General features: G+C 40.0%; 3 protein-coding genes across 3 annotated transcripts; all 3 read right to left on the reverse strand.

Moving 5' to 3' along the window:
* Positions 1-24,250: 24,250 nt before the first annotated feature.
* On the reverse strand, positions 24,251-28,855 carry LOC127977351 (extracellular calcium-sensing receptor-like). Its single transcript, XM_052582225.1, has 6 exons — positions 28,635-28,855; positions 28,131-28,422; positions 27,127-27,936; positions 25,577-25,804; positions 25,297-25,420; positions 24,251-25,164 (listed from the first exon to the last, which is right to left on the reverse strand). Exons 1-6 carry the CDS (start codon positions 28,853-28,855, stop codon positions 24,251-24,253), a joined length of 2,589 nt encoding a protein of 862 aa, XP_052438185.1.
* Positions 28,856-32,224: 3,369 nt separating this feature from the next.
* LOC127977345 (extracellular calcium-sensing receptor-like) lies at positions 32,225-36,130 on the reverse strand. The gene is made up of 6 exons (XM_052582220.1): positions 35,913-36,130; positions 35,336-35,627; positions 34,264-35,091; positions 33,937-34,164; positions 33,452-33,575; positions 32,225-33,138 (listed from the first exon to the last, which is right to left on the reverse strand). The coding sequence occupies exons 1-6, from the start codon at positions 36,128-36,130 to the stop codon at positions 32,225-32,227; spliced, it is 2,604 nt and encodes an 867-aa protein (XP_052438180.1).
* A 1,475-nt stretch (positions 36,131-37,605) lies between these two features.
* LOC127977347 (extracellular calcium-sensing receptor-like) lies at positions 37,606-41,810 on the reverse strand. Its single transcript, XM_052582222.1, has 6 exons — positions 41,590-41,810; positions 40,738-41,029; positions 39,330-40,142; positions 38,968-39,195; positions 38,668-38,791; positions 37,606-38,519 (listed from the first exon to the last, which is right to left on the reverse strand). The coding sequence occupies exons 1-6, from the start codon at positions 41,808-41,810 to the stop codon at positions 37,606-37,608; spliced, it is 2,592 nt and encodes an 863-aa protein (XP_052438182.1).
* Between the last annotated feature and the right edge of the window lie 30,279 nt (positions 41,811-72,089).

Raw genomic sequence — 72,089 nt, forward strand, 5'->3', positions numbered from 1 at the left:
GTTGGCAGTCTTTGTATGACAAACTGTTATAACATGTATTAAAGGTATTCCAAACTCTTTAACAGATTAAAATTTATTGCCTCCTAATGTCAATGTATTATTTATCTGTGATGATCTGATGGATTTGGCATTTTCAAACGATGAACTCTCACGAGCTTTCACACAATATGTTCATCATAAATAATTTTACATCATATTGGTAACCTAGAATCAGTTTTTTTTTCAAGGTAAAACCAGCAGGACCATCACACTCAATACTCACTACCTTGTTTTGTAAAAGAGTCCAAGAGACTTGATGCAAATAATGACTTTAGGACGTCAGATTTACCCAGGAAATACAAAATTATTTATGGAATGTTATAGGGATGCTACCAATCAACCTTATGGCTTCCTTTTGATTGATTTTAAAGCTAAAACATCAGAGTGTTTTCGTCTCAGATCAGGTTTTTTTTTTTTCAGATCAACAGGTGGTGTACGTGCAGAAAAGACAACGGTAAAAACTGTTGGTGAAAATGAGTGATCTGTAAAAACTTGCATCTTTTAAAACTATTATATAAGACTTCCACGAGACAATGCCCTGTTATTTTACAGTCAGCATCAGATCAGCTGATTCTATCCCTGTGTGTGATAGCTCTTAATGTACTCCACAGTAACATACCTCTAAACACCAACCAGCTCCGGAGGTTAAAAAAGAAAAAAAAAAAAACAGGAGATCAAATGCGCTGCTAGTAAAAATATTAATATTAAAAGAAAAAAAGGGGTTGATTAATCAACGAGGCGGTTTGCTTGTTCCTCTGTTAAGTGTAGCAATACCATTTATCACTAGTTTAATAACCTCCAGATAGCTCTAGGAATGGAATATGCTGAAAGGCTTTACCTAATTCCTCAGAACCAGATGAATAAATTAAGAACTGGAGACGTTCGTGAGACAATTCAGCAAACTGGGGAGAACAATTTAGATACAGCTATAAGGATCGTATTGCAGAGGACTGATTTAGATTCACATGGGAAGGCTAAACTTTATTCCAGCGTCTTACAGAGATTTTTAACTATAGTAATACAAGGTGATTTGGAGAGTAGTACTTTAACTCTTACACTACCGAAACCGGACACTATTCATGCTGAGGACCTGCTAATACACCTGTTAGTGCACCTGCTACTGCACCTGCCAATGCACTTGTTAGTGCACCTGCTAGTGCACGATCGTCTGATGAAGGCCAGGATCAGATTGTAAACAAAATATTAAACAATGTGCTGCAAAGGAGTTAAAAAAAAACATCAAGCTCATTCTGAATAAAACATATAATGCTAAACAAGTGACTTCATAGACAACTTCTGGCAAGTTTGTATTTAAAAGTATAACGGCTCCTCACACACTCAGTGATGAATACAGACTGCGTGGTTGGAGTGAATTTCTGGATACTTTTGCAGCTTTAAATATACCATTTTCCACTATCACGAATCCACAGGTTAAATGCATAGTTGAGACCCTTAAAAGAAAATCGCCTACCCCCTTTTAAAAATGGGGTTGTAAAAAGTACACAAAGACTACGCCACAATCTACTGCCACTGACGGACAGGTGTTTAGTTCACCATCTCTCGATACTAACTGGTTATCTTTTTTTTTTCTTTTTTGTAAATATGTTTTAAAACGTGTTATGTGACTTATTTTTTATGTTATTAAAAATAGACGGAGAAAAGAGGTCTGGCTATACACGTTGTCTTTATTTATACAGTACAACCATATTGTTAATACATTCAAGATTACATAGTGTTTTTATTTATTAAACATGCAATAATAGCACAGTTCTAGGTGTACTAGAGACACCTTTTACAATTTTGTACACATTTATTAAAATTTCATATATCACAGTGAGATGCTTTCAGTCTCTTTACAAAAAGTGCAACCATATTATCATTTTTAATCAGGTTGTCATGGTACAGTTTAACAACATTTTCATAATCATAACCCTTTGACGTGATATAGAAAAAACACACAATATTGTCCGCATGTATCTGATTTGAAGTCTTGAACCGGTTTGTTAGAGCACTGTGCACAGATAGAATTGTTTTTTAAAAAAAGGTTTGTATGGTCTTTGGAAACATAACAAACATTAGTTGAACCGTATTAATTTCCCCCGCCTCAGTAATAATCCACTAACACCCGTCTTCGATTGGATATCTCAACAATTGAATCAAATATTAAATATACGATAATGGTTATGGATTGTCTGAGAGGTTGTCTGAATCTGGCTTCTAGTCTAATATTTCCTTATCTAATTAGTGAAACATGAGCATCAAACAATCTTCATCAGGGGCTAAATTAAAGGCGTAGAGCATGTATCCATTTAGCAAATCCTGACAATCTACAAGAGGATGATTTTTAAGATCTTCCGGTAGCTTACGCGAGTTGATAAATTGAGCGTCAGCATCAGTTCTGGCAGGCCAGGTAGTCAAGACACTGCTAATGCTATTTATTAATAACACTGTCCCGTCAGCTGATCTGCTCCAGCTGATCTGCTCCAGCTGGTTAACTCCCCTCGCTGCTTAATCGCCAAAGCTCAAACAAGGCGCCCTATTTAAAGCACATTCAGTTGCTCTTACAGGCTGCTGCTCACTTCTGCTGCCCACCACCTCCCCAGCTCCTCCTTATGCATAACGTGGCATTTGCTTTGTCATGTTGCCTGCTCTGTTCACGGGGGGATATTTTAGCTCCCACAGTCCTAAACTGCGTGAGCGTTCCCTAATGCTGCTGCTGCTGTCCCTGAACAGAGCCATACCACCAAATTTCAATTCAGGAACATCAACTTGTCTGTAATCTATTCAATAAAAATTCTAAGTTATTTTTATTGTCTGTGATCTCTTGACTTAATGGACCTGACAGAAAAGTCTCTAATGGCTGATCCGCTCTCAAATTCCGGCTGAAAAGGTTTGGAATTAATTTAGACACAGTCTTGATATAAAGCCAAAAACTCCAGGTTAAAATTTAAAAGCAAAGGGGTTTTTATCATTTTGTATTTTAATGCTTTTGTGATAACTGGCGTTATATCCGTCTATAAGATCTTGTAAGATATTGTATTCATGCTTTGAATTGATAGCTGTTAAAAAAAACGCCCCATTTTCTGCACAAGAAGCTGTCACATCACTTGCTGTAGCAAAATTATGTATGTTATACTTTTTCATCAGTTTTTGGAAATGTTTGTTAAAAAACTCTGTACCTTTATCAGTCTGAAATGTTTGAGGTATATGGTTTTCCTTGAGTATAGAGGTTAATGCTATCGTAACCTCTGCACCTGTCTTATTCTTCAGTGGACGCACACATGCATACTTGCTAAAAAAATCTATGCAAGTCAGAAAAAAATTGATACCATAGTCTTCTTTCGAAATAAGCAGACATGTCAACCAGATCTGCTTGAAACTGTACATCTTTTCCATACACTACCACTCTATTCTGTTTGTATTTGATAGGTGTGGTCTTATGTAATGTATAAGCATCCTGAGATGTTAACCAATCTAATATTTCTTTATCCTTAAGAGTAACCCCGTATTCCTGTTTTAATCGTTCTTTAACTCCCAAAGTGATGGATTGTAGTACACTTTTTACATTAATTCAGACATCTTACCACCACTAAGGTTTACACAAAACAATTTCAGAGTTATAAGAGTCAAAAGGTTTTTATTTGCAATCGTTGCAGAAGACACATACACATTCAATATGATTGGTTGTAAATTATATAATTATACATCATTTTGATATTGAAGGAATTTCACACACATTACAAGATTTTTCTCTATCATATATTCAACTAGCATGTCAATAATTTTATATACAGCCATCGGATAATTTCTTGACAACAACATTATACACACATCAGTTACATAAGTACAAATACATAAAATAAAAAGTTACCTATTTTAAGACTTTCTTCACATTCAGACATAAGTTCCAGAATGTTTTTAACAGTCATGCAAGGATTATACCTGTGTGACGGCTGGTGAAAGACAGTCCGGAAACAAATGCGAGTTAACAGGATTTAATGAAATGAAGACAAATAGAACAATGATACACAAAGACGATGGGACGATAACACTCCAGGGAGACGGTGGTTGGTGAGAAATCCGGCCTGAGGTGGAGTGTAGGTGGGAAGTCCGGGTCTTGGTGGCGTGAGGCAGCAGGAGAGAGTGGCACAGGAACTGCGGGGAATAGAGCCGAAGGTAAGTGTCCGTGGCTGAGTGATCGTGCGGAGAGTGGATGAGGTTCTAGGAAAAAACACAGACATCCAAACGCAAACTAACACTTTAACCAGACGGGGGTAACACAACGACATGAAACAACGATCTCACAAACACAAGACGTGAGACAAGCCATATATATAGGAGATGAGTAATGAGTGGCAGCTGTTGCTGATACAATTAACGGAGACGCCCACAACTAATCAGTGCAAACGCAGAACACACAGAATTCACCACAAAGTGTAAACAACCCGAGATCACGGTTTACCAACCGTGACAGTACCCCCCCCTCTAAGAACTCCTCCTGGAGTTCCCAGAAGGGCCTACCTGCTGATTGAATTCATCAATAAGGGAGTGATCCAATATGTCCCTAGCAGGTACCCAACTCCTCTCCTCTGGACCGTAACCTTCCCAGTCCACCAGATACTGGAATCCTCGTCCCCTCCGTCTCGAGTCCAGAATACGATTAACCGAATATGCTGGTTCCCCTTCTACGAGACGCGGCGGCGGGGGAACCGGAGTAGGCGGATTAATACGTGCATAAAACACGGGTTTAATTTTGGACACATGAAAGGCGGGGTGTATCCTCTTGTACGCAGGAGGTAGTTTGAGGCGGACTGTCACCGGACTAATGATCTTGGTGATAGTGAACGGGCCGATAAATTTGGGAGCTAATTTGTTAGAAACGGATCGCAATGGAATGTTACTGGCAGAAAGCCACACTTTTTGACCCACGACGTAGACGGGAGGCTTTGACCGGTGGCGATCGGCCTTTGCCTTAGTGCGCTCCCTCACCCGGAGCAGAGTCTCACGGGCTCTGGTCCAGGTGCGGTGGCACCTCTGGACAAACGCGTGAGCGGAGGGGACCGTGACTTCAGATTCCAGACTGGGAAATGCTGGTGGCTGGTACCCTACACTACACTGGAACGGAGAGAGGCCCGTAGCAGACACTGGCAACGAATTGTGGGCGTACTCCACCATAGAGAGTTGTTGACTCCAGGAAGAAGGATTCTTGGAGACCAAACATCTCAACGTCCTCTCTAAATCTTGGTTGACTCGCTCAGACTGTCCGTTGCTTTGGGGATGATAACCCGACGACAAGCTAACTGACGCTCCTAATAACTTGCAAAATTCTCTCCAAAATTTGGATATAAACTGGGATCCCCTGTCTGAGACCACGTCTACCGGGAGGCCATGAAGCCGAAAGACGTGATCTAACACAGTAACCGCTGTCTCCTTGGCTGTAGGTAATTTGGGCAAGGGAATGAAATGTGCCGCCTTCGAGAACCGGTCCACTACAGTCAAAACGACCGTCATGCCATTAGAGGGCGGGAGGGCGGTAACAAAATCTAGAGCGATATGTGACCAGGGTCTCGAAGGGACAGACAGCGGTTGAAGGAGCCCATCAGGAGGTCGGTTAGATGACTTACCACTGGCACACACTGAGCAAGCCAAAACAAAATCGCGGACGTCGCGAGCCATACGTGGCCACCAGAATCGTTGTCTAACCAACCCATTAGTTCTACTTATCCCTGGATGACAAGCCATGTTGGAACAATGACCCCACCGGACAACTTCGGACCTTAACTCCTCCGGCACAAATAAGCGGTTCGGTGGGCAACCGGACGGAGGCGTTACCCCTTCTAAGGCCGTCTTGACCTTCGACTCGACCTCCCATACGAGTGCTGAGACAACTAATCTCTCAGGCAAAATACACTCAGGAGTAACGGGACGGGCGGAGGGATCAAAAAGACGTGACAAAGAATCGGGTTTAACATTCTTGGAACTGTGGTGTATTTCGCCGGTTCTCAGAAGAATCACACTCAGTCAGGGGTTTCTCACCGAAGAAAAGACTTTATTTTAAACAAAACAAAGTCGAGAGGACGTTGCAAGGAACTCTCTCGTGCGTTATTTGGTTTTTCCTTATATACATTATATATGGGGCGGTCCCACATAGACATGTCTCCTTTTAGACTATCATAAATCACAAGGGGAGGGGAGGCCTTTAAGGTATGTCTGACCATATGCTTATCTCTGTGCATTCCAGGGCATAGGCAACGTTCCATTAGATTTTAGGCCGATAAGAGTTTAATAGAATAATAACTTTAAAACAAAAATGGCTAGATTCACATTGATTATATACTTGATTAATTGAAACTTTACTAATAAAAATCTTCCACATATTCTCCCCTTTGAGACTTAATAAGTCTCACATTTGATTATTCTTATCCAGAGTGCTACTCCATAATCCAGTCATATTAGTTACACTACCTAGTGACTAAATAAGTCACATTGTATTATCACCAGTGACTAGATTATGGAATTCCACTCTGAGGGATTACTGGACCAAACATCTCTCTCCTTATTTGACGAGGAGGGAGTAAAAGATCCAGTCTCCCAAATTCCTTCTTTAATAGTACACAATGTTAAAAGCGTGAGCGTGTAATTGGTTCAGCACTTGCCTGTGGGTATCACAGTTATGTATAAAAGACATAAAATACATACATTACATCAATAATTGAATATCACAAGATTATAAAAGTTGATCTTCGGCTCAGATACTTTATGTATCGTAGAGAGCCTCCCTGGGCCAAAGTTCAACTGGCACTTATATCCAGGGTATGGTTAACCCTTAGACATCTTCATCATCCTCAGAGTTGATAGAACTATCGTCCAAAGTTTGCTCATTCAAGTTCAGTTTGTTTAGCCATCCTTCATAATATTCCTCCAGACTCTTTTCAATGATCCTTTGTTGATTAATTGGGACTTTTATCACTCCCATTTGCTTAACAGTAGCATTGATGATTAATGATCTTAATAAAGGCAATACACAGCAAAATAATAATCCTCCTATTAATATGGCAACTCCTAAAAACATTCCTAGTTTAACAAACCATGCTCCCCATGCTCCAAATTTCACATCAATCCAATCCCAAATGTGTTGGTCTCTTCCGGCATTTGTTGTAATTTCATTTCTTAATTTTTTAATTTTTGTCATAACTTCACTGAAAGCTCCTCCAGGGGCGGTGTTATTTGGGATAAATGTACAACATTGATCTCCAAACATAACACAAACTCCTCCCTTGTCTGCCAGGAGCCAATTAAGAGCCTGTCTATTTTGCCATGTCATTCTGCTTGTTGCATGCACTTGGTCGCCTAGTTAAAGTTAAAGCCTCATCAGTATAATTAATGAATCTTTGTTGATTATAATAGATATAATTAATCCACTCTGTATTTTTGTTTGGTGTGATCCAAACCAGGATTGACTCGAAACCTCCTTTTATTTCACTTCTTGCCTTGAATTTATTAGGAATTCCTCTTGGCTGTCCAATTGAGTCTAAATATACATCGGGGTCTGGCTCGTATCCTCTTTTAGTTCTATTGTTTTCCTTGTTTGTGCTCTGTTCTGTTCCCCATTGTGCCATGCTAACTTCTTGAAGTAACCTTACTCTTACACATATACCTTTCCATCCAACTGGTAAAGACGGCAATAATATTTCACCTCCACAGATCCAAAAGAAATCTGCTATTATTAATGATTGATCTTCATAAATTTCTATTGGAGGTAAGGCTATAGTTTGATTTTCACATTTTTCAGGTGCTATCTTACTTCCTTTAGTTGTTCCGAATGCTAAAAGATCTGGAGCTCTAGAAGGAACTCCTGATTTCCAAGAATTTTTCTTATCTATATACCAAATAATAGCACATCTTCCTTTAAATTTACCCACATCTTGGGTTCCTTTTGGTTTATGGAAACACTCATATTCTTGTTTATAATCTATGCTATACCATTTTGGAATCTCTACTTTTTGTTTTTCAATTTTTATATTTTGACCGATATCTGAATACTGACACCAGGATCCCCAGAGTGGTCTAAAGAAATAATCTGTTAATTTAGGATTTCCTAAAAATCCAAGGCATTCAGCAATACAATATGGCCTGGTAAAATCTGTTAAATGACAAAAGTTTCTTCCAAATTGGGCACATTTTCGGTAGTCATATGGATTTGGTATGGCTATTACTTTGTTTAACGGAGATTTGGAGCACAGCAAGCAATTTTCTTTTCCTGTTTCTTTAGCTGTAAAGGCTGCCCATTTATATCATTCATTATTTTGGGCTGTATCCCATAATGCATCAATTTGACTAACGTCTTCATCACCTTGAACATCATAATCAATGTCTCTACGATTTTTGATTATCGTTGGTTCTGTTGGGTTGATCACATTATCACTTTTGTTCAAAGGTTGTAAAGTCAATTGAAGGGAAGTCAGGTTGCTTTCTATTGGTTGAGTTTGAGTCTGCATTATGAGATTCATTAGGCATAGAATGGTCTTCAGACATGTTGTCAGACTTATTCTCTGTCCTCTCCAGTTTGTCTGACAGGAGGAAAGAGCTCTCGTCAGTTTGCACTTCATCATGTGTCTCTGATTCTTCCTCATTGCTCTCTCCTGTATTGTCTGGTTGTCTGCTTTCCTTTCTTTCTGCCTTTCCTGTGGGAACTCTAGTACAGTGGTTTAGATGATACCAGGTTGTGCTTCCCTCCACTTGGACTGCTGTTGGAGTAGCTCTCACCACTGTGTAGGGTCCTTCTCTCCTGGGCTCATTCCATTTTCTCCGGAATACCCTCAGATAAACTTGGTCCCCTGGAACAACTGGACAGACCGTCTCCGATTCCTCACTGGGCTCTTTTCTTTTTTCCTGTAAATAGATAGCTTTATGTATGGCAGTTAGTTTCTTCATATAAGAGCGAAGTTCCATTTGTAATTGTTCTAGAGGAGGTCCTTTATAGGGACCTCTACAATATGGCACAGGCATGGGTCGACCCGTAAGCATTTCATGCGGTGTTAAGTGCGTGCTCCTGTTAGTTTGCATGCGATAGCTCATTAGTGCGAGCGGTAATGCATCAATCCAATTAAGTTTAGTACTTTCACATATTTTGTTTATTTTAGCCTTGATAACTCCATTAACCCTCTCCACTATCCCTTGTGACTGAGGTCTATAAACGCATCCTAGTCTCTGTTTTATTATTTTTTAGCTTCTAGATCTGCTGCATTATTTCCTTTGATGACATAGTCATTTCCCTTCTTGTGTGCTTGACATTTGATTATTGCTAGTCGTTTTGGTAGCATCATAGCAGAAATCAATTGCCCTATTTGTTCACTATGTTGGATGGGAGTCCCATCACTCTTTTTGAAACCTCTTTGTTTCCACACTGCTCCGAATAGATGACATACACCATGAGCATACGCTGAATCTGTAAAAATGTTAGTATTTTGTCCTTTTGCTAACTGACATGCAGTTGTGAGAGCTTTTAATTCTGCTAATTGAGCAGAGCAGGGCTGTACACAATGTTGTGATATCACAGATTCAAATTCTTTTTTGTTTTTCTTAACTACTGAATATCCTGTATGATTTCCTTCGTGATCCCTAAAGCTAGAACCATCTACAAAGTAAGTTACTTCTGCTTCAGTAATAGGTGTTGATTCTAGATCTGGTCGTAATCTAGTAAATGCCAAGGACTCATTCACACACTCATGAGGTTCTCCTTCAAAAGCCAAAGGAATTAATTCAGCTGGATTAACTGTATGGCATCTTTTAATAGTAACATCTGGATATGTGAGTAATGAGGAATAGGCTAGAATTCGAGCTTGTGTCAGAACAAATTTCCCTTGTTCTATTAATTCCACAACTTTGTGATGGGTATATATTGTTACTGGATACCCCATAGTTATTGTGGATGCTTTTTCATAAGCATAATACACTGCAGCTAAACCCTGTTGGTAACATGGTGGGTATCCCTGGGCTACATTGTCTAACTTTGTGCTGTAGTATGCTATAGGCTGTTTTTTCCTCCCACTACAGGTCTCTTGCATTAATACAGCTGATGCATAACCATCAACTCTATTTGCCACGTATAGATGAAACATTTTATCATATTCTGCCATTCCCAGTGCAGGGGCCTGTTGTAATTATTTTTTTATTGCTTCAAATGCTAGTAAGGCATCTGTGTTCCATTTTAATGGATTTCTTAAATGTTGTAATCCTGCTTGTTTCATAATTTCTCTCAAAGGCCCTGTCTTTACTGCATAGTCTTCTATCCAATCGGCACTAAAGCCCGTCATTCCTAGAAACGTCATCATTTGTCCTACTGTCTGAGGTAACGGTGTTTTACTTATACCTTCTAACTGAGCTGGTGCTATAGCTCGGGTACCAAATGCAATTAATCTTCCCAAGTATTCCACTTGAGGCTGGCAATACTGCAATTTGTTTTTAGACACCTTGTGTCCTCCTTCTGCTAATTTTGTCAACACCTTAATTGAGTCTTTGTGACATTGTTCTAGTGAGGTAGAACAGATAATCAAATCATCCATGTATTGTAATAGTGTACCGTCTATTACAAGGTCTTCTAAATCATCCTTCAAAATCTTGTTGAATATATGTGGTGAATGTTTATATCCCTGAGGAAGCCTGGTATATGTATATTGCTTATTTGCAAGTGTAAATGCAAATAAATATTTACTCTCTTCTGCAAGCGGTACACTAAAGTAGGCAGAGCAAAGATCAATTACAGTAAAGTATTTGGCATCAGGAGGGACATTTGTCAGTAAAGTGTGCGGGTTTGGTACCTCAGCTGGCATATCTTCCGTTATTTCATTTATTGTTCGTAAATCATGAACAAGTCGCCATCTATTTTTGTCTGATTTGATTACAGGCATAATTGGAGTGTTACAGTAACTAGTAGTTTCTATCAATACCCCTGCCTTCACTAAGCCTTCAATTGTCTCCTTTATTCCTGCTTCCGCATCTGCCCGTAAGGGATATTGTGCTTTTCTAGGCAGACGTGCATTTGGCTTTAGTTGAACTCTTACTGGATTTGCTGATTTTATTAATCCAATATCTGTGTCATGTTGAGACCATAGCTCAGTTGGTACCTGACACTCCATTTCCTTAAATAATTCAGTCTCATTTGTGTTTATTAAATCAGATGCTGTAGTCATCTGTGTCATTTTATTTTGGCTGATAACTACTTCCTGTGGAATTCCCAGCAAACTGGTTGCACACAGAATTTTGATGTAATTTTTGTCAGCTGAATGAAAAATCAATGGGTTTTCTGTTGATTCCCATTTGCTTTGTTCTGCCCTTTTCATCATTGGTCCTAAATCTTTTGCTTTCCAATTTCTTCCTACATATACTGCAATATGCGGGACAGAGTTATTTACATTGAACCATTTTTTGACAAACTCACTTTCTGTTATGTTTAAAGCTGCTCCCTCCTTACCTATGATGATGTACTGGGAGACTATTTCAATCTGCTGTCCTTTTGTTTCTTTTTGCCATTTCTGTTCTATATCTTCATCCCTTTCTTGATCATACATCATTGTGCAATGAAATTCAGACTTTGATAGCTGTGCTTCAGGTATCTGTGCTTCAATAAACTTTCCCCATTTATTGACAGTCTGTCTCACATCTTGTTCTATCTGTCCTATCCAAAAAACATTTGCTTTTGGCTCTGCAACCATCATTTGTTTTTCTGTTCCTATTGAATCAATATATATACCTTCTGGAGAACACCAAATTTGTAGTCCTAATTTACACAATGCATCTCTTCCTAACAAATTAATAGGAGTTTGATTTGATACCAGAATGGGCATTGTTATACTTTGATCTTTTGTTTGTAGACACACTGGAGCTGTTATGGGAATCAATTGCATTTTTCCCGAGAATCCTATTGTCTTTGCAAATTTTCCAGACAAGGGGAGATGTGAAGCATATTTCAAATTAATGCATGTTAAATTTGCCCCCGTATCTACCATAAATGGAAATGGTTCTCCCTCTATTTTAATCTGCATAATAGGCTCTTGATCAGCTTTTGTTGATAAAATTGGAAGCTGACTCTCCCCTTTAGGATTCTCTGGGCACCCCTAATAGCCTGGATTGGGACCTCCCCAAGGGTTTACTGGGCCCTGCACTGGGCCCTGAGTAGGCTGTTGCCAGCTCATCTCCCTTCTACCCTGAGGTTGCTGTGGCCATTGTTGAGTTGGACAGTCAGCTTTGATGTGTCCGGGCTGTCCACAGCCCCAGCACAAGGGGGGAGGCCTGTCTCTGCCTCTGCCTCTGCCTCTGCCTCTTTGCTGTATGGGGTTTTTTCTCCATCCCATTTGTCCTGGCTGTTGAGTATAAACATTTATTATGGGCACAGAGTTCAAGTGTTCATTTGGAGGGACTGCTGTAAGTAGGCTTGACTGAGTAGTAGGTTGTGGAGCAATTACTGGAGGCATTAAAGTCATTTGTTCGGCTGTTGCATTTGTCACTGAAGCTTGAATATTTTTCTTATTTTTCTTTGTGAGTTCTTCAAGCTGTAATTGAGTTAGTTTACGTTGTAACTCTTTCTCTTGACTTTTAAGTTTTAGTTCATTTTTTCTTTGCTGTTCCACTGCATGAGACACATGGTCACAAAACTCTTTGTGTGTTTTAGACGTTAAACCGACCACATCCTCCAGCTTGCTTTTTACCGCTGGCGGCATAGCATCAATCACAGCTTGTCTAAACAATGTTGACATTAATGGGTCTCTTTCGGGATCCCCCTCAGTTTCTTGTTTCCACCTTTTCAGCTCTTTTTGGACATAAGTGGTTGGATTTTCTAAATCTCCAATTCCTTCTCCCTTCAGTGATTTAGGATTCAGTCTGATCGGATACTCCGCACGCAATGCCTGCCATACTGCTGGGCGGAATGCATCAAAAACAATCCCATCCATATTGTGAGAGTTCACTGCTCTGTTTAGAGTCGTGGTAAGAAGAATTTCATCCATCTTTGTCCCTCCAAGAATTTTAGCAAGCAGAGCTTTAACATCTCCCACTGCCAATAGCTTTCCCATTGTTTCCTCTTCAAACACTTTAATGAATTTCCCTGCACCCTCATGAATATCAGGAAGGCGAGTGACAAGCCCCTCGAGGTCCTGTGAAGCCCAGGGGACATACTGTCCCTGCTCACCCTTGATTAAAATTGGGAGCTGTGCGGCCAGTGGTCTAAGTGTCCCTTTATCTCTGCCCTGTTCCCATTTACCGTTCTCAAATAACTCCTCTGCCTGATTCTCATCCTCACTACCATAGAACAACTTACTCTTTCCTCTTTCCAATTTATTTACCTCCAGGGGCGTGTCTAGGGGGAGGCTGGGGGAGGCAATGCCTCCCCTAGGATAAGCCTTGCCTCCCCTGAGAAATTATCTGTCCCTCTGATGATAAATAAAAACTTAAAAGTGGATTGTTTAGTGCATATTTTTCCATTGCTTGCAGATGGGTCTGATCCAACAAAAATCCAGTTTGGCGCTGTTTGACAGTGCGCGCTTCGGGGGTACGCGCTCAGAAAAAGTGCATCATGTGAGAACAGAACGCTAATTGAAATGTTTACCTGGCAGAACTTTAAAGCAGTGGCGTGTCCAGAAGGGTGGCAAAAAAATGAGATTTGCCACCCCAAAACAGCGTATTGGATCGAAGTGCATTGACAGCTTGATTTTGTCCTCGATTTCTGCCGAGGATGTTAATAGTTTTGGTTGTGGGCGATAAAAATGTCTCTACAATCTGCTTTCGAAGAAATATCATTGCATTGTGTGCTGCGCACATTCTATCAGCTGCAGTTCTGGCCCAGCGGGATTAATATACTGCGACATACATTAACATCACAGTTAACTCATTCACATTTTTTTGCATATGTCTAAATCCTTACTGGTTATTTAAACGTTTAATTCGTTCGTGTCCTTTTCTGACGTGCGGTTTTTCTGAGCACAAAGTGCGGCCCGAAAACGAAAAAGACCTTCGAACTGAGCCTGATGTGATTGCTAAGTTATGTTTTGTGCTAATACTGTCAAAACACACAAGGTTTATGTATAGACTATGTTTAAAATGAAAGTAAACAACTGAAATAAACAGATGCATATATGAATATTAGAGGCGCTCAGGTCTTAAAGGGACAGTAGGCTAAATGCTGCCGTGTGAATTAAAGGGATAGATCACCCTAAAATTTTATTTCTGTCATTGTTTATACACTCACATGTTGTCCAAAACCTATATTAACTTCTTTCTTGTGCTGAAAGCAAAATAAGATATTTTGAAAAATTAGGATAACCAAACAGTTGCTGGTCCACATTGACTTTTATAGTAGGGGGAAAATTACTGTGGAAGTCTCATTCAGATTTTTTTTCTTCACTATTTACATTTTTGGGTGAATTATATGTTAATGAAACAACAAACACACAGAGAAAAATCAATACTCTATACTCGTGACTGAAAAACTTTAATTCAGTTGCTTTAATAGGAATCAGTGTATATAGTTTTTATTTTTATATTTGTTCATTAATTTTTTTTAATGCTCCTGCTAAATACACCCCTTGTACCTGAAAATGAAGCACTTTATTTGTATAATATCTGTATTTGTAATGTATATCTTTGTTCTCATTTTTTTAATAACAAAGATAAAATAATGACAAAGATTTTAATCCATGCACTTTGGCCTAAATATCTGCCACACTCTTTCATATTTTGTTACCTTAAAAGGCTTTATAATAGGTAAATTAGTTTGGCTGTGATGCTCAAACAGCTTGCAAAATAGAAAAACCAACATGACAAATATGATAAAATCATGGTATTTCTGAAAAACAAAACAAAAATTGTTCGATTTTTATTATATCACCCACCCCTGAGGGAGACCAAACCCATACAGACTCCAACCCCCCATAAAATAATAATAATATTTGCCTATGGCAAGCACCACTAATAAAATATATATATATATATATATATATATATATATATATATATATATATATATATATATATATATATATATATATATATATATATATTTAAAAAAAGTTATGTTGCCTCTGCTAATAATATCATAATTGAAATTCTTATAGTTTTACAAAAATAGCTATTATTTCAACTCTCTAAATCTCCTGACACCCTGTAGCCTAATATATTTCTAGGCCTACATGTTTACATTTATTCATTTAGCAGACACTTTTATCCAAAGCCACTAACAACCAGAGAATAACATTCAAATACTGTTCTCATACTTTTCAAATGAGAATATAAAAAAAAAATTTTTTACCTGGGGCCGCATTCACAAAGAAACTTATAAGAGGCTACAAGTAGCTCCTAACTGGTGAATTTAAGAGAAACTCCTACAAATAATGACTGCTAATGTGTTTTACTAGGAGTAATTCACGAAGCATTTCAGCCCTAAAAGTAGCATCTACTTCTGGACCAGCTTAAAAGAAGAAACAAATTAATTAACCTCCTGTCTATACAAATGTGATGTAAGATTCATTTAAAGAACTCTCTTGTCCTTCTCGGTAACCTACTTGTGTAACACGTCTTCTCACAAGCAAACACCTGTCAGTCATTATCAGGCAAACACCGTGATCTGTTATATATATGAATCTGTTATATCTGTTGACCTGGTTTAACTTTTATGTGACAGCCCTATAGTCTAATAAGGGCCCTGTGCCTATCTCTGGGTTCCTGGCTTAGAAAAAGATATGCATTAAAAAAAATTGTGTGTAATATAGCTTAATTTTGTGGCGATATTTTCAGTTGTCTATGTTGCCCCCCCAAACAAGCCAAATGCCCCCCCAAACATGACATCCTGGTAACCCCTCTGTTTACCTCTCTGATCTTTTTCCCTGATTCTCTAATTTTCTCTTCCATTTCTTCTTCCAAAGCTTGTGCTTGTGCTACAATATCTCTATCTTTCCTCCGTTTTCTTTCTAATCCTTCCTCAAACCAGGTTTTGTCTTCCTGACATGCTTTCATTTTTTCTAACGCTGTACGTGCTTGTCTATAACAGTCGAGTTGCAGACCTTCTGCATTCTCCTGTCTAGTTTGCTTCTGTGTTTTTACAGCTGGTTCCTCTCTATCTTCCATCTCTAACCGCCCTTCTAACTCTAGTTCTCCTGTTACCTCCATGGTTCCCTTGAGTATTGGGAATTCTTTTGCTAAAGGCAGATAGGGGGGAGGCTCTGAAAATAACTTTTCTTTTCTCATGTTATCTTTCTCTGCCTCCTTCAGGACTTTCCTAGCCTGTTTTATACTCTTCAACATATCTTCACCTTCTTTTTTAAACAGAGCAAGTACTTCTTTCTCTTTTTCCCGTTTTGTTTCTCTTTTTTCTTTTTTCATATTGATGCTTTTAGTTTTATAGTTTTTTATCAGAGTTTCCATTTCCTCACACAATGCCACATCAAATGTCCCTTCCTTTGGCCATTTTGTCATCATATTTTTTGTTCTCTTCTGCCATTTTTTCGAGATTTTGTCTATTTGCTCTTTACACAGTGGATTTTTTAATCCAAGGATTTCCACTGGTGTGGCTGCCATATCTTTATTTATATTATTACCACCAACAATCAACTTTTTAGTTTTATATAGTAACTTGGTTACAATCTCTTCCTTTCCTTTCACTGAATTTAACTATTTTTATCCCTTTCACCCTACTTTCTATTCTTTATTATGTGTCATACCCTTTTGAATTTAGTTTTTTATTGTCTCATGCGTTTACACTTTTTTAAATTTATATTATTATTTAACTGTCTATTTTATTTACCCTATTTTATTATCACTTTTTAGATAACTATTTCTAACAATAATTCTTTATTTTTATTTTTACTTCTCTTTCCTTTTTTGTCCACCCATGTATTAAAACTTTAATGTGGGAACTTCCTCCCTTGCTCTCACTCCCACTGTACTGGGCTCAGAAAATGTTCTCCCCTTTCACATAGACATCCAAATTTCAAAACTCTATTATAGATCTCGGTTCAAACTTTATTGATACTAATTTCCTAAGCCCATTCACACTTGCTACACTCTTTATTGAGCCAGAGTGCTTATGCTTGCATACTTTTTCCCTTTATCTAAGGGATAATCATTCATTAATTGTCCTTTTATTGTCAAGGCTCATCATACATTCATCCCTCTCAAGTGGATCTAGGTCGAGTCCAATTCTGCCGGTTCACACCTAAGTGAAGGTCCAGGAACGGTGCTCGACCCTTACCCACCCAATACGGAATTTATTTGTTCATACATTCATCATCGTTCATACGGTCATTCGTCCGGACACAGTTTCATCCACACAACAAAACACAGCTCTTTCTAGAGCTCGCTCTACCTAGAGCGTCCTTAAGGGCCCACTTATTCTGTCTGCTTATCCGTTTATCACTGCCCTTTCCTAGGTCACAGCTATCCAATAAACACAGACCATTGCATACAATGTCTTTTTGCCTACACCCTTTTTGTTTTAAATCTAGGTTACCTTACAAGGCTTTCCTTTCAATAAACCAAATATGTGCATGCGGTTATTTCTTCTGGAGTGAAACCCCTTTTTCAATTTGGATATCCTATTTTTTCTAAATTTGGAAGAGTAGATTTTAAGTGTCCTTACCACTCAGAACTGACCTCAACCAACACAAACGAATTTTATAAGCAAAAATGCTTACCTTGTTTTATGGTGGCCACCCGGTTGTGTTGATCATCGGTCAGCTCAAAAGCGGCTGTCCACTCTGCCACTCTTGTCCAGTCCCATCTGGGGTGCCAAATCTGTGGTGTATTTCGCCGGTTCTCAGAAGAATCACACTCAGTCAGGGGTTTCTCACCGAAGAAAAGACTTTATTTTAAACAAAACAAAGTCGAGAGGACGTTGCAAGGAACTCTCTCGTGCGTTATTTGGTTTTTCCTTATATACATTATATATGGGGCGGTCCCACATAGACATGTCTCCTTTTAGACTATCATAAATCACAAGGGGAGGGGAGGCCTTTAAGGTATGTCTGACCATATGCTTATCTCTGTGCATTCCAGGGCATAGGCAACGTTCCATTAGATTTTAGGCCGATAAGAGTTTAATAGAATAATAACTTTAAAACAAAAATGGCTAGATTCACATTGATTATATACTTGATTAATTGAAACTTTACTAATAAAAATCTTCCACAGAACCCGGGCGGTACGATAGGGTAAAATCAAAACGACCGAAAAAAAGTGCCCACCGAGCCTGCCTGGAATTGAGTCTTTTAGCAGTTCTAATGTATTCTAAATTCTTATGATCGGTCCAAACAATAAAGGGAACCCCTGAACCCTCTAACCAGTGGCGCCACTCCTCCAACGCTAATTTGACCGCCAACAACTCTCTATTGCCAATGTCATAATTACGTTCGGCAGGAGATAATCGATGAGAGAAAAACGCGCAAGGGTGGACCTTATCGTCTGAAGCAGCACGTTGGGACAACACTGCTCCTACCCCCACCTCTGATGCGTCGACCTCCACCACGAACTGCCGTGTGGGATCAGGGGCGACAAGGATGGGAGCCGAAACAAAGCGGCTCTTTAGGTTGGAAAACGCAGTTTCAGCTGCGTCAGACCACCTGAACGGAGTACTGGGGGAAGTCAAGGCTGTCAGAGGTGAGGCTAGTTGGCTGTAATTACGAATAAAACGCCGATAGAAATTGGCGAACCCCAGAAACCGCTGTAGGGCCTTACGGGAATCTGGAGATGGCCAATCTATCACAGCCTTTACCTTGTCAGGGTCCATTCGTATTCCCTCAGACGACACGATAAACCCTAGGAAGGGGACCGACTGTGCATGGAATACGCACTTCTCCGCCTTGACAAAAAGCCCATTCTCTAGTAACCTCTGGAGCACTCGTCTGACATGTTGGACATGTTCCTGGAGAGATGAAGAAAAAATCAGTATGTCATCCAGGTAAACATATATAAACTGATCTACCATATCTCTCAACACGTCATTTACGAGTGCTTGGAAAACCCCGGGCGAGTTGGAAAGCCCGAACGACATAACCAAATATTCAAAATGCCCTCTAGGGGTATTAAAGGCAGTTTTCCATTCATCCCCCTTCCTGATGCGGACCAAATGATAAGCGTTACGTAAATCCAATTTTGTGAATACCGATGCTCCCTGCAACCTCTCGAAAGCTGAAGACATGAGTGGTAATGGATAAGTATTCTTAATAGTAATGTTGTTCAGCTCCCGGTAATCAATACAAGGTCGCAGAGAACCATCCTTCTTACCCACAAAAAAGAACCCCGCCCCCGCTGGAGATGAGGAAGGACGGATGAATCCAGAGTCTAGGGAATCAGAAATGTATTTCTCCATGGCCTCCCTCTCAGGAATAGAAAGAGAGTATAACTTGCCTTTAGGCGGAGATTTACCTGACACTATGTCTATGGCACAGTCGTAGGGACGATGCGGAGGAAGAGAAGCAGCCCGGGACTTACTGAACACTTCCTTCAGGTCCAGATACTCTACGGGCACGTTTGGCAACGCCATGATCTCCTTCTGAAAGACAGACACAGGAACAACAGGACAGGCAGAAACCAAACAAGACTCATGACAACTTTCACTCCACAATGTGATAGTGTTCGAACCCCATTCCACTCGTGGATTATGTTTGGACAACCAGGGGTGACCTAAAACAATGGGAGCAACAGGGGAGTCCATGAGAAAAAAGCATATAGTTTCTTGATGATTGCCGGATGTGATGAGTGTGATGGGTTCAGTATGATGGGTGACAGGAGGCAGTTCCTGGCCGTTGAGTGCGGTGACATGGATGGGGAGAGACACAGGAAGGACAGGAATGTTCAGGTGATGTGCAAGTGAAGAATCAATGAAATTACCTTCGGCTCCAGAGTCCAGAAGAGCTTGGCATTCATGATGTTGATTCCTCCACCGCAGTTTCACCGGAAGGAGGGTCGAGGATGTGGGTGAGGACTTCTCGGCGGAGATCCCACCCGATAGTAGCCTCAGGTTTACTATCGGGCTGACTCTTTTACCGGGCAAGAGTAGTTGTTATGATTAGCGCCTCCACAGTACAAGCATAGTCCTTGGGACCTCCGCCGTTCCCTCTCCCTCCGGGATAGCCGAGCTCGACCCACCTGCATGGGCTCGTGATCGTCGACTGAACCGACCGTGTTCTCTCGACTCAAGCGCCCCCTACCGGAAGAGAAGGGTTGTCTGGAGGGACTGTGTTGACGGCCCAGGCGATTAAACCTGGCCTCCACCCGCAACGCCAGGTCAATGAGTTCGTTGAGGGTAGGAGGCAGCTCGAGGAGGTAGATCTCCTGCTGAACACGGTCGGATAACCCATGCAGGAATCTATCCCACTGCGCCGCCTCGTTCCACTGGCACGCGGCTGCCAGGGTCCGGAACTCGATGGAGTATTCAGTGACAGATGAGTGTCCTTGTTGGAGTTCCGAGAGGCGATGGGCGGCCTCCCTGCCGGTCGCGGCCCGGTCGAAAACTCTCTTCATCTCTTCAGATAGGAGGTGGAACGAGGCACAGCACGGATGTTGATTCTCCCACACCGCCGTTCCCCATAAGGCAGCCTTGCCTGATAATAGTGTGAGCGTGAACGCTACCTTGGATTCTTCTGAGGCGAAAGTGCGGGGCTGCAGAGCAAAATGCATAGAGCACTTGTTAAGAAATGTTCTGCAATAAGTTGGCTCACCAGCGTAATTCTCCGGTGCCGGAAGTCGCGGCTCAGGCCGGAAGTGGTCCTGGGGAATCCCCGGGGGAACGGTCGGCGCAGGCGGGGCGATGGGCGCAGTGGGAGACGTGAGCTGATGGATCTGCTGGGTGAGCTCAGACACCTGTGCCACCAGCGCTTGGACAGCGCGTCCGGTGTTCGAGATGCTTTCCTGCTGCTGATCCATTCTCTTGACGCTATGGTGCATGAAATCGGTGAGGGTGTTGGTGCTCGCTGCTTCCATGTTAGGTGAGATCGTTCTGTGACGGCTGGTGAAAGACAGTCCGGAAACAAATGCGAGTTAACAGGATTTAATGAAATGAAGACAAATAGAACAATGATACACAAAGACGATGGGACGATAACACTCCAGGGAGACGGTGGTTGGTGAGAAATCCGGCCTGAGGTGGAGTGTAGGTGGGAAGTCCGGGTCTTGGTGGCGTGAGGCAGCAGGAGAGAGTGGCACAGGAACTGCAGGGAATAGAGCCGAAGGTAAGTGTCCGTGGCTGAGTGATCGTGCGGAGAGTGGATGAGGTTCTAGGAAAAAACACAGACATCCAAACGCAAACTAACACTTTAACCAGACGGGGGTAACACAACGACATGAAACAACGATCTCACAAACACAAGACGTGAGACAAGCCATATATATAGGAGATGAGTAATGAGTGGCAGCTGTTGATGATACAATTAACACTTTAGTGTTAGTGCAAACGCAGAACACACAGAATTCACCACAAAGTGTAAACAACCCGAGATCACGGTTTACCAACCGTGACAACCTGTTTGTGAGGCATTGGGTTGTCATAACACACCACTCCTTCAACATCCCCCTCACAGCAACCATTTGCTTTTTTAATTTCATTAAACGTTTATTGTCCACATAAACAAGTTATTTCACTCTTAATTTGTTGTTTAAATATGAGTTTTCCCAGACAGTTTGTGTTGCAGAGGTTACCCATGTCCCTGGTTAATCAGAATCAGCAGGTGTACTCTTCTTCCAGCTGTCAACAGCGTTGTAAATGGCCTGCTCGCAGGTTTCATCCACAAGATTCATCCGGAGTTCTGTCAGACCTTCCACTATGTACGTCTCATCTCTGAGATCACACACACAGGCCATCGACAACACCCTGAATTCTTTGCTGATGTGGTGTTAAACCAAACAGTTTCAAGGTTTGGGCCAGAATGAGTTTCAGATCAGGTTAACACAATTAATGCGACAGTTGTTCAAAACACCCCAGAAAATAATACGCGGGTGCCTCATAGAGACATGAATGTTGTGTTTGCGAAGGATGATCGACCTGACATCCCTAGCAATCTTTCTTCAGCTGCCTGTCAACCAGATGTTAAAGAATTACGCACAAAAACACCTTTCCCTCCCACCGAATTCCTTTTAGGATCATAAAAAAAGATGGGGTCGGACATCAATCACATTTTTGGAGTCACCCTTTATACTCTCTCTGACTTCAGCTCCGCTTTCAACACCATCATCCCGGACACCCTTTAGAATAAACTCACACAGATCTCTGTACCCACCTCCATCTTTCAGTGGTTTACCAGCTTTCTGAATGACAGGCAGCAGCTAATGAGGCTGGGAAAAATCACTTCTGTCAGTCACAACAACCTGGAGCTCAACACGCTTACTGCTGACTCGGCGAGTAGGGGAGCACAAAGTAACGTGAGGTTAGTTGTAACCATAACCATAATTCAAAAATCTTTTGAAGATATCGCTGAACATTTCATAAAATTTTGGCTTAAGTACATTTTTCATCTCAGTTTTTTTTTTTTATTAATTTGTATTTTCAATCCATCAGATAACATTTTTAGCTGTCATATGGTCATGTTCCAGCATGAGGGGCATGCTGGAACATGAACATATGTTACAATGTACCCAACCTACGGGGCATGTTGACACATTTCACTGAAATAAAGCGACATATTTAAACTGCACAAGTGTAAAATTACTGTGGATAATATATATATATATATATATATAAACCAGGTGCTAAACTCGAAGCGCTGCACAGTTCAAACGAGTTGTCCTTTGATGTTTCTCATATGGAACAGAAATGGCAGCTTCTATGCGTTAAACAACGTGGTGGATCGCTCACAAAATTTTGTCGGTCGCAGTCTGGAGACCTGCAACTAATAGTAAATATAGCTAACCAAAACAGGTTAAACAGGTTTTACATGAATAATAAAAATAAATATAAGGAAAATAGGCCACTCGATTTTTTATGTTATTTAATTTTGTAGTCCATAAGGTGCATTTCTATTAAAGACACGTCCATAAAACAGTTATTACGACTACGAATCACCCAGACCAGACAGGCTTTGTTACTGCTGGTGACCAGTAATAAAGCCTGTCTGGTCTGGGTGCACTAGAGTCTTAATACCTGTTTCATGGACGTGTCTTTAATGCCTGATAATATTCGTTGGCTAATGAATGTTATGTCTTATGCCAAGTCTAAACAGTCTTATAAAGTCACAAATGCCAATTTTTGGAAGGAATTTCAATGGAAAATAAATAACAGATTTTTCAGGACACCACAAGTTGTGGCTGAAAGGAATCCGAATCAATCAAGTCATTGTTGGAGGGGGTGTGGAGAGACAATGGCTACTCACTCACAAAATTTTTGTCAATGTCCTTTGTTGGATAACTTTTGAAAATCCATATATATATCCATTTTACATATATTAATAAAGTATTGAATGTTGATCTGATAAGAGACCCTCTGATAGCAATCGTAGGGATTAAACCAGTTGTGATACACATTATGAAAAAAATATTTATTACAGATATTACTGATAGCAGCAAAGAAAGCAATTACAATAAAGTGGCTTAAAAATGAGTCACCAAACCAAGCTGAATGGCTTACAATTTTGAGAAATATTTACACCATGAAAAAAAAAACATATTCGTTGAGATACAGAACTTTTTATTGAAAGATGGTCACCATTAATGACGGTGCTGGAGGACCATTAGAACTAACTGGTTATATTTGACAGGGGAACTTGAATACAACCCATGTTTTGTTTTAAGTTGATGTTTGTTTTGTCTAAATTGTTTACTTTAAATGTTGTTAATTATTGTCTTATTTCTTCTTTCCTTGTACCTTTGGACATATTTTTCTGTGGAATTGATCATACATGTAAGGATGCGTGAATGTTATTATCCCCTGTAAAGGATATTATTTCTGTGTGCAAGTAATTGTTGTAAAAGGAGATCTGAAGAACATTCAAAATAAGTAAAAAGGTAAAAAAAAAAGATACGTCTATGTGGAGATGGCGAGTCAGCATCAGCATTTGGCAGCCTCATCTTTGCACTTAATAATAAATAATTGAAATACTACAAAACAGTAGACGTTGCAAAATGTTTTTCTTATTTTTTTATGAAGATGAAACTCAAAAGGATAAGAGGCAGTCAAATTAGAATTAGAATTCTATTAGACATAGAATTTTCAATTTTATGTCACAGTAATGTAGAGCTACTTATTTTGTGTTTCTCTTCCCATTATGTTTTTTTTAGTGTTTTTCTCTGGATGTAAAAGGATGATGTAGCACTTTGGGGCAAATATGGCCACCAGTAATCCAAAACTAGAAGCTAGGATGGCAAATATCTCCACGGCTACTGCATATTTTCCTGGTGAGCTCACATATGCTGGTACAAATGCAATCCACACAGCACAGAAGATAAGCATGCTAAAGGTGATGAACTTTGCTTCGTTAAAATGATCTGGAAGGTTCCTTGCCAGGAAAGCTAACAGGAAACTAACTGCTGCTAGAAAGCCAATGTATCCCAGAAGCACTGCAAACCCAGCCACTGAGCCAATAGTGCATTCATATACTATTTTGGAGCTGACATACTGGCTATTTTTATGGGGTGTTGGAGAAGCATTTGATAGCCAGACAATGCATATTGCCACCTGGAGGGCTGTTAGGACCATAACTGTGCTTCTTTGCTGTGCTGTCCCAAACCATTTCATCGCACCTTTACCCTCTGGCCGAGATGACTTGAATACGGCTATTACCACCATAGTTTTGACCAGGATACTGGAGATACACAGGACAAAGCTTATACCAAACACAGCATGTCTTAACTGACATGTCCACAATTGTGGTCGGCCAATGAACAACAACACACACAAAAAACACAGTTTGAGCGATAACAGCAACAGAAAGCTGAGCTCAGAATTGTTGGCGCGTACTATGGGAGTGTTACGATGATGAGCAAAGATGGCCATCACAAGAGCACAGAAGCAGGTGCCAAGCAGGGAAGCAGTGGTCAGAGAGATTCCCAGAGGATCCTGATATGATAAAAAGTCTTCTTCTTTAGGAACACACCTGTCTTTATCTGGATTGGACCAGAAATCATCAGGACATATAGTACACTCATCAGCATCTGGGAAGACATAAATTGAAGGTGGTGGGGGCATAATTATATTTGATAAAATATATTTGAATTTTATAATATGAAATTATTATTTATTATTATTATTATTATTACTATTTTACTATTTTACTATTTTATCACCGGTTGTATGAGAAATTTCTCCATCTCCACATGGCAAGCAGTCAAAACAGCAGACAGGAAGACCCTTCCTCCTGGCACGTCTGGTTCCTGGGGGGCAGCTCTCACTGCACACAGACCGTGGGGGCTGAAAGAGACATCATCTGTCATGTATCTGTCATCTGTTTTACATGATAATGAGCTTGGTCTTCCCAATAATTTATTCTCATTTGTTTTATTATAACTTTGACCAGTATTCACACTATGTATCTGCAAAAAAGATGATTAATGTAGTGTTAATTACTTTTTTTGTCTCAAAGTTCCAGTATAATGCTTCCTCGTCCAGTGTGAGCACCTTTCCTGTTGCCGCCCCTTCATTTACCACACCAACCGTGCGGACAACGATTGACCCATCAGAGCTTGGCTGCCAGTTCAGCACATCATAGATTGCCAGAGCATCTCCATTCTTATCAAATGAAACAATATCCCCAAAGCCTGTGGTGAAGTTCACTTTCTGTAGGTAGTGAACCAGCTGTATAGTTTGTAGACAGAATAGTTGTTATATGTGGTGCTACTTATTTTATGTGATTTAAATATGCACTATATACAGTGGGGCTCGAAAGTTTGGGCACCCTTTGCAGAATCTGTGAAAATGCGAGTCATTTTCAAAAAATAAGAGAGATCATACTAAATGCATGTTATATTTTATTTAGTACTGTCCTGCGTAAGATATTGTACATAAAAGATATTAACATTTAGTCCACAAGACAAAAACAAATAGCTGAAATTATTAAACTAACCCCACTCAAAAGTTTGGGAACCCTTGGTTCTTAGTACTGTGTTCTGTTACCTGATGATCCTCGACTGTTTTTCTGTTTTGTGATGGTTGTGCATGAGTCCCTTGTTTGTTCTGAACAGTTAAACTGAGAACTGTTCTTCAGAAAAATCTTTAAGGTCCTGCAGATTCTTCAGTTTTCCAGCATCTTTGCATATTTGAACCCTTTCCAGCTGTGACTTTATGATTTTGAGATACATCTTATCACACTGAGGACATTTGAGGGACTCAAACACATCTATTAAAAAAAATTCAAACATTCACTGATGCTCCAGAAGGAAACAAGATGCATTAAGAGCTGGGGGGTGAAAACTTTTGAACACGATGAAGATGACCAAATTTGTCTTATTTTGTTGAAATATAATTTTTTCCCATTTAGTTCTGCCCTTCATAAGCAACAGAAGATACTTGTGTGTTTCCCGGTACACAAATTAAGTACAATTTACCTTGATCTTCAAATTCCAAAAGTTTTCACCCCCCAGCTTTTAATGCATCTTTTTTCCTTCAGGAGCATCAGTGAATGTTTGAATCTTTTTAAATAGTTGTGTTTGAGTCCCTAAAATGTCCTCAGTCTGAAAAGATGCATCTCCAAATCATAAAGTCACTGCTGGAAAGGGTTCAAATATGCAAAGATGCTGGAAAACTGAAGAATCTGCAGGACCTTAAAGATTTTTCTGAAGACTGCTGCTCAGTTTAACTGTTCAGAACAAACAAGGGACTCATGCACAACCATCACAAAACAGAAAGACAGTCGTGGTTCATCAGGTAACAGAACACAGTACTAAGAACCAAGGGTTCCCAAACTTTTGAGGGGGTTATTTTAATAATTTCAGCAATTTTTTTGTCTTGTGGACTAAATGTTAATATCTTTTATGTACAAAATCTTACTCAGGACAGTACTAAATAAAATATAACATGCATTTAGTATGATCTCTCTTATTTTTTGAAAATTACTCATATTTTCACAGATTCTGCAAGGGGTGCCCAAACTTTCGAGCCCCACTGTATTTGTGCCTTACTTGCCAGGGCTGCAAGTTGGTTATATCTGCACATTTGTTCCCGCTGAATGGTCCTCTCCCCTCCTCACACTGCATCAGGTCATGAAGTGCATGTGCCAAGGCATAAACTGTTTTATACACATTATACGAGGCCCTCAGCTCTGAAACATCAGTGTATGCTGTATCTGTGTTGCTCAGATCCTCTTGCCCTGAACAATTTTTTTCTCCTGTTCCTCCAATGTTAAATCTGCACTTAAACATGTTCTCCCAGAAGATTCTCACCATGTTGTTTCTTTGATCATTATTAGGACGGAGATGTAGTAGAAATTCATGAAGTCCTTGAATCTCTCCACGCCTAATGGCAATGCCCAGTGTGCCCCCTAGGAAGGGCAAAAGATGATGAGTGTGAAATACAGGTGAAGTAGCCCAGGCTTCACTTGCAATCCATTGTCTGTCTGTTACATTCTGCAATACCACTTCATCCATCAAAGGCAACAGATATGTTGAAGTGGAAAACACCACCACCACTCTCGCTGTAGAGGCTTGTATCACTCCCACTGTATGCTGAATGTCTTTGCGGTTGTTATCTAGAGGCAAGATTTCAGAAAAAGCAACACACCCTCCAAACACCTCCACATCCTGGAGGAAGGATTGAGCAGCGTGGTTGCCATAGTCATCATCACTGTAGACAAGACCAACCCAAGTCCATCCAAAATGTTTTAAAATCTTGATCATTGCCCTCACTTGGAAAGCATCACTGGGGATTGTTCTGAAGAAAGATGGATATTTTTCCCTGTTACTCAAACAGGAACAGGTGGCAAAGTAGCTAACCTAATAAAGCAAAAGCAAGAGGAGAGATAAATAGCAAGATAAAGAAAGACAGAGCTGCAGGACTATTATTTACATACAAACATTATTATAAGCAATAGAAAGATTCTGATCCTAATGAAAATTGGTAAACAAAAACATACTGAAAAGTACAGAAAATGTAAATACAATATATTAGTCATTTAATTTAATCTTACTATAGGTACTCGAAATAGCCCCAGGACACTGGAAATTGCAATAGAAGGAGTGGAATTTGAATCCCCGACAATCCCAATGACTGGAGGTGGGCCAGTGCAGTTGAGGTTAGAGAAGGACTCCTCTGTTCCACTAACCAGGGAAAAGGCAGCCCGGAATGCCATTCCTAGCATCACACAGTTGTCATAAAGATGGTAACCAAGAGTGATGTTAGGCAGCAGGTTTGGATTTTTATTGATCTCATCTATAGCAAAAACCATGGTTTGTGCCTGCTGGAAACTTGCCATATCAAATCTAAGAAAAAAGTAGGATAAATGTTGATATTTAACAGTTCTAAAGGTAATACAAAAAAAAAAAAAAAAAAAATATATATATATATATATATATATATATATATATATATATATAAAATAAGTGAAACAGCATCTGAGCAAATTCGCATTAGCAATAAACACTGTATAGCTTGTATATCCTTGTATAGCTATACTTATCCACTCCAGACTCACTGCTCACAGTACGGTGGCTTCGGCTCTGTTCTGAAGCTCAGCTCTGGAAACACTGTGAGGAAGTGAACCTCAAACAGGCCTCCGAGAATGACATCTCCAGTCTGGTACATTCCATTCAACCTGAAGCGTCCCTGAAGCTGACAGGTACCTGATCTTAGGACTGAAGCTGCAGAACTAAATTTAAAGGAAAGATACAGGAAGATAATTAAAGTGGTCCACATCTTTCTTATTTTCTGACCCACTTACTTGTTCTTCTGACCAATATATGATGAAGGTTCGTGGGTGTGTTACTTTTAGAGAGCAGGCGGTGCCAAGTGGCCATGCCTGGAAATGAGGGTGTCTGTATTTTATGTCCTTGATTATTCTTTTCTTTAATTAGCATAATTTATTTTAAATTGTTTGTAGTTAGGTTTCAGGACAAATGTATATTCTTTAATGTTAGAATATATTTGACTTAGTATCTTAAAATGTATAGTCACATACATGTAAATTATCTTAAGTTGGTTTCACAGATACGTGTAAACACTTATTTCTGTGAATCCATTTGGTGACCGTAGGTAGCTAAGAAATTGGACAGTCATGCTTGAAAGTTGCAACTTTCAAATTCAAATTCAAAACAACCAATCTGCTAAATCTCAGCTAGTTGTGGTTGAAGATATGTAAGGTGAGTGTGTTTGACCCCCTTTTTTTATGTTTGGTCCAGTACTTTATGTTCACTTGGTTGGTGTCTGCTTGCTTAGCAGCACTACACACTGATGTTATATAATGTTTTATAATAATAACATAATATTTGCTATAGGGTGACATAAAATGAACTCATGAACAGAGGGTAAAATTAATTCTTCCTCAACAGAAATAAAATAGCTTATAAAGATGTTGCTGTACTTTCTCACAGAGATTCTATAAAGGATTGACTTGTTGGGACCACATATTTTCAATGTCTTTCTCAAAATGTCCACCAGATGACACCCATACACCTTTACAAATACACATTATTGCCTACACTTTAACACTTTGTTTTATATTTCCACTCTATCGCATTCTACCAGTAGGTCCCAGATTTAACAGTTAGAAATGTATTTATTGGGCAGCAGTAAACAAAATGACCTCAAAAGAATGAACAAAACCTTTAATTGTATGCATTATTTTTACATGATAAATTAAAATACAACTAAAGTAAAAACTAGATTATTTTTGATAAGACAGTGTAGATTCTTGAAAGGAAGCAGAGTGTCAGAGAGAGAGAGAGTGATAGAGAGAGAGAGAGAGAGAGAGAGAGAAAAAAAAGAGAGAGAAAGAGAGAGAGAGAGAGAGAGAGAGAGAGAGAGAGAGAGAGGGGTTGGGTGCTTGATTGGGATAGGACAATGATCCAGGACTTGAACTTTGGACACCCAAGTGCTATATTTTGGTGTGCTGTTTGCTCATGAGGCACAGGCATGGCCCTAACTGTTAATTTGTTAATCTGTTAATAAGCAACATTGACAGACGCTTTTTAAAATCTGTCTCTCAAAACGGCCTGTGATTCTGATAGATCTGTCTCTGTGGACAGGTCACTTGAATCTGCTTCAATAACTCACAAACTTTTTTTTTTCTTGGTCTAAAAGAGCGGTTCCCAATTCCAGTCCTCACTCCACCTCCAGACCTATATTGCCACCTGTTGGCTTGGCATGCTCTTGGCAGTGCTTTATAACATGCTTTTGCATTTTCATGTGGACAGAAATGTTTATAATAAAAATGGCAGAAGGAAAAACTCAGTTTATAAAAATACCCATAGTATTTATGGACATGGTATTAGTTAACACACCTGATTCAGATAACCAGCTTGTTAGAGGAGAGCTATGTGCATGAACTGTGTTCCGATTGATATGATCCCTACTCAGCATCCATTGCTCCCTACTCTCTGAGCAGGGGAAATATGTTGTGTGAGGAGTAGGATTGGGAAATGCTTGACTAAAACATATCTTCCCCTTGCTATTGAGTTCAAGCAGTTATGCATAGTGAAAAAAAGAAGACAAAAAAATACTTTATGAAACCATTTCACTGCTAAAAGCCTGTTTTGGCAGTGATAGGTGGATAGAATAGAAGAGGAGGGGTGTAGATTAATGTAAACATGTCGCGACACTCACGTATATCCTCTAAAGAACAACAACAATGAAATGAAGAAGTGTAGGCATCTAGGTGTGAGACAGGCCCCAGTAGTAAGAGTATTTTAAACAAAATAATAATGATTAGGAAAAGTTCAGAGTCATGTATCATGTTTGCAATAAAAAAGAACCATAACATTTCCATAATCAGTCCTTTATGGGAAGTGAACTCTCTGTCCTTCCTGGACTTGTGTTTGTTGTTGTTTTTGTCTTGTTTTGTTTGTTTGCCCACTTCTCTCTGTTTCCCTCTATAGACCTGGCCCTCCGTCCCTCCCCCTGATCCTCCGCCGGTCCACCTCCCTCCTGGGCTCCCTGTATTTGTTTTGCACTTCTTGTCTCTGTTTCCCCATTTTTACCAGGCCCTCCTTCCCTCCCCCTGGTCCTCCGCCGCTCCACCTCCCTCCTGGTCTCTGTGTTCCTTGGTCTCTCCTTGGTTTCGGCTGGAGCATCTGGTAGCTGCTCCGTGGAGGAGGGGGTAATGTCACGCTGTCTGGTCTCCCACACTTGTTAATTGCACTCAGGTGTCTTCACTTTCATAGTAATTATCCTGCCCATTTAAACCGTTCTGTTTCTGTTTTTGTCATGGACTCCTTACTTTCCGTCACCTAGTTTCCTCACGTTTCCTGGTCCTTGAGTTCCTGTTCCTGTTCTTGTTCCTGTTTGCTTATTTGTTTGTTTCTGTTTGGATTGATGTTGGTTACTCTGGTTTTGACTCTGATTTGGATTACCCTTAATAAACCACACTGCACTTGGATCTTCTGTCTCCTGTGTTCCCGAACATGACAAAACTGTTGTTACTTTGTATTTATTAATGTTAATTTATTTTGTTAAACTGGATAAATTGTTACACTTTTTATATTTTATGTGGTGTCATGATTTACTTTTGATAAAAAAGGTTTATTATTGTATATTTTTTTTTGGTTTGAAATGTCGTCATATCATTTCTTTCTTCAATTTTATTTGAAATATATCATGGCCTTAATAGAATATCCAGCACCACACTAACCCTACCCACAACTCTTATCTCTCCACCCCATTAGAGCCAGAGAGGTGGAGCTGGAAGCTGGAAGTAGCACTTTGGCCTAATGGTTAGAAAGTTAGTTCACAGGTTCGAGTCTCAGGTGTGGTAGGGATTTTTGGTGGGAGGAGTGAATTACCAGTGCTCTCTGCACCCTCAATATCATGACTGAGGTGAGACCCTTGAGCTAGGCACCAAACCCAGCAGTGATTACAACTCAAGGTATTTGCCAGAAGAAACCTTCTTATTTATTTCTTACAAATACATATTGCGAAATAATCAGTCATATATTCCTAAATAATCATATATACAAAAAGGGTAATAAATAGGCTAAATAGACAAGCAGAAGAAACAGATTGAAGACTTAAATATAATTATCAGAGATCATGTTTATTTATTTTTCTTTGTGAAAATGTTATGTTGTCAAGCTATTTCTTTTGAGTGGCTCTTCCCATGATGGCTTTTTTAGTGTTTCTCTCTGGATGTAAAAGGATGATGTAGCACTTTGGGGCAAAAATGGCCACCAGTAATCCAAAACTAGAAGCTAAAATGGCAAATATCTCGACAGCCACTGCATATTTCCCTGGTGAGCTCACATATGCTGGAACAAATGCAATCCACACCGCACAGAAGATCAACATACTAAATGTAATGAATTTAGCTTCATTAAAATTATCTGGAAGGTTTCTTGCCAGGAAGGCTAACAGGAAGCTTACTGCTGCCAACAGTCCAATGTATCCCAGCAGCATAGAAAAACCAGCCACTGAGCCTATAGCACATTCATATACTATTTTGGAGTTAATATACTGACTGTTTTTATAGGGTGTTGGGGATGCAGTAGTTAACCAGACTGTGCAAATCACAACCTGGAGGGCAGTTAGTGCCATGACTGTGCCTCTTTGTTGAGCTGTTCCAAACCATTTCATTGCATTTTTACCTTCAGGTCGGGATGACTTAAACACAGCTATTACCACCATAGTCTTGACCAGGATGCTGGAGACGCACAGAACAAAGCTTATGCCAAATACAGCATGTCTTAACTGACACGTCCATAACTGAGGTTGGCCAATGAACAGCAGCACACACAAAAAACACAGTTTGAGTGACAACAGCACCAGAAAGCTGAGCTCTGAATTGTTGGCACGTACTACAGGAGTGTTTCGATGATGAGAGAAGATGACCATCACAAGAGCACAGAAGCATGAGCCGAGTAGGGAAGCAGTGGTCAGAGAGATGCCCAAAGGTTCCTCATAGGATAGAAACTCTACTTCTTTTGGAACACACTGATCTTTACTTGGATTGGACCAGAACTCATCTGGACACAGTGTGCACTCAATAGCATCTGTGGAGAAAAAAGAAAAAAAAAAAAAGTTTAAGACAAAATTCGGTTGCACTTTATTTTACAGTATGTGTACTAAAATGTACTTATAGTGTACTTACAGTGTATTTATCTAAGAAAGTTCTAGTAACATAAGGTAACTACATGGGTAGGGTTAGGTTTAGGGGTAGGTTCAGGGTTAGTACCTAGTTATTACATAGTTATTGTAATTACTATAATAAGTACACAGTATGTACATGAGGAACAGGACTGTAAAATAAAGTGCTACCCAAAATTCTCTTTCAAGTTATATTTCAATTTGGGAGTATATTTCTACCTGTTGTATTAGAAATCTCTCCATCTCCACATGGCATGCAGTCAAAACAGCATATAGGAAGGCTTTTTTTCCTGACTCTTCTGGTGCCAGGGGGGCAGCTCTCACTGCATACAGAATTTGGGGGCTAAGGGGTACAACATCTGTTATCATTCTTATTAGAAGTGTGTGTGTCCCCACAAGGATTGTAATACCAGTAATTTTTGACCTTGTGGTCACATATGTTTTATTCAATTTTTCTGGTTCCCATGTGGAAAACAGCCTAAAATTTTTGTGAGGAAGGAGTATGTTTAAGGATAGGGCTACGTTTAGAGGATAACAAGTGCAGCTGTATAGTATAAAAATAATTATGTCTATACAATGTCCCCATGGAAACCAGTGTGTGTGTGTGTTGATTCAGTGCATACAATACTTAATAATAATCAAATAAAGTATGAATATATGCTACAGTATACCTGTAATTTTGAAAATATTAAAATATTATTTACTTTTTTGTTTCCAAAGTTCCAGAATATTGCATCCTCATCCAGTGTGAGCACCCTCCCTTCTGTAGCCCCTTCATTCACCACACCTACTGTGCTGACCCTTATTGCACCATCTGAATTTGGCTGCCAGTTCATCACATCATAAATGGCCAGAGCATCTCCATTCTCATCAAATGACACATGGTCCCCAAAACTTGTGGTGAAGTTAACTTTCTGTAGGTAATGGACTACCTGTACATGTTAAAGACAGGACATGTGTAATATGTATTTCTATATTGTGAATAATAATTTAGATTTTTTAATCTATTTTTTTTTCTTCTTCTTCTGTACCTGCCAGGGCTGAGGGTTTATTATGTCAGCACAGCTGTTCCCACTAAATGGGCCTTTCCCCTCCTCACACTGCATCAGGTCATGAAGCGCATATGCCAGGGCATAAACTGCTTTATATGCGTTATAAGAGGCCCTGAGCTCTGATACATCAGTGTAAGGTGTGTCTGTGCTGATCAGATCTTCTTCCCCTGTACACACCTTTCTTTCCCCCTCTACCTCTATTTTTCTTCCTCCAGTCTCAAAATTGCACCCAAACATGTTCTCCCAGAATATTCTTACCATATTGTTTCTTGGATTGCTGTCAGGACGAAGGCAATACAGGAATTCACGAAGTCCCTGGATCTCCCCACGCCTGATAGCGATACCCAGTGTGCCCCCCAGAAAGGGCAAGAGACGCTGAGTGTGAAACACAGGTGAGGTGGCCCAGGCTTCACTTGCAATCCACTGCCTGCCTGTTACATTTTGCAATGCCACCTCATCCATCAATGGTAACAAGTAGGCTTCTGTGGAGAACACCACCACGACTCTAGCTGTAGAGGCCTGAATCACTGCCAATATATTGTGAATATCTCTAAGGTTATTATCACGTGGTAGCATTTCAGAAAAGTCAACACACCCTCCAAATAGCTGCACATCTTGGTGGAATGACTGAGAGGCATGGAAGCCATAGTCGTCATCACTGTAGAGTAGACCTACCCAGGTCCATCCAAAATGCTTTAAGATCTGAACCATAGCTCGCACCTGGAAGGCATCACTAGGGATCGTTCTGAAGAAAGAGGGGTACTTTTCCCTGTCACTCAAACAGGAGCAGGTTGCAAAGTAGCTAACCTTATGGAAGAGACATATATGAGCAGCATATATATATATATATATATATATATATATATATATATAAATTTTTCTTACACATGCAATTGAGAAATAAATATTATATGCAGTCTTTAAAGTTTAACATATTAAAATTAAACTTAAAATCGAACAATAATAAGAGTGTAACAGTACACATTTTACAGTTTTTATTTTTTTATTATTATTTTTTATTTTATCTTGAAAATGTTATATTCACACTTACCATAGGCACTCTAAACAGCCCCAGTACACTCGAGATTGCTATTGAGTGAGTAGATCCAGGATCCCCTACAACAGCAATCACTGGTGGTGGGCCAGCACATTTTACGTTAGAGAATGACTCCTCTGTCCCACTAACGAGAGCTGTGGCAGCTCTGAATGCCACTCCCAACTTTACACAGTTGTCATAAAGGTAGTAACCGAGAGTGATGTTAGGAAGCAGGCTTGGATTCTTATTGATCTCATCTATAGCAAAGACCATAGTCTGAGCCTGCTGGAAACTTGCCATATCAAACCTATAAAAAAAAATATATATATATATTTTAATAAAAAAATTCCTCAGGTAGATTATATACTCTTTACTGGTTTATATTTACAAAAGCTTTATGCTTTATTTAAATAAACTGATTTTGATGCAGCTGTCTGGCAAAAAGCTGCTCTAAATGAAGCAACTAAGTGAATAATAACTAAAAAAAGGAAGTAGGAAATTATTAATTACAAAACAGTCAAACAGCTTTTTCCTTTAGTGTTCTTCATTTGATCTTTTATAGGTGTCATTTTCCAGTTTGTCCCAGACTCACTGCTCACAGTATGGAGGTTCTGGCTCTTTTCTGAAGCTCAGCTCTGGGAACACTGTGAGGAAATGAACTTCAAACAGTCCTCCAATTATAAGATCTCCATCCTGGAACATGCCGTTCAAATTGAAGTGTCCCTGGAGCTGACAGATGCCTGAACTAAGGACTGAAGCTGAGATACAGTTAAATAAAAAATATAAGCAGATTTTAAGAGTGATCCACATCTCTATCTATATCCTTCTACCTACATAAGGGGCCAGTTAGATATTTATAATAAAGACTGTGTGGGTGTTGCTTAAAAAAAAAAAAAAAAAAAAATTGATGCCAAGTGGACCTCCCAGGAAATCAGGAGATACCTTTTATATTTAAATTATAGTTTGATGAGTAGCAACTTAAATATGCCATGTGTTTCAGTCTTTGCTGTCATTGCATTACTAATGAACTCATGCAACTGTTGACTAATGGTAAAAATAGCCTCCGTTTTTTCATGTTACATATATTGTAAATAGATCAGACACAATTAGACAGGTGTATTCCTAACTTATCTAGATTTCCCTCTAGATGGCAGTATATTCCTAGATATTGAATTGGATTTGTGTTTGCCCAAAAGTGTTAATTATTTACAGAAGGTATATAGAGTATATATGTATTCTCCTCAGAAGTTTTTAGACACTAAAATGTTAAGAAATATTAACGAATTGCTAACAATTAAATTTCAATGAATAGTATTAGTAGCTTTGTAGATGTAAAGCGAATTTGGGACCCAAAGCCATTTCATAATAGGTGTATAGTTTAACAGAAACATCACATAGCAATCTCTTTTTATTTCTAAGCTTACAGTTTCATTAGATGATCACATGAGTCAGTAGATTTTAGATTATTCCAATTATGGGTGTTACATTGTTGTGCTCGGAGGGGATTACCATCAATGCATGATGTAATGATCTCATTATTTCTTTTAATTGACATTTGATTCTGTTGTGGTTTCCTGGAAAGCCTGTTAAGATGTACACATTGGCTTGATAAGAGTAATGTTTCCATTCATTGTCTTCTCTATTTGAATACAGAGTTGTCACTATTAGTGTATGGTGCCAGGGTTTCTTTGGCCTACTGTAGTAGTTTTAGCTGAATCCAGCATTCAGTATTAATGACATCTCTTAGGCTTATATCAGCAATGTTCTGAGCTTTTGTAAATGTCACTCTGGGCAACCAAAAGGAAACTGCCACATATTCTGCATTTAGTTAAATTTAAAGGGCACTGGACGTTACATATAATATATTTATGGTGCATTTGCTATTTGGTCTCCACCAAGAAAAGCTAAAAGCTTAGAAGTCTTGTCATATTAATGAAAATATATGCATGACTGTAAATGTTTTAGTCTCATTTAATTATATTAGTTACTTGAGGTTTCCTATCTCATAAATAATAAGCTTTTAACTGGCCCTGGCTATTTCATCTGATTCATACTATTTATATATCTATTCATTCATTTATTAATTCATCTATTTATGTATTTATGTCAAAGGAAATCAGTTAATTCATGAAATAATCTACAATCAATCTCAAAATTATTCATTTGTATATTTTAAAAAATGAATATAATAAATTTGCTTGTGGTTGTTTGTAATGTGTATTATTTATTCAAGTGAAACAAAGACGCTATCAAATATGCATATCACGTTTTCACAACATGTAAATCTATTTATTTTGTGTAGCTCTTCCCATTATGGCCTTTTTAGTGTTTCTTTCTGGGTGTAATATAATGATGTAGCACTTTGGTGCAAATATGGCCACCAGTAATCCAAAACTTGATGCCAGGATAGCAAAAATCTCCACAGCCACTGCATATTTCCCTGGTGAGCTTACATATGCTGGAACAAATGAAATCCACACAGCACAGAAGATTAACATGCTAAAAGTAATGAACTTTGCCTCATTAAAATTATCTGGAAGGTTTCTTGCCAGGAAGGCTAACAGGAAGCTTACTGCAGCCAAAAGTCCAATGTATCCCAGCAACATTGAAAAACCAGCCACTGAGCCTATAGCACATTCATAGACTATAATAGACCTGATATATTTGCTGTTTTTATGAGGTGTTGGAGAGGCTGTTGATAACCAGATTGCACATATCACAACTTGGAGGGCTGTTAGGACCAGAACTGTGCATCTTTGTTGAGCTGTTCCAAACCATTTCATTGCACCTTTGCCCTCTGGTCGAGATGACTTGAATACTGCTATGACCACCATAGTCTTGACCAGAATGCTGGAGATGCACAGGACAAAGCTTATCCCAAACACAGCATGTCTTAACTGACATGTCCACAATTGCGGCTGGCCAATGAACAGCAGTACACACAGAAAACACAGTTTGAGTGACAACAACAGCAGGAAGCTGAGTTCTGAATTGTTTGAACGTACTACAGGACTTTTGCGGTAATGAGCAAAGATGACTATCACAAGAGCACAGAAGCAGGTGCCAAGCAGGGCCACAGTGGTCAGAGAGATGCCCAGAGGGTCCCCATAAGACAGAAACTCCACTTCTTTGGGGATACAATGATCTTTTACTGGGTTAGACCAAAAATCAGTTGGACAAGCTATGCACTCAGTCGCATCTGTGAATAAAACAAAATAAAAAGATATCCGGAAAAAAAGATAAAAAAGCACAACAAAGTGAGTTAAAGGTTGTAGTTAAATTATATATCTTTATTTTCAGAGCATAATTTTCAAAGAATAAAAAGGATACATTTCATTGTTTCTCACCTGTTGTATTAGAAATCTCTCCATCTGCACATGGCAGGCAGTCAAAACAGCAGACAGGAAGTCCCTTCCTTGTGGCTCGCCTGGTGCCTGGGGGGCAGCTCTCACTGCACACAGACCGTTGGGGCTGAGAGAGACAACAACTGTTGTTATTCAGGAAAACACTGATATTGTGTTTGCATGATCTGATGGTCTTGGGAATACACTGCACTATCATTTATTTACACTTCATTATTGTTGTATTTTAAATATATAAATAGTAATTTGCACAAAATATGACTTTTACGATAAAATGATAAGTACTTTGTTTGTTTCAAAGTTCCAGTATATTGCTTCCTCATTGAGTGTCAGCACCTTTCCTGTTTCTGCCCCTTCATCTACCACACCAACTGTGCGGACAACTACTGATCCATCAGCACTTGGCTGCCAGTTCAACACATCATATATGGCCAGAGCATCTCCATTCTTATCAAATGACACATGATCCCCAAAGCCTGTGGTGAAGTTCACTTTCTGTAGGTAGTGAACCAGCTGTACAATTGGTAGACAGGACAGTTGTTAACGTTTATCAGAAATTTTAATTAACATAGAGCACAGCATATTTTGCTTTTCCACATTCAGCTCTTCTACATGCCTGGAGAGAATCTTCACTCTGTGTGTCTTACCTGCCAGGGTTTCAAGTTGGTTTTATCAGCACAGCTGTTCCCAATAAATGGTCCACTACCCTCCTCACACTTCATCAAACCATGTAGTGCATGTGCCAGGGCATAAACTGCCTTGTAGACATTGTAAGAGGCCCGCAGCTCTGATATATCAGTGTATGGTGTATCTGTGTTGCTCAGGTCTTCTTGCCCTGAACATATTTCCGTCCCCTCTCTGCCTTCAGTGTCAAAATGGCACCCAAACACGTTCTCCCAGAAGATTCTCACCATATTGTTTTGTGAGTTGTTGTCAGGACGAATGCTTAGCAGAAAGTTTCCAAGCCCCTGAATTTCTCCTCGTCGGATGGCAATACCCAGTGTACCCCCTAAGACAGACTTAAATCGTTGAGCAAGAAGAACAGGTGAGGTGGCCCAAGCCTCACTGGCAATCCATTGTCTGCCTGTGACATTTTTCAACAGCATCTCATCAATTACAGGCATCAAATAACTTGAGGTGGAAAATACAACCACCACATTTGCAGTTGCGCCCTGAATGACTCCAACTATGCGTTCTATTTCCTTGTGGTTGTTATCATTTGGCAGTATCTCAGAGAAGGCCACACACCCTCCAAATTGCTGCACATTCTGGTGAAAGGATTGAGCAGCATTGATTCCATAATCATCATCACTGTAGAGCAGACCAACCCACGTCCATCCAAAATGACTCAAAATCTGAATCATAGCCCGCACCTGGAAGGCATCACTGGGGATTGTTCTGAAGAAAGAGGGATACTTTTTCCTGTCACTCAAGCAGGAGCAGGTGGCATAGTAGCTAATCTAATTAGGAGAATGGAGAGACAGAGAGATGTGAGAAAGATTAACTGGTAACACTTTACAATAAGGATCATTAATTAACATTAGTCAACTACTTTAGATATCATGAACCAAGAATTAACAAGACTTCTACAGCATTTATTAATCTTAGTTCATGTTAATTTCAGAATTTACTAATGCATTATTAAAAGCAAAAGTTGTGCTTGTTAACATTAGTAAATTTACTGTGAATTAAGATTAACTAACAATGAATAGCTGTATTTTCATTAACTAACATTAAAAAAAGATAAAAAAATATTGTAATGTATTGTTCATTGTTTTTTCATGTTAGTCCATACATTAACATTAACTAATGGAGCATTACTGTAAAGTGTCAACAATTAACTTAATGTCATCAGTGCTAAAGCCAGTGTTAACTTTATTTATTTATTTATTGGCTTGTTGGAAGAAATACATCTATGATAATTCAACACAATGTTCAGCTATTATTAATGAACGTGATTACAACATGGTATATAACAAATATAATGCTATGAAAACCAATAATAATAATAATAAAGGCTGCAGAAGACATATGCAGTTTATCAGTGTCTCTTACCATAGGCATTCGAAACAGCCCCAGGACACTGGAAATTGCAATAGAATGAGTAGAACCTGGATCACCTATTATTCCAATCACCGGTGGTGGGCCTTTGCAGTTGAGGTCAGAGATGGTCTCCTCTGTCCCACTAACCAGAGCTGTAGCACCACGGAATGCCACTCCAAGCCTTAAACAGTTGTCATAGATTTGGTAGCCAAGCGTGATGTTAGGCAGCAGACTGGGATTGTTATTAATCTCATTGATAGCAAAAACCATTGTTTGTGCTTGCTGGAAGCTTGTCATATAGAAGCTGGAGAAGACAATACAAATGATCATTAATTACAGTTATATATATATTAGAGAGAGAGAGAGAGAGAGAGAGAGAGAGAGAGTTTATTAAATTAAAATTAAATTGAGATTTATACATCAGAATAGCAATGCATACATGCTCAAAGCTGAATGAATAAGTTTTCCATTAATGTATGATTTGTTAAGATAGAATATTTGGCTGAGATACAACTATCTGAAAAAAAAAAAATGAAAGGAAAAAAAATCTAAATATTGAGAAAAAGTTGTTAGCAATGCATATTACTAATCAAAAATTAAGTTTTGCTATATTTGTGGTACGGAATTTACAAATATCTTCATGGAACACATATGCATACATTATACATACACAAATATTAAATATATTACATATGCAGTGAATGATTTCAGTCCTGTAATCCATCATGTTATAAGATATCTGTTGACAATATTAGATTATCATTGACATTTTAGTGCCTATGTCAACATAAGAAAGGTTATTCTATTTTTCAGTTATTGCCAGTTATATTGGGTTTTCTTCAGTGTTGTATGGTCCTGACTCACAGCTCACAGTGTGGTAGTTTTGGTTCTGTTTTAAAGCTCAGGCCTCCAAATGCTTTGAGGTACTGAACTTCAAAGAGACCACCAATGATAAAGTCTGCATCCTGGTACATTCCATTCAGCTTGAAGTGTCCTTGTAGCTTACATGTACCTGAAATGGCCGTCAAAGCAACAGAGATATAATTACAAGACAGAAGCAAACAACTATGCAGAATTAACCACATCCCTCTCTCTTTTTCTGTTTATATCACTCTTCCCTCAGCTCACTCATTATAAAGATTGTATGTGGCACATTTTTATAGAGCAGGTGGTGCCAGTGGCCTCTCTGGAAATGAGAACGTCATCTTTGTCATTCCGGGGACCTCCAACTCCACCAAGTATGACATTATTATTTAATTATTATAAAACAGAATATTGACAAATTTTATTCTCATAAAAACATATCTGGATGTTTTTTATTTTCACTTACGTTTCTGTGTTGCATTGTGTATTGTTGAATCTGCATTTGAAAATTGTCATCTTAGGTTTGTGTGTGTTATTTATTTGGCTGTTTGGAATGGAGATCTAAGAAAAACACTATAGTGTTTTTTTTTATTTTTAGTGTCTAGAAATTGTATGAATCAAGATTATATCCGTGTGTCTGTTTAAAAAAATAGACATATCTGACTCATTACAAATTATTGACAATCTTTAACCTGACATCTAGATGGCACTTGTGTACTTGAAATATCTGCATAATCCTCCTGTGGTTATTACATAAGCTGTGAGCATTCCCCATTCCCCATTCTTTCCTTGTGTGATGTGGCACAGTCCATGAGCCAAACAGTATTACTAAAGTAGCTGACTATGCACCCTGCGTGAACTTCTTGAGTCCTCAGGGAACTCAGTGTACAGTAATCTCCATCTCTAATGCTTTTTATTTTATGTTAATTCAGTTTGAGATAATTAGAGATAACAGCTATTCAGGGGGAATTCAAACATCATTCTGCATCATAATAAATCTAATTTAAAGTAGAAATTGTGAGAAACACAAGAAATATAAATACAAAATTCAAATATGGTCCCAGAGCCCACACAGTCTTTTTAATAATCAGGGGTGGCCGGGTGGATCTATAAAATTATTTGTAGAGTGGCTGACATGAAGGGATGACATACGAACCACTAGCTTGTTTTTTTATTATTTTGATTGACAGCTTTTTAAAAGCCCGAACTCGTTTACAGCCCGACATTATTCAGATGTGCACATGCACACAGCTCTTTTGATGACTTTTTGTCAAGAATGAGTTATTTATACATGTTTTAACATAATTAATTAATAACTAACATAAACTACACCACTTGGAAGTTGGAATAAAGAAATAAAATAAGTCCTCTGTGACATCTTAAAATCTCAGCACTCTAAATAGGCATATGCTCATTTAGCCTATAAACAGACCAACGCACCGATGAAAATTTAGTCTTTTTTAACAAATTCAATTAAGATCAATTTTAAATTAAGATGTGTATTTGGCAATAATGAAATTAAGATAAAGGCTCCGCCGGATTTGCTTCGCCACTAGCAGCTGACATTTAATAAAAGAATAATGCCAACATTAGCGTATATACTCTGTCCACATTATGCATTTAAGACTCAATTAATATTTAGTAATGATAAAAAAAATAAAAAAAAAACTACATGTTTTCGTGGAGAAAAATTATTGGATCCACTGTAGATGGCTTCAGCGCGTTCCTGCGCTCACTGATGGTGGGTCATTATTCACTCATTATTCTCATTAAAAACACGGTCAAAACTTTTCCACACCTCAGACTTTGCTTTAGTTGCTGGTGCAACCAAAACGTATTCGCCAGAGGCAAGCCTCTGTTACACCTACTCAGCATCCTCAGTCCCATCGGGTCCCGTCGGGTCCGGGCAAAGATCTTCAGCTCTATTCACAGTGTCTAGTTGATGTGCTCATGTATAGCCACTAGAGGGCACACTTAGATTTTGTTTCTCTGGACTTCAGTTCCCATAATACTTTGCCTTGACTATCTAGCCTCATTACATTCAGCTGTGTCCCATTACCTTGTAAACTATTCCACATATAAACCTGATTTTCTTTAGCCCTATTCACATGGGATTAGTATTATCTAGGGACCTTTTGTGATTTTGAAATTACCCCACCACCCCACATCCGTGCATTTGCACGGAATAATCAAAGCCTGTGATTTTACTTGAAATTACTGACATATCTCCCGGATGTCATGGCTTTGAGAGTTATATGGTTCAGATGGATTAAAATTGTTTTAATTAATATAGTTTCTTGCGCTGAATCATTTACATTTCACTAGATTAAAAAAAATATATATCTCAAGCTTTATGCTTGATTTATTTGTTCAACATTAACCTTAAAACCTTTTCAGCTTTCTCTTTCTAAAAATTGTATAGTGTAGCAATATGATGACAGCACCCAAAATATTATAAAACACCCCAACGCAGCTCCATTCTTCACGAAAGATGGATAAAAAGGTGCACAGTAAACAAAAACCTCAAACAATTATATATGACCTGCCAAATCACAGAGATGGTGATTCGCACGGGCATAATATTATCACAGAACCTTAGTGATCAGTTAAATATGGTAGGTCTTTTTTGTAGGGGAATTTTTACTTACAAATTATAGACATGGCCAATTTGCATGGGATTAAGATCAAAAACAACCTCTGCAATCATTACAAATGACTGGAGGTCACTAGGTAATACTGATCCTGTGTGAAAAGGGCTTTTGTCTTTGGTTGCTGCTTTATTGTTTTTTTTTTTTTTTTGTGTGTTCCTGTTACTCTGTTTTGACCTGATTTGGATTACATTGTTTATTTTTTAACTCTTTAATAAATGCTGCTCTTGGATCTTCTTGTTTTGGAGTTCCCCGTGACAGAATACAGCAGAAATTTTAATATCCAGCTGTAACAATTCGACAATGTATAGCTATGTGGATTTCTCTAGTGGTGGGCAGAGCAAGGCTTTGTGAAACACTAAAACAGACAAAGCAAATGTGCAGCGGTTATGAAACAATTCGACACCCATCTCTACGATGACACCTAGTGGTTATTTTTACATTTTGTTCTGAAATGAGGTTGAAGATGAATCAGTGAAGCAAATTGACAAATTATAATGTACTCGGTTACGAACGCAATCTCGGTTCCCTGAGATTCAGACCGAGTACTCTGTATGGGGAAAGCTCTTTTTCCTCGATGCTGAAGCCTTTTTCAATAGCACAGTGTAACTGCACGGCCATTGGTTCAAACTGGAAAACTTTTTGAACCAATGATGATGCGGTGTAGTTGCACGAGTCTATGCTGATGCAGCGAGCCAAAGCCTGCCAAAATGGGAGGGACGTATGCCTATATAAGCAGGCATTTCACCATAGTATTTCAGGTCATTCGACTCGTTGCATGGCATAGAACACAGTACTTGTTCCGTATCTCAGGGAACAGAGGTTACGTTCGTAACTGAGTACATTCCCTTTCGTTACTTCATTCGTACTGCATAGATTGCCAACACGCTTGACTGATGCTATTGCAAGTAGCAGGGGGGAGGCCCTTTGAGTGCTTTGAGGACTGTGGAAAGGTCCCAAGTGGAAACAGTGAGAGGACATGGGGGATTCAACCACCTAGAACCTCTCAGGAAACGCACAATGAGGCTGAAACCCACTGATTGGCCAGCGATATGAGCATGGAACACTTCAATGGCTGCTACGTACACCTTGAGCGTGGAAGGGGTGTGGCCCTTGTCCAGACACTCCTGGAGAACTGACAGTATCGGAGATACATCACACTCAACAGGGTCTTCGTTTCGTGCTGAGCACCAGTCAACAAAGACCATCTACTTCTGGGCATAGAGGGGTCTCGTAGACTGGGCTCTCGTCTGAGCAATAGTGTGTAGCATGTTCCAGGGGAGGCTTAAAGGCTCCCATCGAGGGATCATAGGTGCAGAGCCCAGATTTCTGGCTGTGGATGCCAGATTGTCCTGTTCGCGTGAGAGAGAGGAGGTCCCGTCTCAGGGGCATTGGACATGGGGCTTTTGTGGAAAGTCTGAATAGCTTTTAGGACCAAACTTGAATCCTCCAGATGGGGCCACCAGGAGGACTCTGTGCTTGTCTTCCCTGACTCGTCTGATGACCTGAGGGATCAGAGCGATTGGGGGAAAAGTGTAAAGAAGGAGACTGGGCCAGTTGTGGGCCAGCATATTTGTGTCCTTCGAAAAATAGGTTGGACATCAAAACTAGCATCCTCTGGAAAAACGTCAGAGGGGAACAGGCTTTGTTTCTGGCAGAAGCCGTGAGCTGCTGAATTGCCAGGGTGGGCTCTGGGGAGACTACAGCGCTCATTTGGACTGAGTCGAAGACTGCACCCAGGAATGTGATACATTAGCCAGGGAGCAGTGAGATATTGGCAAAATGGAGTTCTAGGCACTCCAAATGGCTGAGGAGCACGGATCTGTGATGGTCTAGCTCGGTTCGCGACTGGGCCAGAATGAGCCAGTCGTCAAGATAATTCAGAACCCGGATTCCCATCTGTCTCAGAGGGGGAAAGCGCCGCGTTCATGCACTTCGTAAAAGTGCGAGGAGTTAGAGACAGCCCGAAGGCAAGGACTGTATATTGGTAAGCCATGCCCTTGAATGCAAATCTCAAGAATCGTCTGTGATGGGGGGCTATCTGGATATGAAAGTAAGCATGTTTCAGATCCAGTGAGAATAACCAGTCCTCAGGGCAAATCTGTGCGAGAATCTGTTTCAACGTTAACATCCAGAACTTCCATCTCATGAGGGAGAGGTTCAGAAGTTTGAGGTCTCAGCTGGGTCTTAGAACGCCATCTTTCTTAGGGACGAGGAAATAATGGCTGTAGAACCTCAATTCACTTTCTGAGGGGGGAACTATTTCTATGGCTCCCTGTTATGGCCGTCTAGGGGTCAGCCGTAACAGGAAAAGGAAGAGAGTCTCAGAACCAGAGAGATGTACAATAAACAATAATTTATTTCAAAGTTGGGGCTTAGCGTCAGGGGCAGACAAGGCCAAAATAACAAACACAAATCCTCTTTGTTAACCCTCTACATTTCCTAAATCAAAATTAAAGAAACCAAAAGAAATAAAATACAGTTTCAACTTACCTGATTCCCTAAACCCAAAACAATGTGAAAAGTGATATCAAAATAAAATGGCATCTAACCCCCTATGTCCCCTCAACTTAAAAAAAATTAAGATTAACAAAATGTTTACAAGATATATATATGTACACGAGTTAAAAGCAAACAATTTACAACCAGAATCCAAAATCGTAGTCAATCAGGCTTGGGTCAAGTTAACCAGGAATATCACAAAATGGAGGCAAAAAAAACAATACAACAGAATTATCACAGATCACAATCTTATACACAAACACACTATCTCTCTGGTAAGACACTCAAATGTAAACAAACAACAATAACAAGGCAAACAGTAAACTATTGAGTCACACGCGATGGCACAATCATGGCTCCGATTGAGTGTTTGGGGCAGTCCTTATATCTGGATCAGGTGAAGGGGAGAACCGATCACAGTCTCCAATAAATTATCTCCAGGAACCGCCCATCTGAAGCAAACATACACATAGAGAACACAAGAGGGCAGAATGGAAACAACCAACAAATGACTTTGGCTCATAACACTTCCTTCACTAGCAGAGCCATCACTTCGGTGCAGAGGACATGAGCGTTGTCCGGTTCTACCAATGTGGGAATCACCTCACGGAAACGGGGCGAATTGCAGTGAGTAGCCATGATTTATTATCCCCAAACCCCACTTTGACACTCCGGGGATGGCCTGCCAGGCCTCGGCCAGCATTACAAGAATTTGGATAGCGTTAAATGACAGACTGCTGTTCAGGGGCCTGAACACTGATGAGTGTGGAAGAGGAAAATTGCTTGGCCGGGTGTCTCGGGAGGGTAGCGCACTTAATGAGGCAGGCTCACTGGCGCTGCTCCTTAGGGGTGCTGCCTGCGAGATAGATTGCTCTGATGATGAGTAGGCACTGTCCTGGGGTGACTCGAGGCAGAGGCTAAGCTGGAGCGTTTGGGCAGGAAGTGACACATGGCCTGTGACAAATTCTGTGCTGCAGTGACATGCTCAGCGAAACTTTCTACAGCTGACCGAAGAGACCGGTTGGAGACACTGGGGCATTGAGAAAGGCCACTTTGGCTATACATCGTCCAATGTCCTGGGCCATGGCTTTCGTGGTGCTCAGGGCCAAATGTGTGGCGCTGCAAAGGTCACAAAAGACAGGTGTGTCAAAAACAGACTCATCCCGTGTTTTAAGCTCCTTGCCCTTATGGCCCCACCTAAGCTCTCTGCTTTGCTGGCCCCACTTAAGCTTTCTGCTTTGTTGACACAGGAGCCTGCCTCAGAGCCAGCTCCAATCCAGGTGTATTCAGAGTCCACTCCAGAACTTGCTCCAGTCCGGGAGCCTACAGATTCCTCTCCTTAGCCTGCTCCAGTCTGGGAGCCAAGTGGTCAAGTGCAAAGATAGCAAGTGTGGGTATTTGGACAGTTCAACAGTTTGAGAAACAACAAACACTGTACAAATGATAACAGCAGGAATTTTTGATAAAAGGGACAAACTATCACAGACTTACTGCTGCAAATGTCTGCATCTGCAGCTTTCTGTCTTCTCCATTTCTGAAGGAATACCTCTCCACAAACATGACTGGGCTGACTGCTTCCTTTACGTCTTTTCAGCTAAAAATAAAAACACAAATAATAACAAAAGCGGAGAGAAAATAAAATAGAATTATATACAGAATGTTAATAATGATCTGTGAGCAAAATATTTAGATATAAACTGATATGAATGAACTGCAAGATGAAAAAAATAATTGTTTTATTATTTATTTATTTTTTATTTGTTTACATTTTTTGGATTGACATTAAAGAGCCAGTAAGATGAAAATTCTAAGCTTCCTATTACTGTTTATAAGTCATGTACATTAGGTTTAAATCCATCCAAGGTAAAAAAAAAACATTGTCACATTTTAAAATTACCTCAATTCTCAGAGATCCCCAAACGGTTCTCGCGAAGCTGTTCAAAAGATTCAGTTTCCTTAAACCCCACCTTTCGGTGGCACACTGTGTTCTGATTGGTCAACTAACATAACCAGTTTTGATTGGTTGTTCCGCACACACCTCCACGGTAAACTATGCGTTAGCATCTGTTTGGGGTGAATTATGTCTTATTCCTCTCATCGCGAAGCAAACAGTAAAATAAAAAACTTGAACAGTCTCGCTGCTTTTTCTTCTGTGTTGGTGTATTCAAGCCGCGCGCTTCAGTTTGAGTCTGAATAGCGCGTTCAACGCGGGGGTGTGGTCACATTGGATATAATGAAGGGAGACATGAAAAACAGGCATCGCGTTGTTTTCATATGGATTACTTTATCACAGAATATCTGTTAACAGCACTTGTTTAGTTTTAAAGTAGACATGTCAAGCTTTCTATAGATATCTCTCTCATGTCTCTTCATTGAGTATTCACGGAGTTACACTTCATTTTAATGACGTGTTTGTACACGACGATCAGCACAAACAAAGGCTGCAGACAGCACACATACTGATAAGACGCTCGGGAGAAAACAGACACATAACTTCATAATCATACTTCGCGTTGTGATTCGGAGATGCTCGTTGTTCTATATAAAGTTGGTAATGAACCATCTTTTATGGCCAAATGCTTTGAAAATCCCTCTGTACTCACCGAGATTAGAAAAGCAGTCATCAGTGAAATGTTGTGAACACAACAAAAGGGATTTGTTGTACTGCTCTGGTATTGTGGTGAAAATTAATTTTAATTTTGGTTCTTCTGATCTTCATTCTTTGGCAGTGAAAATAAAACAAACGGTCTCCTCGACATGATGCTCTCACACCAAACAGAGCTTCTGTGTGTGGGGGTGGGGCAGGTCAGAGTTCTGTTTCTCCCAACACGGTAGGCGGAGATTATTATGCAAAGTGCTCCTAGTGACTTACATAGAGATGGGCAAAAGATTTGAAATCTATAACGACTCGTTTCAGCGATTCAGAGTCGACTCCTTACTTTAGAAGCCAATAACTTTATAAATCGTGTACTTTTTGGTTTAATTATTTGCACATTGTTTACACAGATGGACAGCTACATCATACACTGTAATACAGGTAATATTTGATTTCCCATCTGTGTGGCTCTTTAAAAGGTACTAAAAGCATGGTACCGTATATGATTCCTGTGATATTGGTCATATAAAAGCACATAAAACACTACCATTAAAGTGATACAAACATAGTTTGGTGATTATTTTACCATTAATATACCATAGTAAAACTACAGTTACTATGGTAAAAACACGTTAAATGCCCCTTTTACTGTGTTTTAACTTCAAATTTCATTTATTACTATTGTAAGTGTCGTGCTTACCATGATTTTACTACAAATACAACTTACATCTTTGAACCTGAAATTAATATAAAACGGATCCCAGGTCTATGGCACATCACATGACAGATAGAGTTTAATCACACTAGTTAGCAGCTGTGTTCTTTTAGTTGAATGCTATGAAACTCAAAGACAGCCGCGGATGACCGATATAATACAGCGATTAAACATATGGCGCTAATATGATTAATAAAGAAGCAGAATACATTGTATAAAAGGCATTAAAAGAGCGTATTTACGACTACTCACCCAAACTGTGGAACTGATGGAAAGTGTGATGTGTGCTGAATTAGACTTCTTGAATGTGATTTCATAGCGATGAACATCTCATGCCCTTGTGTCGAAATACTGATGCCAAATGTTTCTCACTGAAAGCAATGAAGGTCGTAGTGCGTCTATATTTCGACGCCGAGAGACACATTTGGCGTCATAAAAGTGATGCTAGAGGTGCTTGACCATGCTTCGTTTTTTGATGCCTTCGGAGTGAGAATGGGTTGTGATACTCAAGTACTTTTAAAAACAAGTACTTCAGTACTTTTACTTAAGTACACAACTGACTGTAGTACTTTTAATTGTACTTGAGTAAAATTTAGCAAGGGGTATCTGTACTTCCTTTATTCAAGTAATAAAGCTGTGTACTCTGTCCGCCTCTGGTGACAACAGATTTGTGTCTATGAATATGCAAAACAGTAGCATCACCACAAAGTAATCATCTGCAATACTTAAAAATAATTACAAATAAACAACAAAATGTCAGTATCCTGAGGGATTAAGCTGGCATTTTCCAGATATCCTGGTTGAATTTAGCCCTGACTCATGTTGCATGAAAGCAGGCTAAATTAAGCTAAATTATGTTACTATGGAGATTTATTCTTTGCAAATAGCCTGCTCCAGAGCAGGCTAACAAACAGGCTAAAATTAATCTTAGTGATTTATTTGTTAGTTCTGCTGTCAAATCTACTAGAAATTAATGTTTTACAGTCACTCCATGGTCTTCTGCAAATGTTGCATCATTTTAATTATCATACATTAAAATACAAGATACAATACTGTCATTCATCTAAGTATCCCTATTTTAGTGTTATTTTGAAGACTGCACATTGCTGTTAGAGGTTTGATGAATGTATATATTATTGCAGTTGTTGAGATTATAATAAATGGCTGATGAAGTTGCAAATGTGGTTTCATTTAAGTCCATGACAAGGTCGATATGTAGTGTATATATAGGCTTATTCTAAATAAATGTTCCATTTGTTATTCTCTTTCAACTCAAATAAAGGAATAATAAAATATATTTTGAAAATGGCTCTACTTCTGAGGATGGAAACAACCTTATAAATATTTTTAGTAAACAACAAAATAACCTTATATATCCTGGATAATTTGATAGTTTTTTGAAGGTCTTTTCAAACCTGTATGAATTGCTTTCTTAGGTTGAACATAAAAGAAGACATTTTGAAGATGCATTTGAAGATTTTGCTGGTAATCAAATAGTTGGTGGTTCCCATCGACTTACACAGTAGGAAAAAAAAAATCTATGGAAGTCAATAGGAGCCACCAACTGTTTGATTACCAGCAATCTTCAAAATGTCTTCTTTACACAAAATTGACATGACACCTCAGACTTCAGGAGTCCAGTGACATGGTTTCATCATCAGCACACGTGCACTCCACTACTGCAGATGTGCCTTCCCTCTGCCATATGCAGTAGTATGGCAATAATGTACCTTGTATGAAGAGGTCAGTCTCTTTTGCTGAGCCAGAGTCAGTGGCTGTCCCTCACTGTATCCGTTCCATCACTGGCTTCCCTTTATTGAATTCCAGGGCCAGCTCCTCTGCTTTGGTCAAGACTTGAGTTGGAGGCATGGGCGTAGGTTTAGGGGGGACACTAGGACCCTATCAATATTTTGAGATCACAAATTTGTCCCCACCAATATTTAGCAAGCTCCTTTAAACTGCTATTTGTATCTTTGCACTGCTATTTGGATCGATTCTAACGGCCACGATGACAGTATAAGAAATGCTGTAATTTGATTGGCGCGGACCGGGACTACTTTTGTGCTTGCACTAGCAGCGAGCGGCTGATGTGTGTGTGTGCACTCGTGTGCACGTTGACGACGGCCGACGGTAAGCTACCAGGGCTGTCTCTGTGCCACATACAAAGGCCAGTAAAAACATTTTAATAATAGTTTTTTTGCCCCCTTTTTGTACTTTGTAGATGCCACACAAGAAGAAAAAAGGGGACATACAGTAAGAAGCTTTTTCATAAAGCAGAGTCAGAGTGTAACGTTAAGTAGGCAATATAACTAGCTAGCCACACAAATAAACTAGCAGTAGTGACTGACCAGGCTTTCAAATGCAGATTCTACTGTGGAAAATAGTATTAACTGGTGATAGTATGTGTTACCCAGGATGATAGAATGCTACGTTAGCAAGTAACAATGTCAATTAGCTTGTACCTTAACTTGGAATCTTGCAGTCAACATAAACGTGAGTGTACTGGAGGGCAAATAGTGTTTTATTATATTTATTTATTTAGATTTGTTTCCTTGTGGCGGAGTATTTTTTTTGGGTGTCCCGGGGTGTCCCCACCAAAGCTGAGACCAAACCTACGCCCATGATCCAACGCCATCCCTCGTGCCAGATGTATGAGCCTTTTTTTCAATGCTAAAATCAATACAGACAATAAAATATGGCAGCAGATACTATTCACCTAATTTGTAATTATTATTTTTTTCACATATCAAAATTTTCACTTAATATTGACTTGTCCTTTTTTGGCCAGGCATGCTTGTTCTTTAAGAAGGATATATAGATAAGAGAGATAAAATAAATAAATAATTAGATTAAAAGAGATTATATCATCAGGTTATAGATTAGATTAAATCAATTAGAAAACCAAGAACATAAATACAAATATATAAAAGAGACATATGAGATAGATTAAATAGACAGTTAAAATGAACAAAATAGACCAAATACTGTGGATACACATAGTGGATAAGTGGGTAAGCCTGGCAGACAATAGCTGACCAACTGAACGTGTAAGTAGTCCAAATAACCAGTGCTCCACCGAAGCCATCATAATTACATTTCAAGGTTTTACACAGGTTTGAATTATTTTTGCATCATTGATTCTGTAATCGATCCCGTGGTCTGTTTAAAAATGCCGTGAACATGCAATTATCCAAACTATCTACACTTGGCTTGACATAGCTGAACACTCTCATCCTGGTTTAGCAATTGTGCTACAGACTAAGCCAGGATGGACTGATTGTACTAGGTCAAGCCATGCCTTTTCTTTTATCCTGGCTTTCTTAATTCTACTTTTGTGCCATACCACTTACGTCACCAAGTCAAGATGCTGTAGATTAAACACATCAACATATTCTGAATGTCTCTGAGATTATGAGAATAGGTCGATCACTACTACATAGAGAAGACAATTAGTTTACTAGCCCTTGTGCATTGTTCATATTCACTACCCTCTTGTTATGTTCGGGATGAAAACATCCACTCAATTAGACTGCTGTAAAAATGTATCAGATTCATATTTTTTTTCAATTTGTTTTTGCATAAATCTGTTAATCAACTTCAGTCCTGATCAAAACTACCAAATGTTGTTTTTTTTTTATCCAAGATTTTAACTATTTAATTGCCAAGCTCATAAATGATGTCACTGATTTGGGGGGGGGGCACAAAATGACTTATTTTCAATATAAAAGTAATTTTTTTTTACTTTTTTTTTTTTACTTTTTTACAGTCTTGGGCATGTCAAAGATTAGTAGCAAGATTGGCTTTGATGCATTTGTAGTTTTTGTGCAGCATTAGATTTTAATTTTTTTCTCCCATATTTACTGTTCGTGGCTGTTTTTGCTCCATTGACTTCCATTATAACAAAAATTTTTTATTGCAAAGCCATGACACCATATAACCATGCATTCTTGATTGTTTGTGGTTTTCCCTTTTAAAAGAGGTAACATTTGTTACTTTTACAGTTGATCACTAGGTGGGACCATTAACCCTTTAGATAGGCCTGTGCAAAAAAAAAGGCTTAGTTTCTGGCTTGTATATGGAGTTAAATGGAGTATAACAGCATATTATACAGGTCCTTCTCAAAAAATTAGCATATTGTGAAAAAGTTCATTATTTTCCATAATGTAATGATAAAAATTAAACTTTCATATATTTTAGATTCATTGCACACCAATTGAAATATTTCAGGTCTTTTATTGTTTTAATACTGATGATTTTGGCATACAGCTCATGAAAACCCAAAATTCCTATCTCAAAAAAAAAGAGAAGAGGTGACCGGACCCTGAGGAAGATTGTGGAGAAGGACTGATACCAGACCTTGGGGGACCTGCGCAAGCAGTGGACTGAGTATGGAGTAGAAACATCCAGAGCCACAGTGCACAGACGTGTGCAGGAAGTGGGCTACAGAGAAGCAGCACTGGACTGTTGCTCAGTGCTCCAAAGTACTTTTTTCGGATGAAAGCAAATTTTGCATGTCATTCGGAAATCAAGGTGCCAGAGTCTGGAGGAAGACTGGGGAGAAAGAAATGCCAAAATGCCTGAAGTCCAGTGTCAAGTACCCACAGTCAGTGATGGTCTGGGGTGCCATGTCAGCTGCTGGTGTTGGTCCACTGTGTTTTATCAAGGGCAGGGTCAATGCAGCTAGCTATCAGGAGATTTTGGAGCACTTCATGCTTCCATCTGCTGAAAAGCTTTATGGAGATGAAGATTTCATTTTTCAGCACGACCTGGCACCTGCTCACAGTGCCAAAACCACTGGTAAATGGTTTACTGACCATGGTATTACTGTGCTCAATTGGCCTGCCAACTCTCCTGACCTGAACCCCATAGAGAATCTGTGGGATATTGAGAAAGAGAAAGTTGAGAGACGCAAGATCCAACACTCTGGATGAGCTTAAGGCCACTATCGAAGCATCCTGGGCCTCCGTAACACCTCAGCATTGCCACAGGCTGATTGCCGCCATGCCGCATTGAAGCAGTCATTTCTGCAAAAGGATTCCCGACCAAGTATTGAGTGCATAACTGAAGCTAATTATTTGAAGGTTGACTTTTTTTGTATTAAAAACACTTTTCTTTTATTGGTCGGATGAAATATGCTAATTTTTTGAGATAGGAATTTGGGGTTTTCATGAGCTGTATGCCAAAATCATCAGTATCAAAACAATGAAAGACCTGAAATATTTCAGTTGGTGTGCAATGAATCTAAAATATATGAAAGTTTAATTTTTATCATTACATTATGGGAAATAATGAACTTTTATCACAATATGCACATTTTTTGAGAAGGACCTGTATATTACTGTATATAGCTCTCAGAACTACATGGAGTAAACAAAAGTGTATTTATGCATCTGCTGCCTTTTAATGGTGGTGAAAGTATTCGGTTGTTTAGTGATGACGTACTGTAAGAAGCGCTCTTTCCGGGTCCCGGCCTCAACTCGCTTCACTTGAGAATACGACCTCAGCAGCCATTTATAAGCACTGTTTATTCATATTAAAACATAAGCCTAACACTTTCAAACTTACGGTATAGACTACAGTCTCCGTGATCACAGTGTCCCAAACACAAATAATTTTTATATATATTTTTTATATTTTCATTCTGGCTATCTGGGACTTCGGTATGGAGTTAAAGGTTAAGATTATAACTTTTTCACTAGTATTCTATTACATTGTGAGCTTATATTAAAACCTTTTGTTGTTTTCTCGTGGTAACTAATAAAGCGTTTGGACACGGAAGCACTGCTATGTGACATCAGACTTAAGGCTTGACTTGTACCAAAGTTTTAGAAATGATTATGCAGCTTGACCCCTCCAGCGAGCTGCAGCTTATTTGAAGTTGGTATTGCAGTTTGGTTCATAATACATTATTTTCATAAATTTGATGCAAAGTAGATTTTTTTTTTTACAGGATTTTAAGGGTTTAAACTGGCTTTACCATCAAGAAAAGATGAGCATTTCACACATAGGCCATCCGTACTTTTCACCATCAAAAGGCAGCAGGTGCATCTTTTTTATTGTTTAGTCCATATAGCTCTGAGAGCATGAGGTGCATATTTGGATTTTTTTTCAGATACATCAAGGTAAGTGCACAAAGGTCTCTCTCACACCCTATCTTTCTCTCTCTCTCTCTCTCTCTCTCTCTCTCTCTCTCTCTCTCTCGATCGCTCTCTCTCGCTCTCTTTCTCACACACACATGTGGTGGTTACAAAAATATATAAAGAATTCAAATATATAAAAATATATAATTAATAATAATTAATGTCATTAGAATATGTTGTTGTCATTGAGAATAAACTAAATGCCGTTAATGCATAGTGTATGATTTTGGATGATGGTGATTGGTATTCCTTGCCTAGTATGGATGATCGATTATTTGATTACTTTTTCCTTGCGACTTTCACCTGCTGGGCAAGGGGATGTGCTACTCAGACAATAAAGAGACTCAGAAGATATAGGAGCAGCTCCGTGTCCTGTGTCTTTTATTAACTCTATATCTCCCCTAACCAGGTATAAAGTAAATTATCTAATTATTACTAATATATAATAATATTATATTAATATATAATATATATAATTATTACTAATAGTAATAATATTACTAATGGTAACCAGATATTAGTAAATTGTAGTGGAAATACACTTTATATCAAGGCTGTAAAAAATGGCAAGTCTCATTGTTTGAAGTGTATTCATTATGTATATAAGGTTCAAAGTTCGGTTCAAGTTTACCGCGTGTTGTCAAGTGTACAACTGGTGAATGCTAAACTGATGGCAGAGACCATGCAGTCATAGAAATGTGAAAACGGAGTGATAGAATACCATATTGGGGTTTTTGAGAACTAATTTAACAATTAAGTTACAAGTGACAGTGCTAAAAGAAAAATAATCTCTCTAGGATCAAGCCCCGGAAGTGACAGTGGAAACACGACTGGCCCTGACACTAGCACGCCAGCTTTTGGCCCGACAGTGGAAACACGCTATTGATTCATTGATTGCACTTTATTTTACAGTACGTGTACTAACATGTACTTATAGTGTACTTACAGTGTTTTTACATTTACATTTACATTTACATTTATTCATTTAGCAGACGCTTTTATCCAAAGCGACTTACAGATGAAGACAGTGGAAGCAATCAAAAACAACAAAAAGAGCAATGATATATAAGTGCTATAACAAGTCTCAGTTAGGTTAACACAATACTCGTAGCATGGGATTTTAAATAATATAATAAATAAAAAGAAAACAGAATAAAAAATAAAAGAATAGAGCAAGCAAGTTAGAGGTCTTTACACATACACACACACATACATTTACAATTGCATAATAAATGAAAAGAAAATAGAATACAAAAAGATTAGAAAGGTAGTTAGATTTTTTAAAGAATAGAATAAGAATAGTGAGTGTTAAAGTTAGAGGGTCAAATAAAGATGGAAGAGATGGGTTTTAAGCCAATTCTTGAAGATGGCTTCAATTTCAAGTTCATTCCACCAGAAGGGAACATTTAATTTAAAAGTCCGTAAAAGTGACTTTGTGCTTTTTTGGGATGGCACAATCAAGCGACGTTCACTTGCAGAACGCAAGCTTCTAGAGGGCACATAAGTCTGAAGTAACGAATTTAGGTAAATGGGTGCAGAGCCAGTGGTAATTTTGTAGGCAAACATCAATGCCTTGAATTTTATGCGAGCAGCTATTGGAAGCCAGTGCAAATTAATAAACAGAGGTGTGACATGTATTCTTTTTGGCTCATTAAAAATTAATCTTGCTGCCGCGTTCTGAATTAATTGTAAAGGTTTGATAGAATTGGCTGGAAGACCTGCCAAGAGAGCAGTGCAATAGTCCAGCCTGGACAGAACAAGAGCTTGAACAAGGAGTTGTGCAGCATGTTCCGAAAGAAAGGGCTTGATCTTCTTGATGTTGAATAAAGCAAATCTGCAGGATCGGACAGTTTTAGCAATGTGGTCTGAGAAAGTCAGCTGATCATCAATCATAACTCCAGGGCTTCTAGCTGTTTTTGAAGGAGTTATGTTAAAATGTGATGGAACGATGGGTTTGCCTCTAGTGAAGTATAACCACACTTTGGAACGTTTTACCGTCTCCGCCATCATCACTCTTTGTATTAAGCAGGAGTTTTTGTAATGTAAGGGGCTGTTTGCATATCGCGTTTAAAAACGCGTGGAAAACGCTGGGCGCGCCGCTTTCTGATTTTTTTCCCCAAAGCCTTCGGGCACTTGCGCTCCTGAGGAGTCTGCCGTTGCTAAGCAACCATGACCAGCTCTCTCCACGAAGACTCGGAAATTTCAGCAATGGATGAATGGATTTGATGAATGGATGAATGGATCGTCAAAAGACGAGATATATAAACGGCCCTTTATGCGTATATGTGCCGCGCTCGTTCTTGTTGTGTGTGTGTGTGACTGACAGACAGCCTCCGCTGCGCGCATGAGAGATCTCTTAGATCTCATAGACATAATTAAAAATATCTTAATAATATCGCAAATTAGAAATGTTTGGTAAGATAAAATGTGCACGATAACATCATTAATCAAATCTCTTCGCCATCATCACTCTTTATTACTAAGCGGGAGTTTTCATACTGTTAAGTCTGTGCGTTAGCCGCGCTCGTTGTGGTGTGTGTGTGTGTGTGTGTGTGACTGACAGACAGCCTCCGTGGCGCGCATGAGCGATCTCGCAGATCTCACAGACAAATGTCTTAATATGATCGCACATTAGAAATGTTTGGTGAGAAAATGTGTACGATAACATTATTAAGCAAAATTACATAGTACATTATTTTTTCCCCTCCAGTACCGAAAGCAGAACCGGTACCGTCAGATCTTACTGATACTACGGTCTTTCATAATTTAGCCCAAGGGGCCAGTTTAATACCGGGTTTCGGTACCCATCCCTATATATTAGACAGCAATTTGTCTTTTGAAAATCATATGTCCAATGTTACAGGAACTGCATTCTTCCATCTTAGAAACATTGCCAAGCTACGAAACATGTTAACTGTTTCTGATGCAGAAAAGCTAGTTCATGCATTTATGACCTTTAGACTGGACTATTGTAATGCACTTCTAGGTGGTTGTCCTGCTTCGTCAATAAACAAGCTACAGGTAGTCCAAAATGCAGCAGCTAGAGTCCTTACGAGGTCAAGAAAATAAGATCATATTACCCCAATTTTACAGTCTCTGCACTGGCTACCTATTAATTTCCATATCAGTTACAAGGTATCAATACTTACCTATAAGGCCCTAAATGGTTTAGCTGGAGGCGTGACGTGTGGGTGGAGCTAAAGAATCACGAGCACCAGTAAGCTTTTGCGTTGAGAGCGTTTGGAAGCTGTGACTTTGCCGTGAGGAAAAAAACATCCAAAACAAACCATGGCTAACAGTCAGATTCAGCCGTTTATTTATGATCCAACCCGGGTCCAACCCTCGAACCCGGGTCTCCGGCATGGGAGGCGGACGCACTAACAAGGAGGCAGAGATATTTTAAGCAGTTTTACTCACCGCCTGCGCTTCCAACACACGATCGTGACCCTTTTTCGTTGGGATTGCATCATCCTTAAGGAATAAACGATACGCAAATCCGTCGTCAAACTGGGCCTTGTTTGTAAAACAAGCATCTTCTAAATGCAGGGAACAAACACAAACACTTGCACAACTCCGTTGATGCTCTGTAAAAATAAACTCCATCCATTGGTCCCTTAATGCTTTTTTTTTTTTTTTTTTTGGTAATCTGTGCAGGGTTGTCTTGCCCTGGCAAACAAAAATACACTTCTTTTGTGACATTTCTGATCAGTGAATAAATGTCTGTGCTCTCAGTGCTCTGCTATACGGGAGTGCGCGCTCTTCCGGCAGAAGTGCCCTTAGGACCCATATAATGAAAATCCGCTCCATCTAACGTCACACAGAGCCATACTCGAAAAAAAACTTTCCGAAACTTGTGACAAACCGGAAGGAGTATTTTTGGAACAGAAATACTCCTTCAAATGTACAACTTAATTTTTGAAACTTTGTCCATGTTTAGCATGGGAATCCAACTCTTTAACAGTGTAAAAAACTCAGTATGCATGAAATAGCATTTCACCCCCCCCTTTAAATTGTGAGTGTAGTTGCATCTGATCAAATGTGCATTTTTATTCATTAGCTTGGGTTAAACAAATTTTACTTTGTTGGATCAGCAGCTATGCTAATGATGTCTCTATTTAGTTTCTATGTTTTGCCACGGGATTTACATCCCGCGGTAACTAGGTTTTACACAAGCTCCAGTCTGGATCCAGAACACCTGAAAAGAGATGATGCTGACCCTCAGAGGACCTCAGATGATGCTAACCCTGAATCAACAATCAGAACTAACAATTATTGCTAAATGTGTGTCTGCATCATATAATAATTATTAATTAATGATATTAATAATGTTCATCGGCTAGCTGACTACGTCTTGTATTAATTTTTTTTTTTTTTAAACTAACTCAGCGATGACATTTCTATCCATCTCAAACAATTTTAAGTGCATAGTAACAAAAAGGATAAGACAAACAATAACAACATTACAAAAATGAATATTAAAGAGGATAGAACTCACAGCAATAACATTGCTAATACAGGGCTCCACATTAAGCTTTTACATGAGCTTGTCCTTCGGACAAGTAAGTCAATCGTTCACTTGTCCGAGCAAAAAAGTATACTTGTCCGGGGAAAAAATGTTTGTTTGTTTTTTGGCACAAATGTAATTTATTCTGAAACGGTCTCATCAGTGCTCTATCAGGTATTACTTTCATCAGTATATTTTTTTATATTTGCCTTAAATTGATTGCTGTTACACTTTAACTTTATAAAGGAAAATATTTTCCTAAACTGATTAAATGTAGATGTCTACATTTATGTTGAATTCTCACATGCGATCAATACATTACGTTAGAATAATAAAACATTAAGGTTGTTATTATTATTAAAATGAAATCAGTATCAACAAACTCTATCTGACCAAATGAATAAATTATGTTATTAGATTAATGTTTTACTTTTTGACATACACAATATGAAATGTTGGAAAAATGCAATGATACTTTTAAATATGATATTAAACCACCAGTATTATTATTATTATTATCATCTAATGGCATCAATAAAGCTTCAATAAACCGTAATGAAGTGTTGGGACTTCTATTCGTGGACCCTGATTCTGAAGGGGAATATCTGCATTCAGATGATGCATGATGGTGATACTGAAGATCATGGTGATACTGAAAGTGAAAGTATAGCCCTACACCAAGCATAAAGGTGAATCCTTTCCCAATGTAGATGGTCCTTTGCCCAATGTCAGTGGTATGAACAATGTTTCCTGGGGGCATAGTGTTCATCGCGAAATTAGCAGGTGTGTTAGTGTTGCAGGGAACGAGACGGGAGAATTTTACCGTGCTAGACATGTAGCTTTGTCATCTGACCCTTTGTGTCTCCGCAATCACGGCGACAGTATTGTGGTGGAGACAAAATGTAATCCCTAACATAAACATTGGGTCATCCTTAATATTTTTATAATTGACAGAAAGTCTTTATCTTGTATGACTTTTAACATATAGGGCCCTATTTAAACGATCTGAAACGCAAGTGTCAAAGCGCGAAGCGCAAGTAACTTTGTGGGCGGGTCTCGGCGCTGTTGCTATTTTCCCGGCGGGATAAATGGCTCTTGCGCCCGGCGCAAATCTAAAATGGGTTGGTCTGAAGTAGCTTCATTATTCATAGGTGTGGTTTGGGTGTAACGTGAAATAAACCAATCAGAGCGTCATCCAACATTCCCTTTAAAAGCAGGTGCGCAAGTTCCATTATGGATTGCTATTATGGCGGCGTATTTACCAGGCGCACGCCAGGAGCGGTTCACAGCCGAGGAGACGGATTTTCTTGTAAGAGCAGTGAAAGACAGGGAAGTTGTATTGTATGGGGATGGGAGAAACCCACCCAAAATAGCGTCGGTTAAACAGGCGTGGGAGGAAATAGCCACAATTGTTTCATCAGCTGGCATCCCCAGGACGTCGCACCAGTGCCACAAGCGCTACAATGACATCAGAAGACGGGGAAAGTCCAAGCTTGCCAGCATCAATCGGGCACGCCGTGTAACGGGAGGTGGATCTGCCTCTACTCAGGACCTGACGCCAGCAGAGGACATCGCTGCGTCCACCCTCACCGCTGAAAGCGTTGAAGGATTTGGGGGTTTTGAAATCGGCACCCAATCAGAAACACAAGCAGTCCAACCCCAAGGTACACAAATTCACATACAAGGTTTCTTACGAAAATATTTTAATCGTTATTTACATGAAAAACATTTAACGCAGCCACACAATAAAGAAAAGCAATGTAACAGCTTCGCAGGAAGACCCTGGCCTCGCGAGCCGTGCACACGGGCCATCTGAGGAGGGAACAGCGCAAACCATCAAGGTCCAGACCTACTGCACACCGTGGCAGCATTGCTAGACCGGAGGACCACCCCTTCCTGCAGCTCCAGCAAACCGGATTTGAAATGCTGGAGCGGGAGCTGTCTGGGATGCGGCAAAGTGTGAATGGCCGTCTTGACTGGATGGCGATGTTGCTGCGGCCTCTCGGGCGCATCTCCTCAAGCCTGGAGAGGATTGCTGCAGCCATGGAGCGTGGCCCTTCAAGCGCACCACCACCTCCTGTTGTGCCTCTTCCTCCTTCCCCCACTCCATCTCCATCCACCCGTTCCACCAGGCGCAGATCGCGCAATGCCATTCCCGGACACTCAGGTGTCCAATCCCGCCGTGGCGCGCGTCGCAAAACTACCAGAGGAGGGAAAAAGAAATAAACTTTTTCTGTTTAAATATTTTTAACCTCATTTTCCATTTGTATTTTTTTTTATCAATTACTGTTTGCTATTGATTTTCCTTTTTGACAAAATACAAAGAAATTTCACAAATAAATACTTTTGAATGTTTTGGACTCGTTCTCTGAATGACGAGTATGGTTATATTTTTGCAATGTAGTATAACATTAGACCGAGATAAATTTGCTTACCTCACTATAGACGATGCAGCAGTTCTTCTGTCAAATAAGCTCTCCTCTCCCGTGCTGCTGCTGGGGCATTTGGGTTAAGTGGCATCGGCACATGCAGTTCACCATCACGTCTCCTTAAGTCCTCTAATATTTGCTCATCTATGTCAACAACACAACCTTGATTTATGGAAATGTTGTGTAAAACACAACACGCCACAAAGAATGCTGCGGCCTTTTGAGGACTGTACTGTAAAGTGCCTCCTGATCTATCCAAACACCTGAAGCGCATTTTCAGTATGCCGAACGTTCGTTCAATTACACAGCGTGTTTGTGTGTGTTTTCTATTAAACTGCATTTCACGAATTGTTGCTGGCATCAAATATGGTGTCATCAGCCATGTCTTTAACGGATACCCGTTGTCCCCTAACAGCCACCCATCCAACTGGGGATTCCCCTCGAAGATGGCAGAAATGGTAGAGTTTGCCAGTATGAATGAGTCGTGGCTCGAGCCAGGATAATTCGCAAAGACATGGGTGATTTTACTATAAGCATCGCAAATGACTTGTACGTTGATTGAATAGGTTCCCTTGCGGTTGATGTATACAAGTGCGTTTTCTGATGGGGCACGTAGCTGCACATGGGTGCAGTCTATAACACCAAGGACACCAGGGAACCCATACTTCGCACAAAATGCCTGCTTTGCTCTTTCCTGGTTGTCAGGTGTGACAGGGAATTTGATGTATTCCCCAGCATGTCGGACTAGACCTGATGTAACTGCATGTATAGCCGAACTTATGGCAGATTGTGAAATGCCTCCAATGGAGCTAAGGGGGTGCTGGAACGACCCAGATGCATAGAAATGCAATGCCGCTGTAACCTTTACTGCCACGGGGAAGGCATAGGGACATTGTGCATCAGTCCCCAGCTCATCTGCCAGGAGATGGCAGATGTCTGTCACAGCCTGTCGGGTCAGGCGTAACTTTCTTATGCATTCCTCCTCACTGAGGGAGAGATAGGTCTGTCTGGGCCGGTATACCCTCTCCCTCCGGCGTCTAATTCGTTGTCCCAAGACATACTCCATCTCAGTGTGCAAAAGAAAAAAATATGAGCAAGCTGAACTTAACTGGTAAGTTGAAGACTAAGGTTTTTAATGTACTTACATTATGGTAAAGGTGATTTCACAGTCTTTTTTTTTCAGTCTTTCAGTTTTTTCAGTTTTTTAGTCGATTTTTTTTTCCTGGTTCTTGACGGACAAACCAATTTGTCAGATGTCCTTATATACATATATGTCTTGCCACTATTGGGCAAACAGGTCTGATCCTTAATTACTACAATTAGCCTGAATAATTTGTAAGCTAGATTTATGCCTATTTTTTCACATCTTCGTGGCACACCACAATGATTTCCGTCATCTCATGTGTTAATATTTTTTTTAGTGTAACAATTTATGATTTGCAAAAATAACTGTTGCATCTGTGTAGATTACATGAGCAAAGTGTATGCGCGTTGTGCACGCTATACATTATGGTCAAGCATGCGCCCCTAAAATAGCATAATGAACAACGCGCAACGCGCCACTGACTTTAGACTAGGTTTTTTCTGGTCAGTGGCGCAATTGTTTAATGGAACAGCAAAATAGCACCAGAGATTGTTTGCGCCGGAACACGCCTCCTTTTTTGCACTGAACCGCCCAGGGAGCGCAAGTTCATTCACTAGTTTACCGACGTGCTTCTGTGGAGGGAAAAGCGCGCTTTGCGCGGGTGCAAAATAGGAATGACACATGCGTCGGTGTACAAAGTAAATTGCGCTGGGTGCAAGATAGGGCCCATAGCCTTTTGAAATTAAGATGTCAAAATCGAACGCTTAAGAAAAAAAAAACTCTGGCGCCTAAAGGGTGTTAGCTTCCATCAAGAGGGTAGGTGACCTCCATGTATTTTTGGTCAACGAATTATGCCTCAAATTTGGGTTGGCCAACTCTCACACTATTCTGAGACCCCGGCCTGAATATTCAATTCAATTCAATTCAATTCAATTCAAGTTTACTTGTATAGCGCTTTTTAAGATACAAATCATTGCAAAGCAAATTTACAGAAAATTAAGTTTCTACAATATTTAGTAGTAGCTTGTCAGTGGTGACTATCAGTTTATGTGCATATCAAAGTAGTGGGAAGTTGTGGCCTAGTTGTTTTGAGAGTTTGACTCCTAGCCCTAGGGTTGTGGGTTTGAGTCTCGGGCCCGGCTATACCACGACTTAGATACCCTTGAGCAAGTCATAAATGGCTGCCCACTGCTCCGGGTGTGTGTTCGCAGTTTGTGTGTGTTCACTGCTGTGTGTGTGCACTTTGGATGGGTTAAATGCAGAGCAAGAATGTCACGTCACGTTCAAATGGCAAGAAATTTCAGAATAATTAATACAAGACGTAGTCAACCAGACGATCAACACTATTAACAGTAATTATTATATGATGCCATCACACTTGTAACAATATTTGTTAGTTCTGTATGTTGATTCAGGGTTAGCATCATCTGAGATCCTCTGATAAAAATAGGTAGCCAATTCAGAGACTGTAAATTAGAGTAATATGATCATATTTTCTTGACCTGGTAAGGACTCTAGCTGCTGCATTTTGGACTACCTGTAGCTTGTTTATTGAAGATGCAGGACAACCACCTAGCAGTGCATTACAATAGTCCAGTCTAGAGGTCATGAATGTATGAACTAGCTTTTCTGCATCAGAAACAGGTAACATGTTTCATAACTTGGCAATGTTTCTAAGATGGAAGAATGCTGTTTTTGTCGCATGTGAAATGTGATTTTCTAAAGACAAGTTGCTGTCGAATATAACACCCAGATTTCTGACTGTAGAGCAAGTAACAGAACATTACTAGTTGCAAACTGTAGTCTAATAGATTCTGTGTTTTTTGGTCCAATAAGTAATATCTCTGTCTGAAAATTATTGGTCATCCAAACTTTTACATTTTTAACACACTCTGTTAGTTTAGATAAATTAGACATTTCATTTGGTCTCGTTGAGATATATACTGTATTTGAGTATAATCAGCATAACAGTGGAAACCAATCCCGCATTTTATAATAACATTACCAAGGGTCAACATGCATATTGAAAATAACAAAGGATTTTATTTGAGATAAATGAGATGACTCCCCAGTTATATAAACAAAATTGTAGCGATCGGACAGGTAGGATCTAAGCCATATTAGAGCCTGCCCTTGAATACCTGTAAAGTTTTGTAATCGATCTATGAGTATTTAATGATCTATGATGTTGAACGCAGCTTGCTTATTTGGGGTCACTTCATCTACAGCGATATCATTGATTTGATTGCAAATGAATGCACAATGAATGCTTTTTCTGAGAGTTTTCTCATGCAAATGTGTTATTGTGTGTTTGTATTCATGCACTCACCACAGACTTTACTATCACATTTTTTTCGTTCATTTTCCAAAGCAATATGTTACATAGTAGTTCAAAAGACTACTTATTGGTTTAATATGGGACAGTTTGAACCAATCTGGGCATGGAGGTGGGACTAAGCATCAACAATCATCTCTGTTTGACTCAGAGGAACGAAAGCATTGGTTTCTTCTGAAGAATCAATGTTGTCAAAATGCGATGATGTAATCAAAGTCTTGGTCTTTGAGGGTTAAGAGGATCAGCATTAATAGAGGCTCTCCACATAAGCCCTGTCCTATCTCCCACCCCAGTAGCTGCGAGGGTATCATGTGGCTTAATATGGGGGCTGGAAGGATCAAAAGTCGATCAGGACTGTGGTTGAAACACGGGCTGAATTCCTAAGAAAGGCAACAGGAGGTTGTGAATAATTCCTAGTGCAAGAGTCAGAAGCAAGATAACCAACCAACCAACTCTTTCACAGAACAGCTTTCAACATTAACACCACTAGAACAATTATTGACAATTTCAATTCGGAGAAAAGATTGTCTAATTTGGGACAAGTAATCAAGATGCAACGCCGGTCAGGACATGTAAACCCATGAGAGTAATAAACAAGATCCTTGGATTGACTTCCCCACATGTAGCAGGACCTCTTAACCTCTGGTCCCCACAGAACATTTTTTTTCAGAGAATGGCACAAGAACTGTCTTTTAATGAATTTAAAAAGACTTGAATGAATATCAGTCCATTGCTTAACTACATATTCATTTATGTGTAACCCACACATTTGACTATCATGTATATTATCACTTATTGAGTATGTCTTTTAATAACTATTGGATAACTTAAGGATACATATTCATGTTCAGTATGTATGTGTTTGAATCTATTAGCTTGAAACAGTCCTGACCATCAGTTATTTGTCAAATGTATCATGTTCTTGTTATAGGAATCATGTCCAAAATTAGACCTTGCAAGAGCGGTAAAATTCGGACCACGTGCTTGATAAGATAACATATGATTTATGATACCTCGAGCAAAGACGATATCTAATTGGTCAACACAACATTTGAGGTGTGGCCAAGAGGCCAGTTTAAATACTTAGGACACCATAAAATCTTACTTTAAGTTTGCTTTTAGCTTTTAGCCATGCTTTTAGTCATCACTGTAAGCGTTCTTTGAGCACGGTTCCAGCATGCTTCGGCCTGCACGCCTGCTGCTACTTAGCCACGATGAGAAGAAACACCACCTAGTCTCCTCAAACTTTACTTATGTTCTTTTACTTTCGTTTCGTTTCTTTTCCGTTTGAGAGTTTCCGGTTCTGAGTTAAGTTTTGTAACGCTGTGTCCCCGAGTCTGGTATCGAGTGCCCGTTCAACTTCAACCAGTCCACACAACTCTGCATCGTCAGCCAACGACCAACCACAGGCTTCCCAAGATGTCATTTCAACGACTACTGAACTTCCAGCCAATCAGCAACGCTGGGAAACCCCTTTCCAACGACAACAAAGGGAACCCCTTTGCACAGGCAAAGCAAGTACCTCCAGACTGATCTATACTGGTGTATCTAATATAATTTAAACCTCGTTGAGGAACTCAATGCGAGGGTTAATTAACCCTTGTTCTTTGTTCAAATTCATCACCCTTTCTTTATGTTCAGGATTAAAACATCCACTCAATTAAACTGCTGTAAAAATGTATCAGATTCATATTTATTTGTATTTTTTTTTTTTTGCATTAATCTGTTAATCAACTTCAGTCCTGATCAAAATTACCAAATGTTTTTAAAAATCCAAGATTTTAACTGATTTGGGGAAGAAAAAAAAACACACAAAATGACTTATTTTCAATAGAAAAGTATTTGTGGTTGGATTTTTTTTAACATATATATTGTTAATTTGTCTATGTGGTTTTTTAGACAAAACATGACAAACCCATTAATCAACTAAATCGCTGAGTATTTTCTCCTTAAAACTGTAGTTTCCCAATGGCAGTGCCAGAAATAAGGTTTGAAACAGCCCTCGGTTTGCTATGTCATAATCCAATAACCAGTCCCATCAAGGGATTGTTACGGATTACTCGGGAGGCTGAGGAGTAACAGAAAGATAGGTTTATTTAGGACACAAGCAGAGTTGCACGTAGTGTTGGGTAGAGTGATGAATGGATCCGTGATAGCTGGGTGAAGACGTCAGAGGAGGGAGGTGAACCACAAACACGCAAACAGGGAATCGTGATCTTCCGAGAATCGCTGGAGAGAGGTAAGTAGAGGAAGAGTTAGTCCTTAGAGTTAGCATACAGGTAAGACCTTGTCGCGAATGAGACCGGACGCTGACTGAGTGCGTGTGTGTGGTATTTATGGTGCAGATGTGATTGGGAAATTATGAGGGTCAGGTGGATGTGCTCAGTACTCAGGTGAGGGCGTGCAATTGTGATTGAGTGGAGGTGGAACCTGGCGTGTTTGTAACAGTAACTCCCTCCCCACGGCCCACTCCTGAGGGCCAAGGACCCCGACGACATGGTGGATGTCCTCTTCCCCTGGGAGCTGGTTGGTCAGGATGATTGGAGTGGAAGGTGTCCAGCCAGGATGTCATTGCGTGGGAGCCATGAACGTTCCTCTGGACTTTGTCCTTCCCAGTCCACTAGATATTCAAGTTGTCCACCACGCCGCCGGGAGTCCAGGATGTCACTAACTTCATAGGCCGCACTGTCTTCTAGGGGGAGTGGGTGGGGGGGGAAAGACAGAGGGATGGTGAGGTTTTAGGAGAGACACATGGAAAGTGGGGTGAATCCGGTACTCTGTGGTTAATTGGAGTTTATAAGTGACCGGATTGATCTGCTGGAGGATGGTGAATGGGCCAATGAATCTGGCAGGGCAGGCGCAGGCGGATGTCCTGGGTGTACAGCCAGACCTTCTGGCCGGGTTAGTACATTGGGGCCTCAGATTGGCGAAGGTCGGCTGTCGTTCTGCGTCTGCGTAATGCCCGATCGAGTTGGTGGTGTGCCGCGTCCCAGACCCTCTCGCTCTCCCGGAACCAGTAGTCGATGGCGGGGACATCCGAGGGTTCACCTGACCAGGGGAATAGAGGAGGTTGGTAGCTGAGAATGCACTGGATTGGAGTGAGTCCAGTTGTAGGTTGTCGAAGGGAGTTTTATGCGTACTCGGCCCACCCAAGGAACTGGTTCCAGGAGTTTTGGTGGCTGTGACAGAAGGTACAGAATCTCCTGGACCTTCCTCTCCGTCTGCCCGTTTGACTGGGGATGGTAACCAGAGGACAGGCTGATGGCCACACCTAGGAGTGAGTGGAAAGCCTTCCATACCAGGGGAGATGAACTGTGGACCTTGTTCCGAGACAATATTCTCTGGGATGCAGAGGTACCTGAAGACATCGATAAATAACAACTCGGCCGTTTCCATGGCCGTGGGCAGACCCTTCAGGGGGAAAAGACGACATGATTTAGAAAATCTATCCACTATGACAAGAATGCAGGTATTATTATCTGAAGGAGGAAGATCGGTAATGAAATCCACCCCTAGGTGTGACCACGGGCGATTGGGCACGGGCAGAGGATGGAGCTTGCCTGATGGAAGATGGCGAGGGCTCTTGGACATGGCGCAGTTTGTGCATCCGTTCACGTACCTCCTGACATCCGAGGCCATGTTGGGCCACCAGAAGTGTTCTTTAAGCAACGAGAGGGTTTCATTGACCCCCAGGTGACCAGTGCCAAGAGATGTGTGAGTGGAGTGAATGAGTGGAGTGCGCCGTGTCCTGGGAATATACTGATGTCTCGGTGGGCAACCCGGCGGGGTGTTCGTAGTAGGATCGTCAGGAGGAATGGTCTCAGCAGAGCAGGTAATAGGGGAGACAATGACCTTTTCAGGGAGAATGGTTTCGGGTTCTTTGAGATTCTCTTCAGGGGCATGACACCGGGAACGGGCGTCAGCCTTTACGTTTTTCACCCCTGGGCGAAATGAGATGGTAAAGTGGAAGCGGGTGAAGGATAACGCCCAGCGGACTTGTCTTGGTTTTACCTTTTGGCCACTCAAAGATACTCCAGGTTTTTGTGATCTGTGAGAACCAGAAAGGGGTGTTTGGCTCCCTCCAGCCAATGCCTCCATTCTTCCAAGGTCAACTTGATGACCAACAGCTCCCGGTTGCTGATGTCATAGTTGACCTCCACCGGGTTGAGCTTCCGGGAGAAGAAGGCGCATGGGTGGAGGAGAGTGGGATTCCCCCACTGCTGAGATAGGACCGCTCCCACTCCGGTAGTTGAGGCGTCAACTTCCACAATGAAGGGTCGGTTAGGGTCGGGATGGACCAGGAGTGGGGTGGTCGTAAAGGCCTCTTTGAGGGTGTGGAAGGCCTCTGTGGTGGCAGGAGTCCAGGAGAGAGATTTGGGTTTGTTACGGAGGAGACTGGTGAGAGGGCTGGTGATGGTCTTGAAGTTTTGAATGCACCGTCTATAGAAGTTGTCAAAGCCAAGGAACCACTGTAATTCTTTGATGGTGGTAGGAGTGGGCCAATCTCTGATGGCATTTACCTTACCCTCGTCCATTCGGATGCCACTGCTGCTGATGTTGTATCCAAGGAACTGCACTGAGTGCTGATGGAAAGAGCACTTCTCAGCCTTGAGGGAGAGTTGAAAGGCCCTCGTTGCAGGACCTCCGCAACATGGTGTTGATGTTCTGCCAGGCTCTGGGAGTATATGAGGATATCATCTATGTAGACAAGGACGAACTTATGGAGGAACTCCTGGAGCACCTCATGGATAAAGTCCTGGAAGACAGAGGGGGCGTTAACAAGTCCATACGGCATCACACAGTATTCATAGTGGTCAGTAGGGGGTATGAAGGCAGTTTTCCACTCATTCCCCTCTCGTATCCGGATGAGGTTATAGACGCAGCGGAGGTCCAACTTGGTGAATACAGTGGCACCACGGAGATGTTCCAAGGCAGCTGGGACGAGGGGAAGTGGGTACCTGAACTTGACAGTGATGTTGTTGAGAGCCAGATAATCGATATATGGTCTTAAACCTCTGACCTTCTTCTCCACAAAGAAGAAACTTGAAGCAGCAGGGGAGGTAGATGGACGAATGTAACCCTGGGTCAGCGCCTTCTTGATGTATTCCTCCATGGCCTCCTCCTCCGGAATGGATAGGGTGTACAGTATATCCTTCCTTTAGGCACTGGTTTACCTGGCAGCAGATCGATGGCACAGTCCCACGGCCGGTGTGGAGGCAGCTTAGAAGCCCATTTGGGGCAGAAGACATCACTGAAGGGGGCGTAGCAGGTAGGGATGGAAATGGATTGGTTTTCCACTGGGCTCTCTATTGAAGTAGAACAAACTGGAAGAGGTTCAGGGGAAGGTGTGGCTGGGACTGGACAACCAGAGATGCAGCTCTTGAAAAAGGCATGGCCCCACTTCAGGACTTGAGCCCGTTTTCCAGATGATTACAGGATTGTGCTGCTCTAACCATGGGTGCCCTAGAATTACGTGGATTCCTCCAGAACCAAGCGGTGGATTCCTCCAGAACCAGCAGATGGATTTCCTCATGATGGATTAGTCTG

The sequence above is a fragment of the Carassius gibelio genome, chromosome B18, assembly GCF_023724105.1.
Source record: "Carassius gibelio isolate Cgi1373 ecotype wild population from Czech Republic chromosome B18, carGib1.2-hapl.c, whole genome shotgun sequence".
NCBI lineage: Eukaryota > Metazoa > Chordata > Actinopteri > Cypriniformes > Cyprinidae > Carassius > Carassius gibelio.

Excerpts from the sequence above, each read along its gene's own strand:
- LOC127977351 (XM_052582225.1), bottom strand. The coding sequence starts at position 28,855 with ATGTGGACCACTTTAATTATCTTCCTGTATCTTTCCTTTAAATTTAGT. Across the intron at positions 27,937-28,130 it reads GGCTATTTCGAGTACCTATA|GTTAGCTACTTTGCCACCTG; the intron begins GTAAGATTAAAT and ends TTGCTTTATTAG. Across the intron at positions 25,805-27,126 it reads CCAACTTGCAGCCCTGGCAA|CTGGTTCACTACCTACAGAA; the intron begins GTAAGGCACAAA and ends CAAACTATACAG.
- LOC127977345 (XM_052582220.1), bottom strand. The coding sequence starts at position 36,130 with ATGTGGATCACTCTTAAAATCTGCTTATATTTTTTATTTAACTGTATC. Across the intron at positions 34,165-34,263 it reads TAAACCCTCAGCCCTGGCAG|GTAGTCCATTACCTACAGAA; the intron begins GTACAGAAGAAG and ends TAACATGTACAG. Across the intron at positions 33,576-33,936 it reads GGAACTTTGGAAACAAAAAA|CCCCCAAATTCTGTATGCAG; the intron begins GTAAATAATATT and ends TGTACCCCTTAG.
- LOC127977347 (XM_052582222.1), bottom strand. The coding sequence starts at position 41,810 with ATGTGGTTAATTCTGCATAGTTGTTTGCTTCTGTCTTGTAATTATATC. Across the intron at positions 41,030-41,589 it reads AAACTACCACACTGTGAGCT|CTTCTATATGACAAGCTTCC; the intron begins GTGAGTCAGGAC and ends TGTCTTCTCCAG. Across the intron at positions 39,196-39,329 it reads CCAACTTGAAACCCTGGCAG|CTGGTTCACTACCTACAGAA; the intron begins GTAAGACACACA and ends CCAATTGTACAG.